Raw genomic sequence first — 72,089 nt, 5'->3', positions numbered from 1 at the left:
ACATAGAGCTCATTGGGATTTATATAAAACGTATATCAAGAGAATATTTTTGACCCTTCGTTGGGAACTAATTTGGATGGAGTGAGATCTATTACTAGAAAATTTAAAAATATGAAAGTTATCACTTGGGATGATAATGTTTTCTACACACTTATAAAAAAACTTCCAGAGAACTCTCTATCCTTTTTGGCTAATTTATTTAACAAATGTTTCGAACTGGCATACTTTCCAGATAAATGGAAAACACAAAAGTTGTTCCAATTTTGAAGCCAGATAAAAATCCAGCTGAGGCTTCTAGTTATCGCCCAATCAGTTCCTTTCTTCAATAAGCAAACTGTTTGAAAAAATTATTTAAAATAGAATGAAGGTTCATAATAATGACAATTTTATTTTTGCTGATGTGCAATTTAGTTTTCGTCATGGTCATTCAACCACTCATCAGTTATTAAGAGTTACGACTTTAATTCGACTCAACAAATCTGAAGGATATTCGACTGGAGTTGCTCTTCTAGATATAGAGAAAGCATTTTACAGTGTTTAGTATGAAGGTTTGATTGTTTATGACGATTTAGATTTTTTTCAGAAATTCGTTTAAAATTGTCTCCTGTCTAAGAAAAACTGATAAAGTAGTAGGCTTTCTTCCAGAAAGAAAAAACCAATCTCACTTTTGTTATCTCATCTTGATATTTAATCACATAAAAAATCAAGTTTTTGATAGGTACTCTTTTACACACAAAAAATAAACTTAAGTATGGTCCATTCAATTGTACCACAGCAATAAATACAGATAAAGAATATTATATAAATTTTTTGGAGAGATAGCATTTCTTTCAATTTACTAGATTTTTTTTTGTTTGATGAATCGGTGTTGAACTAAAACTAGAATTAAAAAAACACCTTAATAAAGCTTAAAAAAAAAGTTTGATAAATTCAACGGCAAACTACAAAGTCGAAGAAAATGACATGGGACTCTTATGCGAATAAGGGCAGTGTACAACAAAGTCACAAGCGTATTTTCAGAGACCAAATTCTAGAGAACGCACTACGCTGAAAATTTATCAAATTGATTTCCTCCTACTGGTGACCACTCGGATTACTACTCAGGATGGTTCATTATTTGGTTCACTTGTATATTGTGCACTTGATTAATTCGATTGTGGCTTCTTTATAAATGCACATTAATTAAACTCTTCGATTGGAGGAATAGGCAGCTGGGGAAATGAAGGTGGATTTAACGAAATGTTTACATACTCTATGTTTTATTTTTCTGAGTGTCAGTGCTCAGTAGATTAAGAATCTCAAAACTTTTCATTCTAGTGGAGATTGTAGGAGGGATGCATTCATGACGGAATGGGCGTAAATTTATTAAATTTATTTTCATAAGTTTGCTTGTTTTTATAGATTTATGTTTTTCGAATGTATGTATTTACGGACCATGTTGAATTCTGGAAAAAAAATATTACTTTTATTTGTGAAGGTGACGTTTTGAATCGTTGTTTCAACTTGCCCCGCACAACGCATTTCTATTTGCACCGATGGGTTGAACATGCGATTATGCGAAGCAATATCAAACAACCAAAATACAAAAATTAAAACGAGTCTTCCATCGATTTTTCATAATCATTATTCTTATTCAACATTGAATGATTACCTACCGTGAACATTTAATGAAAAAACTCTTCCAAACATCGTTTTGAGACCTTTTTTATTGGCACGTCAAATAATTGATTTGGATTTTTCAAAGGGCGAAAAACAATCAATGGCTGGGATTGCCTTTGAATGCTGCAATCTTCCGGGAATGGCAATCAGAAGCACCTTTAACGTAGGGGAGTAACGTAACGCACCGTTAAGGGGAGTAGTTTGTTGAAAAAATATTCTTTCCTATCTAAATTACACCTTCCGTTTCAACTTATCCCGCATTTCAACTTGCCCCGGTGTACCTTATGATGAAATCTACAAAAGAGAAAAAAGTGACTACAACAGAATCGAATTAGCTTCATGGCGAATCAGAGTCATCCACCGTATCTCATAAGAACGAAAATATTATTGTTAAAGTCATACGATTAAGGATTGAAAAAAAAAAACATTCAAGTTTGTTTGAATAAAGCAGTGAATCAGTTTTGAACAACAAATTTGAAGATTGAAACAACAATGTCCTCGTTGTTTGATGCACAAACGTAACAATCGTGTTTCAATCGTACAAGGTTTTTTCCGGGTGTATATTGCCACGAGGAATTTTTCGAATTTAAACCTTTTTAAAATTTAATCATTGAATTTTTAAACTTTTACGAAAAGCTGTTTTGTTTTTTTGAATTTTGAACGATTTACTTTGGATTTCTACGCGACAATCTTTATTTTGCTCATGAGAAATTCTTCGAAAATTCTTCAGAAAATTACAAAAAAAATGGAAAAGGTCATTTGGCTGATAATCATTCGAAATGAAAAACGGTTTAATCAAAAATTAGTCAAAGCGATAATCGGCCGGAAAAACCATTGTCTTTAACAGGTTGTAGACCGAAATGGTCGTTTGCTCGAATGAGACAAGAGGCCGAAAATTCCGTTTGGTCGTAATGGTCGTTTGGCAGAAATGACCGAATGTATCATATGACTAAATAGCCTTTCAGCCAAACGGCCATTTTGGAGAAAAAAAAACCTTTTCGGCAAACGGTATTTTCGGTCAAATGACCAAACCAAACAATATTTTCGGTCGTACATCCATTTCGTTAAATGATATTTTCTTCCAGATGGGTCTAATGATTTATTTGGCTAATTACTTTTCGGAATCATTCGTCTAGTCGAATGTCGCTCGACCGAAAAACACGGATAGCCGAATTCCATTTGGCGAACTTACGTAAACGTTTGTTCGAAACGGTTGTAGGGTCGAAATTGGTTAGACCAAAAATGTAATTTCGCCAGCAAAGTTGTTAGCAACCTTGTAGGCTGAAACTGCCGTTTGGTCGAGATAATAGTTTGGCCGAAAATGTCCTTTCTGCAAAGATGACCATTTCGGTCAAATGGACCTTTCTGTCAAACGATCATTTCGGCCAAAGGATTTTTTAGCCAAAGGATCTGTTCGGCCGAACGACATTTTCGACAGTATGTACCTTTCGACCACATGACATTTTCGGCGAAATAACTTTAGGCTAGATGGGCCTCGGCTAAATGGTTTGTTCAGTCAAATGCCATATTTGGCCAAACAACATTTGACTTTCGTTCAAATGTCTTTCTGTAAAACGACTCTTCTTCATTCAAAAATTCTATTTCAACGGGAACCTCTTTAGATTTCAACGAAAATCCTAAAACACGGTTTAGAGATTCTATTGCTTGGCATATTTAACACCGTGAGAGAAGGATTGTACGAAGCTCCTAAGGGGACGATACCAGAGCGAAGGTTCATCGTTCCTAAAGGGGAACCTAGGTTATAAAATCTTCATACTGCAAGCTTTCAGGGGATGGAGAGGCGATACGTATCCACCAATCAGCTGAAAAATAGTTTACTCAATTTACAGAGCATAGTATGAAAAATACATGCGCTTCATATTCGATTAGACGTTGCACATTCGATATTATCTGATTCAACTGCTGGATTGATGTAGTTCATGTAGAACTGACCAAGTTCCTACAGATTTGCGGCGATATCCGAAAGGAAAATTTCTAGTAGATAGATATTCTTAGCGCTATAGGAATTTCCCGTATGCTCAAAACACAGCAGAAAAATTGTGATGTTTTCGTTTGTAGATCATTGAATTTTCGTTACCAAGCAACAGGAAAATCAAGGGGCCAGCAAGCTAGGAAAAACGAGCAATGTAATGTTACAATACAAGAGGGAAGTCGATTTTGCATGTTTTTTTTTGTATGTAAACTTAGTACATGGAACCATAGAAAGAGTACTAATTTGTTCGGACCCCAACATCTTGATATAATTGTATCTATGGTTTGGCATTAACCGCATTTTCCAGTCCAACGCAAATTCTGCGCACTGGTTGAAAAATCTGTGCCATGTTGGGATTCATTGCGATTTTAACTTTGACGCCTTTGATTTTGGAAAATGACGCACAATGGATAGCCTTATTTTCAGCAACCTGTTCTACTTGCATGCCGATCCTCAGGGCCTGTCTCATTTGGAGAATTAAACTGAAATTAAACTTAAAAATGACATTTCAATAATTATCGAACAACCCTGCTCGTAGAGCAAGATTACTGTTGACGGATATCGAATCATTTTACGTCGATGTCTCATTGCAAAATCTGGGTAGCACCAGCCATTCTTATGACCTGGTGATTTTTCAACTTCCGAACTGTCACTTTTAAGTTTATTTCTTCAAATAAGGCAGAACCTAAGAAAGCCAAGCTATTTCGATGACACATCCGCTAGTAAGTTACGTTGACCATTTCCCCTAACAAAAAAATCAGCATTAATGATTTTGATGCCAACTTCAACCTGTGCCCGGAATGTACCCAAAATCTGCAGGGGTTTGTCGTTCCCATACGATTTTCTTTGCTCCTTTTTCACATTTGGTTATTTGTACTTGAGGTCATTTCAAGTGTTCGCTATTATTAGATATTTGATCCAGAGTCAATTAACATTTCAACCGAAACACTTCCGACCTTACACACGAATACGTTTGTGTTGTTGCCGACGTGGAAAGCATCTTCTGGCATCAGTTTAGGCACTCGTTTCGGCTCAACTGCATCTAACAAGTTTAATTTCTTCGTTGGCGCCAAAGAGCGTACAGGAGTTGGAAGTTTGCGACATACTTTTTCAAAATACATCGACGACAAATTTTGCCGTTAGCAGGACAGGTTGGACTTTGGACACATGGCCAACTAAGCCTTGTAGACATTTCTTGGTTCGTTTTCATCTGCTTATTAGGAAAATGATTCACAGTGTGTTTGGGTTTGTGATCCATTTTTAACCTATCAGCTGCATAGACTATGTACATCTCTGCTCACCGACGTTCATTTCCGTCTCCTGATCTCGAACGATTTCTAGTGATGATCCTAACGCTTCAATGCTAGTGATTTGTCCTTTTCTAGAATTCTTCAACGCAACTCTTGAGATGCGCATCCTACGACGAAGACGTCGATGAACATCATCTCATCAATGCTGGTTCAGATATCGGTTTCGTACTTTTCAAGGCCACATTCCACAAGACGTTGTCTCAAATGTAGCACGTAATGGGCAAAGCGTTCATTCGACGATTATCTTACACGAAACTTATGGCGTTCAAGTACATCTACAGTACGAAACTTGAAGTACTGGTCCAATCGATCAATTGCCACGTCTTAATAGGGTTTCTGCAATAACACTAAAGGAAAATCTTCAGTTACATCAAGGGTGCGGTGTAGCTGTGGGCCACCGAAGTGTAGCATTTTTGCCCTCATTAGTTTTTGATTGGTGAGTTGATACGAATCGAAATAGTATTGGAGTAAACCTTTCCAATCCTGCCATTATTTAGCTAACCTTCCTCCTTCGATTTGTTCACAACGGAACATAGGAATGGGACGACTCTCATCCATCTGTAATGATAAATAAGTCAAATATTCAGTACTATTCCAAACAGCACAAATTAAATAATCTTCTTGAGACTAGAAAATTATTCTCATTGTACATGCTTCGGAGTTTCTTTAATTCAAGACGAATAACGATTACAGCCAATTAGGATAAGGGAAGAAAAATTAATTCGATAATTATTGCTACAAGAGACCGAGGAATCCTCTGCATCTCAATCTGGAATCTGGAAAGGAATAGTATGTTAGTTGGAAGGAAATCTATTGTAGATCGCTTATGCGACTAATTATTTCTTTTGAACGACGCCATGAGCATGAATATGAGCATGAGCATGAATATGAGCATGAGCATGATTGACCAGTGACCACTCATGGCAATACTGGCGCCGGCCGCGTCCGAATGTAGGTCCATTAAAGGATTTCCTCATGACATGAAACTCGCAAGGATGAAAGCCGATGAATCCTTTGAAATTTCACAATTATTAATTTGGAGATTGGATTGAGGTAGGATTGTGTAGGGAACGTCCCCGTGAACGATTGCAAAACTACATGTATGATTAAATATGTGCCCTAGGGTGGCTCATATTAGTATGGGAAAAACTTTTTTCATTTTTTTTGATTGGCCGCCCTCTTATTCGGTTCTATTTGATGCCCTGATGCTCTGGACAAAATTTCAGCCAAATCGGTCAACGTTTGGGCAGTGCTAAACTCGTTGGAAGTTTATATGCAAAAATGTATGCAGAAACATCCCAAAACAGGGAATTGCAGTTGGACGGCCCAACTTACGATAAAGAACTATGATACTCACTCAGATCTTGAAGAATTTAATACAGAATGCTATGCAGAAAACCGCGAGAAGATTAAAGTTTGTCCGGCTAAGTTATTAGCATTTCTCTGGAGTGGGTTTTGAGGAAATTTCGTTTCTTTTACCTTTGAAAAGAAATAAGTTCACCCCTACAACACTCCAGTAAAATGCTAATATCTTTGCCTAAAAAACTCTAATCTTCTCGCGGTTTTCAGCATAACATTCTGTATTTAATTCTATAAGAACTCAATGAGTATCATGGTTCTTGATCGTAAATTGTACCGTCCAACTGCAAATCACTGTTTTTGGATATTTCTGCATACATTTTTCTATATAAACTTCCAACGAGTTTAGCACCGCTCGAACGTTGACCGATTTGGCTGAAATTTTGTCCAGAGCATCAGGGCATAAAATAGAACCGAATAAGAGGGCGGCCCATCAAAAAATTTGAAAAAGTGTTTTTTGAGCCACCTTAATGTGCCCCCAAGGTGAAAACAGAAACCAAAACAAAAACATTATTAGATGTTAGGCTCAAGGAACATGGCGGATGTAAGCAAGGCGAAAAGGGAAAATAATAAGGGATAGCATTACGACATTAAATATTACAATTTTAAGAAAAGTCTCTTCACCGTAGAAACTTGATGCAGCTGACAGCTTGGAAGTCTATCGACAGATACAAACAACACCGTTGAATAAAGATCAGGGAAACGGCAACTCTTGGCAACTTTCTATCTGTAGCGATTGTTTTCTTCCAGTCGAATCAAGCACGATACACCGAAGTCGGCCTTACAGTTGAAGTCGAAATACGTATCTGCAAAGAAAACAACGCGGTGGGATTAATTTAAGTAGTCATTAACTCGTCTTATGACAGGTGAAGTGATTCCACTAAATGAGCTTAATAATTTTCTTAAGTTGAACACTGATGTAAATCTCATGGAAACTGTTCACAAGGGATTGAAGACATTGGACGCATTGCGGAAGAATCGCAAACCAAAGTTTTGTTATTCAAGCGGAATGACTGGAAGATTGAATGATTGTTGCGGAAAGCAGCATTTGATATGCAAAGTTGCTTGACCTTCCGCAAGAGATACCGGTTGATGATCTGTTTTTGTTACTCGAAAAATACGATACCTCAGTTCGAGAAAAATAAACCAAAGGATTTGAGCCTCGATCACCTGTACACGTATGTACGAGGCGTCTTCATAGATGTCAAACATGAAAAAATGCCATCGCTGGAAGTCGCGATTCATGGGGAAAAGGATTTTCTCATGGAAAGGAAAGGAAGATGCATGTTCTCGGCGGTGTAAACGGATTCAAGAAAAGTGGTATGTGGTATCGCTCTCCATAAGAAATACAGGCAATACCGCAACAATAGGACTGACCAACTGCGTCCTATTATTGCGGTATTTTGTTTTTATTGCTATAAAATCAAAACAACATAAGCTTAGCACAATTGACCTAATATTTACGAAACTAGAGTTAATCAGCATCCTATTCGACTACTCCAATATAAAAAAGGTAAACATTTAATTTTTAAAGAATTTTCGAAAATAATTTTGCTCCGATGCAGCGCTTAAGTCCTCCATAATAGGTCGTTTTACCCTATGATAATTTTGTAATTTAATAAGCAAATCGGCTCCGCAGAGTTTTATGTAAAACAAATGAGCCTCAAATAAACGAATTAAAAAAAAATCTATTGGCATGGCCAAAACTATCTTTCGCTAAGAATATTTCAGGTTAATTAGTGGAGCGATTTCTTAGCGACATCATTGCAGGCGTCCCTCAGGGTGGTATCCTAGAACATCAGTTGTTCGCCCTTTTCACCACTGGCAGGGCAGCACTCTCAGTAGGTGATGAGTTTACGTTTGTTTAACGAAATTTTTTTTCAGGGCTGTGCTAAATCATGCTTTCCTTAGTTACGGTTTCGACTCAAATTCCGAACATGGCTCATGTTCTGAACATTCGCTTTTAATCGACTATTTTCCTCTTTAGGAGTTTAAATTCGTTTGTAATCTTGATATTTAGTGCGGAAAACTAATAAAAGTTTTAGTTTTAGGGCGCTAAAACGCCAGTGTTCAGAATACGAGTCATGTTCGGGATTTGAGCCAAAGCGGTATGCATGAGTCGAAATCTTTCTTGTTCAACAATTGTTCAAGAAACTCCTCCATCAATTTTTGGGAGCGTGAGGGAATCACGAGCTACGTTGTTGGGCTCTCCTTCCATACATCCATCCAGCTCGCCATTCTGCAGTTTTCTGAAAGCCAAAAAAAAACCTGCTAACCCGCAGGGTTGGAAGCTATCGCGACAGTCAAAAATGCGCTTTCCGCCGGCTGCGATCCGGTCAACCGATTCCTCCGCCAATCAGCTGCATTTTGATTTCCGTGGCTATCGCGTGGTCGGTCGCATCCAGCACTAAACGGCCGTACAACAACCTGTCTGCCTCCCAGTTCCCTCGGGGTCACAGGATCGGAACGCACACCGGCAATTTATCGAGTATGCACCACACCAACAATTAATTCAAACGCAAATTTTTGCATCAACCAAAACCACAATAATCTGCATATTACCGGGAGGGATGACGAGCTTTTTTTTCTCCACTACCGCACTACCGAATCGCTGTTGTTCCCACTGGACTGGACCAAAAGAATTCCTCTATGTGGCCGGGGCGGCCTGTGCGGTCACACGATGCAGCAGCTTTGATGACCAGCAACGTGCTGCAGTGCCGACGATGATGACGCGTCGCTTAGGGATTCCATCCTGAACGAGTGGACGAGGAGGGCCGTGCAGAATGTCAGGAAACTTGTACCCATGCTCGGCTTCATTTTTCACAAATCAAAATTGCATTACAGGCAGTTTGAATATTCCAATAATTATTATAATTTTAATGGATACCCTAGCGTCGTCGTGCGTTGGGAAGCTTCACCGGTTTTCGGTGTGAAACGCTTTCGACCGAGCGTTGAAGGCTGGTTCGGCCCAGACATGTCATCGCTCATCATTATGGGGCTTATTTGAGGGAATTAATCAAAATTCATTTTTTCCTTGCTGCGCTTGAATTACCTTCGATTGGAGAACATGATGTTATATAAACTCATTGCGAAATAGGTGTTGCCTGATAACATTACTTTGTATAATTATACTCTTAGAATAGGTGCTAATTATATTTCGTTAGAAGTTACTCATCATATTTTGTTTAAAATCATTGATGTCCAAACCAAATTATCTTATGGAGTATTGTATGCTTGAAAAATTTGATAATATGCTCGGTTTCTTAGAGTGTGGCACAACAATAATTTTCAACGAATTAAATTTCCAAATCTTCAAAGCTTTGGGTGTTCTTTCTAACATGGAGTGAATGTGGCGAAATATTAAAGGAATCCGGAAGAAACCTGGTTCTACAGTCCCCCTGGTTTTTATCCAAAAAATACACTTCTAGCCCACCATTTCCTGATTATCATCAGCCGTATGCTGCCCTGAAAAAAACACCGAAATTGAACGAAATAATTCGGAGAATTCCAACAATTTTCAATCACCAATGCAACCTCTCAACTTTCCCACCAAATCTCAGTTAATAAACTTTGACCCGTGTGACCCCCATTGCCGCGGTTGTGCTGTCTCCGGGTCCCATCGTCGTCGGTCGTTGCTTCTGAGGAGAAGATCTGTTTAACTTGATGACTCGAGCCTTCGAACACGAACACGGGCAGTATCAGGAGTGCCCCTCCAAAACCAATCCACGTGAAGCCCTCATCCTAATACGTCGCAGCCTCACTGGCACCATGGCCGATAGGTTGTTGCTGTTGTTGTTGTTGTTGTTTACCTGTGCGCGGTGATTCCGTTTCGTACTTTTCAGCATCCATTTTTTCGCCGGCAACATCTTCTTCATCCAACTGCATGCGACGCAGATCCGTCCAAAAGCGGCTGGTACCTACGCGGAGCAAGCAAACTCGAAAACTACTTTTGGCACGGATAACATCTTTTGCCGTCCTTCATCTCAGACTTTTTCGCGATATTTTCCTACGCCCGCAGAAGTGGAATATATTCGAGCCCCTTCATATGCAGTAGTTTCTTCTAAAAGCTGACCAAAACTCATTTTTTCCAGAACAGAAATCCCTTATTTGAAAATATCATCCAGCAGTGTTGATTCGAGAACTTGAATTATTTTGGCCAGCATAAATGAAGAAGAACCCACTTTGCACCGGCAACAAGCTCTTCAAAAGATGATCTGATACCTGCTCACAGTGAACCGGTTGGTCCCGCAGGCACTGCTCTGCAGCTCGAGTCACTTCTTTACGACCAGTGAGATGTATAATTTAAAAATTATAAACTTGCACCGCACCAATTCATCATGGTTCGACGCGATCGGCTGGATTGATGAGTGCAATTCAGCGAAAACGAAGGAAGGTGGATCAAGACGATGTGATCGCATTAAAAGGCAAACCTTAAGAGAATTTCGAAAGGTGCATCCGATTGAAAGTTTCAATAGAATTTGATTCCGAAATTTATTAGTTGGAGGTGTGAATGTGTCAATTTGGTATTTGTTTCCAGTCGTACCCGTGTCGCACCAGAACAAAATAGACAGTCGCATGAGGCAATCACCATCCACCATAGTAGACTATCACAAACAATGTACCGTTGATTTAGCAACAATGTGTTTCCTTCAGATTACCACCCCTTGGTCGATGGGTGGCAACTACGACATACGAACATAGGTCAACACTGCTTGCAAAAGAGCACACGACATCTCTGTGAACAGACGAGGCAGATATGTTGTACCTCTCCCTGACATCCCTGAAGCGACTAAGGCCGATGCTGCAGCAAGCAGCAATCAAGACTAAACGAAGCTATTGAAAATTAAGGCTTTCCTCCTGCCACCACGCCGGCACTGGTTGGATCGGATGGCGGTAGCCAACCTGGCCTATCGTTGCACGTTCGGCGTTGGCGTATATCTCAGGCGGTTTGGCTCACGTGCTGTCACCGCTGCCAGTGCCGTTGGCGTGATTGCCTCTGTCGGTGGGTGACAACGTGTTGATGTTAGAAGTAGAGCAGTCCTACAAGGTACGAAACGGCACAAATATGGGACTGATCAAAAGGTGTGGTATACCGGTCTGTGCTAATCGACTTTTAATTATTGGGATTTTGCTATCTGTTTAGGAGTACTATTTTTATTTTACTGATCAGGCCCGCCAACAAAATTATTAAATGAGGATGGCGAGAAAAACAGTAGAGCTGTGCCTGATACGTTTGTTTTGTACAAGTATTGTAAATTAAATTCGGGAATGAGACAGAGCTTAAGACATTATGTGGGTTGGAAGCTGTAGTCCGAGCAAGTTCGAGCAACTAGAGGTGGTTCGGGATTTTGACATTTTGACTGTTGGCATATGAATCACATATTTATGAAAACAGAAGCCGGACCTTTGCAAAGGAACTAAACTTAGATATTTCCTGCAATGATCCGAAGAAACGTCCATTGCGACCTAACTCAACTCTTCGGTGTCAATATTCAAGAATTCTCGAGTAAGTCCGAGCTACTTCAAGTAAGTTCGAGCTGAAGCGGGCTTGGTAGTCATATGGCTACTGCTTCTGCCTCATACGCAGGAGGTCGTGGGTTCAATCCCAGGTCCGTCCCATTCTCCTACTTTGTATCTTTCTCTTTATTTCTCATGTTCTAGCAATCGCTAGAACTTGAAATGGACTTCCATACCGTTTCCATTACTATTCCTATACCTTCAACTTGAGTATTCTAACAGTAATCTGCTAGAATTGGAAATGAACTATAGAGCTCGTTTCCTACATCCAATTAGAAATCCCATCAGTTACCTTCTCCTATCTATCACATTGGCAGCTCGTTAACCAAGACGAACCTCTGCTTCTCCAACCTAACCCAGAAATTCCAACAAATTCCGCATGAACTCGTGGCAAGTGCAGAGGTATATTCGGCTTGCAGTGGGCGAGTGATTCCCTACATTTGCTTGCATTCTGACGTGGCAGGCGCCAGTATGACCTAAAAAATGTACTTGTACATGTACAGTACTTGTACATTGAAGATGTGTGCTAGTCCCAAGCAAACATCTGTTGGTTCCCTGTGCAAGAACAGCTGATCTGGTCATAATGGAGTAGCAACTACGAGCAGTCAATCAATCTCAAGCTCAAGCTACTTCAAGTAAGTTCGAGCTGAGTTATTAGACAGCACTAGTACGTGCGGGAAAAGTATATTGAAAACAAGGATATGTCGGATCGTGCCATCGGAAAAAGTTGGGCATCGTGAATTTCATTGTGGCTAATATCATAACGGTTCGAAGAACGTCTGAGTGTTGATCGAGAGCGGAGATACAAGAAAACCCAGATTAATCCACCTAGCGGTGTTGGTGCCTCTCTCGTTTTTTTTCGAGTGAGTAATTTCTACGCACTTTCGGTATGAAAAAAAAAGTATTTTGGCCATAACTTCTGAGCCCATAATCCGATCCGGTCAATTTTCAATAGGAAACAATGGGACATATCCGCGTCGAATGAAACTTGTTGCGAGTAAAAGTGTAAGTGCTTAAAAAGTGAGTGAGAATTTTCCTAGTATAAAAATATTTTTTGGCCATAACTCCGAAGCCCATAAACCGATTGGGCCAATTTTTGATACGAAACAATGGGACAAGAATGCAACTTGTTGCGAGCAAATCGGTTAAGGATAAGTGCCTGAAAATGAGTGAGATTATTTTGCGCATACACATACACACACACATATATTTTTTCAAGATATCAGGATTTCGATTTTGTATTTTTTGATATTCCCTCGACTCGGAGGCTCGGAAGCCTCCTTTCAAGAGGCTCGGAAGCCTCCTTTCAAGAGGCTCGGAAGCCTCCTTTCAAGAGGCTCGGAAGCCTCCTTTCAAGAGGCTCGGAAGCCTCCTTTCAAGAGGCCTCAGAAGCCTCCCTTCAAGAGGCCTCAAGCCTCCTTCAAGAGGCCTGGAAGCCTCCTTCAAGAGGCCTGGAAGCCTCCTTTCAAGAGGCTCAGGCCTCCTTCAAGAGGCTCGAAGCCTCCTTCAAGAGGCCCGGAAGCCTCCTTTCAAGAGGCTCAGCCTCCTCTCAAGAGGCTCAGCCTCCTTTCAAGAGGCCCCTCGGAAGCCTCCTTTCAAGAGGCCCTCAAGCCTCCTTTCAAGAGGCCTCAGAAGCCTCCTTTCAAGAGGCTCAGGCCTCCTTCAAGAGGCTCGAAGCCTCCTTCAAGAGGCTCAGCCTCCTTTCAAGAGGCCTGGAAGCCTCCTTCAAGAGGCTCAAGCCTCCTTTCAAGAGGCCTGGAAGCCTCCTTTCAAGAGGCCTCAGGCCTCCTTTCAAGAGGCTCAGGCCTCCTTTCAAGAGGCTCAGAAGCCTCCTTTCAAGAGGCTCAGAAGCCTCCTTCAAGAGGCCTGGAAGCCTCCTTTCAAGAGGCTCAGAAGCCTCCTTTCAAGAGGCTCAGAAGCCTCCTTTCAAGAGGCCCCAGCCTCCTTTCAAGAGGCCCGGAAGCCTCCTTCAAGAGGCTCAGCCTCCTTCAAGAGGCCTGGAAGCCTCCTTCAAGAGGCCTGGAAGCCTCCTTTCAAGAGGCCTGGAAGCCTCCTTTCAAGAGGCCTGGAAGCCTCCTTTCAAGAGGCCTGGAAGCCTCCTTCAAGAGGCTCAGAAGCCTCCTTCAAGAGGCCTCAGAAGCCTCCTTTCAAGAGGCTCAGCCTCCTTTCAAGAGGCCTGGAAGCCTCCTTTCAAGAGGCTCAGAAGCCTCCTTTCAAGAGGCTCAGAAGCCTCCTTTCAAGAGGCTCAGAAGCCTCCTTTCAAGAGGCTCGAGCCTCCTTTCAAGAGGCCCCAGCCTCCTTTCAAGAGGCCTGGAAGCCTCCTTTCAAGAGGCCCCAGCCTCCTTCAAGAGGCCCGGAAGCCTCCTTCAAGAGGCTCAGAGCCTCCTTCAAGAGGCCTGGAAGCCCTCCTTCAAGAGGCTCGGAAGCCTCCTTTCAAGAGGCTCCGAAGCCTCCGTTCAAGAGGCCTCGGAAGCCTCCTTTCAAGAGGCCTCAAGCCTCCTTTCAAGAGGCTCAGCCTCCTTCAAGAGGCCCGGAAGCCTCCTTTCAAGAGGCTCAGAGCCTCCTTCAAGAGGCTCAGCCTCCTTTCAAGAGGCTGGAAGCCTCCTTCAAGAGGCCTCGGAAGCCTCCTTTCAAGAGGCCTGGAAGCCTCCTTCAAGAGGCCCAGCCTCCTTTCAAGAGGCCTCCAGCCTCCTTTCAAGAGGCTCTGGAAGCCTCCTTCAAGAGGCTCAGAAGCCTCCTTTCAAGAGGCCTCAGAAGCCTCCTTTCAAGAGGCCCGGAAGCCTCCTTTCAAGAGGCACTCAAGCCTCCTTTCAAGAGGCACGGAAGCCTCCTTTCAAGAGGCACGGAAGCCTCCCTCCAAGAGGCCCGAAGCCTCCTTTCAAGAGGCACTGGAAGCCTCCTTTCAAGAGGCTCAGAAGCCTCCTTTCAAGAGGCTCGGAAGCCTCCTTCAAGAGGCCCGGAAGCCTCCTTCAAGAGGCCCGGAAGCCTCCTTTCAAGAGGCTCAGAGCCTCCTTTCAAGAGGCCTGGAAGCCTCCTTTCAAGAGGCTCAGAAGCCTCCTTTCAAGAGGCTCCAAGCCTCCTTTCAAGAGGCTCGGAAGCCTCCTTTCAAGAGGCCCGGAAGCCTCCTTTCAAGAGGCTCAGAAGCCTCCTTTCAAGAGGCTCAAGCCTCCTTTCAAGAGGCCCAGAAGCCTCCTTTCAAGAGGCTCAGCCTCCTTTCAAGAGGCCTCAGCCTCCTTTCAAGAGGCCTGGAAGCCTCCCTTCAAGAGGCCCCAGCCTCCTTCAAGAGGCCTGGAAGCCTCCTTCAAGAGGCCTCAGAGCCTCCTTCAAGAGGCTCAGAAGCCTCCTTCAAGAGGCCTGGAAGCCCTCCTTCAAGAGGCCCGGAAGCCTCCTTTCAAGAGGCCTCAAGCCTCCTTTCAAGAGGCTCCGGAAGCCTCCTTTCAAGAGGCCCAGCCTCCTTCAAGAGGCCTCAGAAGCCTCCTTCAAGAGGCCTCAAGCCTCCTTCAAGAGGCTCAGCCTCCTTTCAAGAGGCCTCAGAGCCTCCTTCAAGAGGCCTGGAAGCCTCCTTCAAGAGGCCTGGAAGCCTCCTTTCAAGAGGGCTCGAAGCCTCCTTTCAAGAGGCTCAGAAGCCTCCTTTCAAGAGGCTCGGAAGCCTCCTTCAAGAGGCTCAGAGCCTCCTTTCAAGAGGCCCGGAAGCCTCCTTCAAGAGGCTCAGAAGCCTCCTTTCAAGAGGCTCAGGAAGCCTCCTTTCAAGAGGCTCAAGCCTCCTTTCAAGAGGCCCGGAAGCCTCCTTCAAGAGGCTCAGAAGCCTCCTTTCAAGAGGCCTCAGAGCCTCCTTTCAAGAGGCCTCAGAAGCCTCCTTTCAAGAGGCCTCAGAGCCTCCTTCAAGAGGCTCAGAGCCTCCTTTCAAGAGGCCTCAGCCTCCTTTCAAGAGGCTCAGAAGCCTCCTTCAAGAGGCTCAGAGCCTCCTTTCAAGAGGCTCAGAAGCCTCCTTTCAAGAGGCTCAGAGCCTCCTTTCAAGAGGCTCAAGCCTCCTTTCAAGAGGCCTGGAAGCCTCCTTCAAGAGGCTCAAGCCTCCTTCAAGAGGCTCAGAAGCCTCCTTCAAGAGGCCCTGGAAGCCTCCTTCAAGAGGCCCAGAAGCCTCCTTTCAAGAGGCTCAGCCTCCTTTCAAGAGGCCCGGAAGCCTCCTTCAAGAGGCCTGGAAGCCTCCTTCAAGAGGCTCAGAAGCCTCCTTTCAAGAGGCCTGGAAGCCTCCTTTCAAGAGGCCCCAGCCTCCTTTCAAGAGGCCCGGAAGCCTCCTTTCAAGAGGCTCAGAAGCCTCCTTCAAGAGGGCTCAGGCCTCCTTTCAAGAGGCCTGGAAGCCTCCTTCAAGAGGCTCAGAAGCCTCCTTCAAGAGGCTCAGCCTCCTTCAAGAGGCCAGCCTCAAGAGGCTCAGCCTCCTTCAAGAGGCCTCGGAAGCCTCCTTCAAGAGGCTCAGAGCCTCCTTCAAGAGGCTCAGAAGCCTCCTTCAAGAGGCCTCAAGCCTCCTTCAAGAGGCTCAGCCTCCTTTCAAGAGGCTCTGGAAGCCTCCTTTCAAGAGGCCCGGAAGCCTCCTTCAAGAGGCCTCCTTTCAAGAGGCTCAGCCTCCTTTCAAGAGGCCTGGAAGCCTCCTTCAAGAGGCTCAGCCTCCTTTCAAGAGGCTCGGAAGCCTCCTTTCAAGAGGCACAGAAGCCCTTCATTCAAGAGGCATGGAAGCCTCCTTTCAAGAGGCACAGAGCCTCCTTTCAAGAGGCATGGAAGCCTCCTTTCAAGAGGCATGGAAGCCTCCTTTCAAGAGGCACAGAAGCCTCCTTTCAAGAGGCACAGAAGACTCCTTTCAAGAGGCACGGAAGCCTCCGTTCAAGAGGCACGGAAGCCTCCTTTCAAGAGGCACGGAAGCCTCCTTTCAAGAGGCACGGAAGCCTCCTTTCAAGAGGCACGGAAGCCTCCTTTCAAGAGGCACGGAAGCCTCCTTTCAAGAGGCACGGAAGCCTCCTTTCAAGAGGCACGGAAGCCTCCTTTCAAGAGGCACGGAAGCCTCCTTTCAAGAGGCACGGAAGCCTCCTTCAAGAGGCACGGAAGCCTCCTTTCAAGAGGCACGGAAGCCTCCTTTCAAGAGGCACGGAAGCCTCCTTTCAAGAGGCACGGAAGCCTCCTTTCAAGAGGCACGGAAGCCTCCTTTCAAGAGGCACGGAAGCCTCCTTTCAAGAGGCACGGAAGCCTCCTTTCAAGAGGCACGGAAGCCTCCTTTCAAGAGGCACGGAAGTCTCCTTTCAAGAGGCTCGGAAGCCTCCTTTCAAGAGGCTCAGAAGCCTCCTTTCAAGAGGCTCAGAAGTCTCCTTTCAAGAGGCTCTGAACTGCCGTAATCTGGAAAAGTGACGTAACAGCCATTTTACAACGTGCATGTTTTCCATTTTTCTGTTAAAGAGCTCGATGAGTAGTACTCGTTAACACCATTTTGGAAAATGGCGTATACGTCACTTTTTCAGATTACGACAGAGAAGCCTCCTTTCAAGAGGCTCGGAAGCCTTCTTTCAAGCTATATTTTGTATCCAAGGTGTTTTTGCTTGGGCCCTTGTCAAAAGTTTGGCTATAGTCAAAATGGAATGTATTTTCAAAATTGCAGGGAAATAACAAAAAAAAATACAAAAATAAGTCAACCATCGATTTCACAGAGAATTGCTCAGAAGTGAGTTTGAATGTTTCCCATGTATTATTACTGTTGTAGTTACCGATATTGAAAGCCATATTCTTACCCATTTTTGAAATTCGAAAAGTTGATTTTCATTGGCACCCTAGTACCCAACCATCATCGACTTCAAAGCCAATAACATTATTATTGAATTATGCATTTCTCGGTTATTATTGTCACGTCACTTATCACACTTTGTAATGTGAATGAAACAAAGAACTATTGAAGATTTTATTCCTTGTTGACTGCTGTTTGTTGCTGCGAGAATTACATATTTAGAATGACAATATGGAAAGTTGGTTAATGTTTGTCTAGTACAACTTTTTTTCGAAAAATTCAAAAAAAGGAGGTCAAATGTATATCGAATGTTTGGAACAACGTATTGACTGCACTGATGAATTTAATCTTCCCTTATTATTTTTAAATTAGGTCGTTACAAATATTTAATTAACTTTTTGTTCTTCTGGTCTCCGAAAGATCAAGGGGGAGATAATTAAAAATAAATATTAAAATGAGACGAGTTTAAACAATCCCATTGAATTCCACCACTTAATTGTATCCTGACAGATACGTATTTCGACCTCAACAGTAAGGCCGTCTTCAGTGTCTCGTACTTGACTCGACTTCGACTCGAGTCGAGTCAAGTACGAGACACTGAAGACGGCCTTACTGTTGAGGTCGAAATACGTATCTGTCAGGATACAATTAAGTGGTGGAATTCAATGGGATTGTTTAAACTCGTCTTATGACAGGTAAAAACATTCCAATAAAAAGCTCAAAATAATTTTCTTATTAAAATGAAAAAAATCAAAAAACTCCTCGGATTTGTTAACGAATGTTTTGAAAATCCTCAACATTATCCGAATTTTATTTTGTTGTCCCTCAAAATATTTTTTTTGACTAAAAAAAAATCCGGGGGGGGGGGAGACAAGATAGATTTTAAATATTTGTATCGGCCTTATTCTAAAATATTTTTTAATAGTCGATAAGGTCACATTGTTATGACTCAAAAATATATGGAGTTCATTAACATACATAAAGTCACTACTCAATTGCACAAACCAATAGATCCCCAAAGAATACTTCATGGGTGACACATTTTCCGTTCCGAATTGACGAAGGAAGAGTCGCGCCTTGACAACCTTTGCTTTGCAATCCACCGCGCGCCGATTGCTGCCCACCAGATCGAGACGGCGAGGAATGCTGCTGGTTGTGCGACTTTTTGCCTCTTCCGTCCTCCGTCGGACTATGTGCAGGTATTGCAAATTGCAAGCAAACAAAGCGCAAAAAAAATCTTCACGTCCAAAGCAGATCCTCGTGGTGGACACCGCAGAAGGAACGGATTGAAAGACTGACAGTAGTATGAGGAAGAGTATAGACGATGAGCGAAGAAAACACACAGAGGGCAAAACTGCGCGCCGTAAAGTTGTTGTGATCCGGCGCGAGGACGACCGGCCGAACCGAACACCATCCCATCAGTCCCAACCCAACGCGCGAAAGATTAAAAAGAACGATACCCGCGCAGACAGAGAAATGATTGTGTGTGATAATGAAGATTGATGTGTTGTGCGTGCTCGGGACCGTGCATGACTTTGTTAATTATCTCTATTAGATTAGGGCGGCGAGCGGAGCGTATTCCCTCGGGTGGTGTGCAAGGCGTGGAGATTTTAAAATAGGATTTGCATCGCCGCTGCACTATAGGATTTCGGGCGGTCATTAATCGAAAATGTCATGTCTTCCGAATTATTTTAAAATATTTTCTCTCCATTGTCAATACTCTAATTAAGAGAAATTCTGAATTTGAAGTCTCTAGGTGCACTAGTTCCAAAGATATAAGGTGGCAAAGTCAGAAATGGGTAAAAAAGTTAGCAAATTTTCTGAAAAAATATTTTATTTTCAACTCTTTATTGAAATATTTTTTAAATGTTTTTTCTTCAATGTTAATACATCATTACAAAGGTTATTGTATAAGCTTTTAAATGGTGTGCAAAAACTAATGGTTACACTGTGAAAAAAATTGAAAAAATGCGGAAGCAATATTTTTTCCAAAACGACGCTATTTTCAACTTTGATAGTGAAGAACTTTTTTTCCTCAGGAATCCCCAGGTTCTTTTATGATACACATCAAGGACAAAGCTTCGACTAAAATGTCCTGAAAGAATTTCTTGCCAGTATTTGCAATTAACAGAGTTAAGTCACTCTGATTTTTTTCATTTGTTTTTTACCGTGTTTTGCCTCTCTCGTACTCCAAGGTTAATGCTCATTCCAAAACGAATGTTTGATAGAAGGCCCGGAGACCCCTAGTGGTATATATCAACTAACTCAGCGCGAAGAATTGAGGTGATGTCTGTATGTGTGTGCATGCGCGTCTGTATGTATGTGCGCAAAAGAACGCAATCGCCATTTAGACACTTATTTGTGTCCGATTTTCTCGCAACAAGTTTCATTCGACGGGAAATCTAGTCCCATCGTTTCCTATTGAAAATGGGTCAGACTGAACTATGCGCTCAAAGGGTATGGTCAAAATACATTTATTGGTAATAACTTCGACTTTATTTATAACCATTTGAGCTCATTTAATTAACTTTTCAAAGGAGTAAATGAATAAAACCCCCAATGCAATGCAGCACAACGGTAACGGAAGGATTTAACAGTTCGCTCATATATTTCCTGTCAAATTTTACCGTTTCCGTCGCCATTCCGCTGAAATGCGTTTGGGGCTTGAGTGGTTTGAGTCATTCTCTAAACCTAATTTTCTGAGCTATTCATTAGCTACTGATGGAGAACTAAATATGAGATTTCATAATATGTAAATATTTATAAATCTCCTGGAATCAATAATTCCCGACATGTTTATTGCAAAAGTAAAGACGAACAATATCTTAGTTAGAACGGAGCGTATGAAATTCCTGCTAGTGTTCATGAATGTCTGGCTAATGGTAGGGAAATATTTATTCACTCATCTACACTTTGAGGTTCACTGGCTGAACAACCAGCGGAAAGTCAATATAAACAGTTGAAGAAATTTAGAACTCATAATGCAAGAAAATGATCAAGAGAGGCAAATGTTGACATTTTCCTTCGTGCCTTACATGAATCAGATCCATTTTAAGCTCGATTTGGATAACGAGGAGACGTTGGAAAAAAATTTTTCACTTAGTTATTCTTATGCCATGCGTAATTTTGTAATATTTGAAGATTTTCAAAAGTTCTTTATCTTCTAATACTTTAGATGAATTTATCTCATCTTCCATCGTTGATGGAATTGAAGAAAATATCATTGAAGACTTAAACCTTGACACAGAGAAAGAATTATGCTGTATATATTTTGTAGAAAGCATGAAAGCAAAGCAAAAGGAATTCAAATAGGGTTGTTATTTAAATTAAAAGCAGTTTGCTTTGCGGAAGAATGGAGCATTCTTACATTCCACAATGAATGCCCGCATCTTTTGAGAATAGATTAATCCCATTTTTTTAATAACTTGTACACGTAAAAATGTCATGGATTGCGATTTCTAATTTGCTAATACCCTTTTCAAAAGTTATTTTCAATTCTGATTATTTGATTAACATTTAATGCTTTATGATCCTTCAGATCCTAGTACTTTGTCAAACAAATTGTTCTAAATACAAATTGTGAGGCATGAGAGTGAGAACAAAAAATATCACGGAATGTCATGAAATTAATGTCATTTAACATGATCGCCGCCATAATGTCCATAAATTGCTGAACTTAGTTTTTGTACAGCCCCTTCCTTCTCCTTAAGAAAACGCACGAAATTTCAACTTCCCAAATAGGTTTGCTTTGTCACGTTAATCGAACCTATGAAAAAATAATTACTTTATTAATAGACGCTCCCCAAAGGGGGGGGGGGTTGGAAATTGTATATTCATGCTATTTCGACCATACACAGCTAAAACTAAGTGGAAAATCACTTTAAAAGTCCAGTTTTATTTTTGACCGCTCGCTTGTATGGGGATCCCCCATAGTGCGCTGCGGTGAACTTTGGTACGCGGAAAGCGGCCAGGTAAATTGCTTGGACTTACTTGGGGAATTTGTACACTGAGGTCGCTTTTTACTCGGGTGAATTTCATAAAATTTTCGGTCTACCGAAATATTCACAGATTTTTAAATACCACCTGATTTTTTTCCGATTTTGTCGTGAGGTCAACTCAATGTTGTATTCAAGCCAACAACGGTCATAAACAGCAAAAAACAAATTGCGTGAAAAGCGACCCCAGTGTATTCTTTGAGGGCGTATGGAGGGGGTTCCGCATTTCTCTGGTAAGATGCACGGCAAACAATCAGGTTGATAGGTTCGACTCCCGGTCTGATTTTGGAAATTTTGGCTTTCGACTTATTTTACTGAAAATGCCTTTTCCATTCGGAATTCCCGCAATTGGATGCTTTTCGTCAACGGTAGCCAGCACCATGTTTTATGATGGGGCGAATAGAAAATTAGCTATTGCCTCATTTTTATCATCACCTGATCGATTTAATCATAAATCAGATTAATAACACTGAATCGTACCATTGTATTGAGTATCATTTTTTCATTTGAATCTCATATTTCAGCCTAAAAACTAATAATTATTCGATTTTTTAATAAATGAAAAATCAGATTGTTGTCAGTTGGTATCCAATATAGCAAAGGCATTATTTATATAAATATCATAAAAATTGATAAATATGAATGGAGAAGAACTTGCATGACATATTCGTTCCATGAGTATGTTATCATTACAATGTTGACGAACTCATTTTGCCTTTCAACAGATGCTCAGCATTTACAACAAATACTTTACTGAAACCCAACCAACAACATCATATTTGCAGAAATATTTGTTTTTAAGGACAATCCTCACGGAATCCAAATTTAAAAGTACTCGCGTTTTCAAAGGCAGCATGCGTGAAATAATAAAAATGACAGTTTTGCATTGTTCCCGTATTGAGTGGTGTGCCCTTGAAAACGCAAGTACTTTTAAATTTGAATTCCGTGAGAATTGTCCCTAATTTATTTTGCTAAGCACACGGAGAAGATTTTACTAAGATTCAAAACCTTAAATATTGTTCCAGCACGAATTACTCACGTCTCAGAATTATTTTTTTCCCGCGCAATTATTTGATCCCAGGTGGCTTTGAACGAAGATAAAAACTAATCATCACCTTGAAAACCACCGTGTGCCATTGGAATGCCACACCAAGTGATGACCGTCAAGCGGACGCGAGATCATCAACGGTGGAACAAATCAATATAGGCTTAATTAAATAAATAAACGAGACGTGATGCCCCGCCGGATCACACGGATAATGATACTAACGAGTCTCCGACCTCATCTCCTGCGACGGAGACGATTCCCAAGGACTACCGTCTGTCTTTCTTGGAGTGTTCTTGCTTTGCATTAAGGGGATGTGATTAATAATTTTCTATGATGCTTTGGTTAAAGTTTGTTCAGTGGATTGTCCTTCGTCTAAAAGACGTGAAGACGATAATACTATTCTACATATTGAATTTTGTCACTTAATTTGTTTCTTGAACTGTTTGTTTGTCACTGAATGCATGAAAATAATCGTTACAAAATCGTTTTTTTTTTTCGTTTTTGGATGGTTTGGATGGTCTTCCGTTCAAACTGAGAGATTATTTTTTCTTAATTGCTTCTTTTTTTTACTACTCGTCTTAATAAGTTATCTTATTTCGCTTAATTTTACATTCGTCCTGGTCCTTCCACGTTTGAGATTCCGCATACCCCTACTACCCACCTATAAATGGCAAGTGAACTAATTTCTTCTTATTTCCAATCCAAAGCCAGTCAGTTTGGACTCAGCTAGAGAAAAAAAAAATCATCCATCCAAGGGGGAACCGACACAGGATTCCTTTATTTGGTGTGACTCTGTGATAATGAGATCCCACAATACGGGGAGATTGCCACCCGCGCGCTTCGTCGTTCCAATTGACGACCATCACGGCCACGGCCACGACCGACGACGAATGAAGGATGACAGCGGAGAGACATGCGGACTCGATTACTCTGAGGTTTCGGTCGCCGCGGCGCGACATAGAGGCAGTCAGGCAGTCCCACCAGTCCCATGTGCTCATTAAAGTGAGAAAACCAGAGCGGGACAGGAAATTAGAAGAAAAGCTTCAAGTGAAATAATTGCTAACGCTTCCGCGGTGGAAGAGGGTCGGGGTCGGTGGGGTTGGCAGTGCGGCGGAACGATTTGAAGGTACATTTTCACTGTTTTGTTGGGAGATCACTTCTGTTGCCGGTGCTGATGGTTGCTATGAAGTGAAGCTGCCCGATTGGAACCTATAATCAACATATTTAATTGAAAAGGGAGCAAAGAATAGGCTCGGCGTGGCCACAGTCTGCTGTACGATTGAGTGGAGGAATCCTCCACCGTACAGTCGATTCGCTAATGACTGTCCTGTCGTGGTGATCCCCTTGATGTCCATCAATCTGATGGGATCTGATTGGGATGACACGTTTTTCGTGGAGGAGAATGGGATTTTTTGTGTAATTGTATACGTTTGAGAAAAAATAATGAAGGTCAGACAGGCTTACTTTTATAGTACAGTAAGTGGGCGAGAAAAAATGCATTGTTTCACTTACCGACAAGTTAGTTCAAACTTGTAAGTGTTTGGTTTTGTTAATTGTGTGTATAGAAGAGATTTTGTATTTTAATATTGGTAAATATGTATGACAGGATGTTTTTGTGTGAGTTTGAAGGTTCTTCCCCAGCAGAGTACACTTGGCATACAAATAGATAGCTGTTAGGAGCAACCACCTAAACTGTTCTGTTACCAACCACCCTCCAAGCTTCTTCAACCCACTGCCAGGAGCCGCAGGATACGGAGTTGGGAGTAGCCATGATGGGTTGCACAATTGGGTGGCATGAAAAAGAGGTGGGGACTGTGAAAAGTCGATGACCGGAGTTGGGGTCATGAACCTTGGGGCTGATTGGTCTGAACAAGTCGTTCACTTACCTGGCAGTTGTGAACAAGACTAGATGTGCGAAGCGTTAATTAGAAGTTTAAATACAAGCAGTTTTAAGTTACCAGATTGTCAGCAGAAGGAGGAAAATCAGGACCCCGTTGTTCCACCGTGGTGTCGATGTGTCGTCCTAGAACCCTTTTGCCGGGTAGATTCTGGCACCGTTAATCGCCGAAGACCGATCCATCAACATATCGGTAGTCTAGGACGCGCAGCTGGATCGTTAATTATCCGCCGACGAACCCTTGGTGCCACCCACGACGCGGAACGTGACCAGACGTGGTCGAAGCCATCCGTAGAGACAGAGAGAGCAGAAACGCGGAGAAGGAGAGGAAGTGGTTGTGGAGTGAAGAAAGGGGCCCCGCCTTGTAAGGTTAGCTAGTGGATAAGGAAGTGGGAGGAAAGTTAAAAGGAGTGTAGCCAATAAAATCGTGAAAATAGTTGAAAAGTGCTGGTAGGTTTTCCTTTATTCAAGTGCGAAGATTCCCTGTCCCGCGATAGATATTCGACAGTGTGCCGACCCTGAGGCAATTGATTCGTGGAGTCTCGGAAGTGCTCCCGGTTGGCTAGACCGGCATTTACAAACTTGAATTCTTTTCAAGAATACTTGAATAATTTGTTTGAGAAACTGCATATGTCTATATTACTCAATTTCGAGAAAACAACGAAAAACTGTTATCAAACAAATTGGTACCGAATCTTTCGATTTTTTCGATCAATAGTTTTTGGCAAAATTCAACACCCTGGGGCACTTCCAGTGCAAAAACTGTAAGCACTACTCCATAATTGCTCTTCAAAGTGCGAGAACATATGTAGTTTCTCAAGCAAATGAAAAAAATTTGTTCGTATTTTTTGCCAGAACACGAATTTTTGGACTAGGATTCAGAATATATAAAAATCGCATTTAGGCCAAACAAACGGTTCACTTGTGTCTCAAATTTATCGCAATTGGCACTATAGTCAAAAATCGAATACGTACTTGCTTCGTTGCTACAATAATTTTACCATTTCAATGAGGGGAAAACAATTGTAGGGACCAAAGAATGCTTGCTATGAGGGGTGACCTTATTTAAGATTCCTCCAGATCCAACTTACTGACCTCACAATACAACGCATAACACCAAGCGCTATTAAGGTGATTATACAATGAAGCCAGAAATCGTCCATTTTGTAAACCACGTGCTTTTCCAATATTTTTTTCAAGAGCACGAGATGAAAGAACCATAACGCGTATTAAAGAATTGTAGATCGTTTGCTTAGTTATGCTGAACAATCATAATTTGAGGTTCGGCCCTGTACAAAAACTAATACGCCAGATTTGGGCTTTTGGAAATGTATGTAAATAAATGTGTGGTGAATTTGAAATTCACCACGGGATTCGTTCTATAATCACCTTAAAAAAACTCATTTTTCGCTCAAGTTTTTATGTAGCAGATCCAATTGATCACAAATCGTTTCGGTTGTAGGATAAATCACACAACTAAGGATGTCCTACAGTAAATGTACGCATGAATTGAAATGGATTAATTTCCGTATTTGAAATAACTACGAACAAAATAACACAAGTCAGTCAAAAAGGTGCTTCTTGCGGCTTCGCAAGGCTGACCACATGTGGTAAATAAAGGCAGGACTAAACGTAGCCGGGAGACTATCTGCTGGTCCTTCAGATTGAGTAGGTCAATCTAGGAAGGAAGCCGTAGTTCCCCTAATCTTCCAGAACTGGGCAGAGTTGGATGCCCTCCACTCATTTGTTTTTCCAACCCTGATTTGCTTGCTTCCTAATCCAGGCCTTGGCATCAGCTAAGGGCTGTCCGAAACCGTCCAGTGTCCAGTTACACAGATCCCACTTCATGGCCTCAAACAGATCCATACTGTGTTCGTTGTCGCCATAAGCAACATCCAATAATTCTGCCATTGACATCTGAATGCTTCCAAATTATTATACATCGTGAAACATAGATATATGGAGCCGTTGATAGTAGAATAGAAGCCCCGACGCCGGCCCTCTAGCGCAAAAGCCGATCGACTTCGTCGAGGAGAGAGTTCAGGTATTCTTCTGATATTGCAACGGCAAAAGGGGCATCTTTGTGGCAGATGACCGCCAGCAAGCTAAGTTCCAAGCCGTAGAGCCGTATGCTGTCAATAATGGACTGCCCCAAGGACTGCCCGGTTATTTGTATTATTTTTTTAACTACCCCACTACGCGCTCATTTTATATGTCGGTTTCAATGATGACCGCTCGGAAATGTGACCCTTATTTACATGCTGTCTCTTCGGTAGTTTTGGATCGCATCATTATTGCTATAATAGTTGGCTTTGCCATTATTTCATTGTCTGTAGAAAACAGTTAGATAAGTATTGATAAGTGTTCGCCATATGTCAGGTATTGCAGAAATGCCGCGAATACAACGTGCCCACACTTCATCTTTTTATCGACTTCAAAGCCGCATATGATACAATCGATCGGGACCAGCTATGGCAGTTAATGACTGGACTGGGACTGGCAGTTAATGCACGAAAACGGATTTCCGGATAAACTGATACGGTTGATCAAGGCGACGATGGATCGGGTGATGTGCGTAGTTCGAGTTTCTGGGGCATTCTCGAGTATCTTCGAAACGCGTAGAGGGTTACGGCAAGGTGATGGTCTTTCGTCTCTGCTATTCAACATCGCTTTGGAAGGAGCAATACGAAGGGCAGGGGTTGACACGAGTGTGGTACGATTTTCACGAAGTCCGTCCAGTTATTTGGTTTCGCTGACGACATTGATATCATGGCACGTAACTTTGAGAGGATGAAGGAAGCCTACATCAGACTGAAAAACGAAGCTAAACGGATTGGACTAGTCATTAACACGTCGAAAAAGAAGTACATGATAGGAAGAGGCTCAAGAGAGGTCAATGTAAGCCACCCACCACGAGTTTCTATCGGTGGTGACGAAATCGAGGTGGTTGAAGAATTCGTGTACTTGGGCTCACTGGTGATCGCTGATAACGATACCAGCATAGAAACTCGGAAACGCATAGTGGCTGGAAATCGTACGTACTTTGGACTCCGCAAGACGCTCCGATCGAATAGAGTTCGCCACCGTACCAAACTGACTACAGTCGACTCTCTACATCTCGATGTTCTGTATTTCGATATCTCTCCCTATGTCGATGGTTTCCTTGGTCCCTTCAATCTACATATATTTGGGCATCCTACATCTCGATAACCTCCCTATCTCGATGTGATCTAATCATATTTTGTTCTGGATGCACTCTCCTTATGTCGATTTGTTCAAATTTTTAGGCTACTAGACCATCTTTGGACAATAACAAACACATCAACAACAGGAAATGACATTTGTTTTGTTGTCGTTTTTCATAGCAACGAGCTTTTTTTGAATCTAGTACCCATTTCAATTTTCCTTCCATTCCTCGATCTTTCCCTATCTCGATGGTCCCTTCAATATCGAGATGTGGAGAGGCGACTGTATCTACAAAACGCCGTTTAGACCGGTAGTCCTCTACGGACACAAGACCTGGACGATGCTCGTGGAGGACCAACGCGCACTGGGAGTTTTCGAAAGGATAGTGTTGCGTACCATCTATAGTAGGGTGGAGATGGCGGACGGTACGTGGAGGAGGCGAATAAACCACGAGTTGCATCAACTGTTGGGAGAACCATCCATCGTTCACACCGCGAAAATCGGACGACTGCGGTGGGCCGGGCACGTAGCCAGAATGTCGGACAGTAATCCGGTGAAAATGATTCTCGACAACGATCCGACGGGAACAAGAAGGCGAGGTGCACAGCGGGTAAGGTGGAACGATCAGGTGGAGGACGATTTGCGGACCATCCGCAGACTGCGTGGTTGGCGAAGTGCAGCCATGGACCTGAATGGAGAAGACTTTTATGTGCAGCACAGGCCACTTCGGCCTTAGTCTGGTAATAAATAAATAAATAAGTATTAAATAAAATAATATTTATTCATGAACTTGAATTTCTTTTGTGGTTGTCCTGATCCTGGATTACTCTACCACAACTACCGGTGGATTGGGTCTTCCCAAGCTGCACAACTTGTTTCACTACTGAACATTTCACTGAGCTGCCACTATCGAGAGAAAAAAACTTTGCTTATGTGTCCTCAATTCAATTCAATTTTGTCTCTTTGAATTTAAAAACGCAAGGGGTGGAGCCTATGAAAACATTCTTCTATTGCAATAAAATTGCAATAATGTTGCAAAATACTACAGCGGAAATACAATAAAACAAAAATATAGAACTGGATTCGATATATGGATCTTGTGATTGATAATCCTCCACTGTACAACAGCACCATTCAACGCGAGAGGGCCGCATGTTGACTAACCATAAAAAATGAACTATTCTGAAGCGTCGTACACGGGTTTCCTGTTGCATGATTGCACCATTGAGTTCTCCTCGGCCAGAATCGCTAACACTAATTTCACCGTGTAAGATGTATAAAACAAAAGTGGGTGGTAATCAAGTTGCATTAAAAAGTTACAAACACTTCAAGAGGAATACAGCGGAATCACGCACTCTTTTATTCATTTGGAGAACTGAATTGTGAGTTCTCAGAACGTTGATCGATGCTAAAAGAAATTAGAATATTCTCTCAACTAGTCTGTATCTCAGATTGTGCCTTGCAACAAAATGACAACTTTCGTGATCATTTTTCCCATGCGTTAAATTTATCCGCAGTACAAATATCACGTGCTATCAAAGCATTTACCGCCACAATCCACCAAGTGGCAACCAAATTTTACCAATTTACCAAAGTAGCTTTGTTTTGGAAATGTGTTTTTTTTAGGCGACTATCTGGCACTCATTTTTCGTTGCGATTAAAAATAAGTATAGGAGTAGATTTTGAAAGACGTATACTGATATTACTTGGTCAATAGTTTGCAATCTAACGTTTTTGTTCCATGTATACAACATGCAGCGCAGCATTCTCAGGTTGTTTGTTTCCAAATGCCAAACACATCGATCACAATTCGAACATTTTTGACAACTTTATGTAGCTTGTTTGTGCTTTGATGTTTTGTCAGTGCCGTTAATTAAACTGAGTTGAAACAAAGTGGTTTTTGGAAGAGGTTGTGCGTGCTACTTGGGTTTATGCGTATGCATCCTTTTTTATCTCCGACGACGACGACCAGTAAAATGCCATCGGCGTATATTAAAACGTATATGTTGGGCGGTAGAAACTTCGTGGAAAACCCCGTCTATGGCGACAAGGAAAAATGTTATCTGCAGGATAGATCCTTGGCACGGCAAATGCTGGGTAAAGCGTACCATTGGTACTTCGCGTACCTGAAGGAATAAAATAGACCCCATCTCGCGGTCCTTAGCCTCTGACCCAGCAACTCCTATCCTTACCTCCCCGCGGTGCTGGCCGGGATACGAGCAACCTTAGGGAAGATCGGGTAACCAACCCCGGTGGGAACTATGGTCGTATGCTGACAGGGAAGGGGGGGTTTGCTCCTCTCCGGAGGTGCAAATCTTATTGAGCGTCTGTTCTCCATGTCAGGATCGGCTCACAACAGCGTCTGTTAGGGGCGGCTGATCATCACCCGACTGCCAGCGAGGGACTCTAAATGAAACTGTGCACTATGGTCCTCCGGAAATTTAGGGGGTTTGGTGTCAGGCAAATTTCTCAACTTCATCGGGAGCACACGCATACTCGCCGATGTGCTCAAGGACCGTGGATTCGGCATCGTAGCACTGCAGGAGGATTGTTGGAAGGGATCAATGGTGCGAACGTTTAGAGGTAATCATACCATCTACCAGAGCTGCGGCAACACACACGAGCTTTCATAGCATTCATAGGGAGATATGCAAGGCCGCGTGATCGGTAGGTGGCTGATCGATGAGTGAATGTGCAGGTCATCAGAGTCCGGTTCTTCAACTGCCGCATAGTCAACGTTTATATCCCACACTCCAGAAGCACTGATGATGATAAGGACGCATTCTACGCGCAGCTGGAACGTGAGTACGACAGCTGCCCAAGCCACGACGTCAAAATCATCATAGGAGATTTGAACGCTCAGGTTGGCCAAGAGGAGGAGTTTAGACCGACTATTGGAAAGTTCAGCGCTAACCGGCTGACGAACGAAAACGGCCTACGACTAATTGATTTCGCCGCCTCCAAGAATATGGCCATTCGTAGCACCTACTTCCAACACAGCCTCCCGTATCGGTACACCTGGAGATCACCACTGCAGACAGAATCACAAATTGACCACGTTCTGATTGATGAACGGCACTTCTCCGACATTATAGACGTCAGGACATATCGTGGCGCTAACATCGACTCTGACCACTATCTGGTGATGGTTAAACTGCGCCCAAAACTATTCGTCATCAACAATGTTCGGTACCGACGACCGCCGCGGTACGACCTAGAGCGACTAAAGCAACCTGATGTCGCCACTGCATACGCGCAGCATCTCGAGGCAGCGTTACCGGAAGAGGGTGAGCTCGATGGGGCCCCTCTTGAGGACTGCTGGAGTACAGTCAAAGCAGCCATTAACGACGCAGCGGAGAACAACGTCGGGTATATGGGTCGAAGTCGACGGAACGATTGGTTCGACGAAGAGTGCAGACAGATTCTGCAGGAGAAGGACGCAGCGCGGGCGGTCGCGCTGCAGCAAGGTACCAGGCAGAACGTGGAACGTTATAGATGGAAGCGGAGACAGCAGACCCGCCTTTTTCAGGAGAAGAAACGCCGCCTGGAAGAAGCGGAGTGCGAGGAGATGGAACAGCTGTGCCGTTCTCAAGATACACGCAAGTTCTATCAGAAGCTCAACGCATCCCGCAAAGGCTTCGTGCCGCGAGCCGAAATGTGCCGGGATAAGGATGGGAGCATCTTGACGGACGAACGTGTGATGATCGAAAGGTGGAAGCAGCACTACGAGGAACATCTGAATGGCGCTGAGAGTACAGGCAGTGAAAGTCAAGGCAGCGGAGGAGATGACTACGTCAGTTCAGCTGATGATGGAAGCCAACCAGCCCCCACCTTGAGGGAAGTTAAGGATGCCATTCAACAGCTAAAGACCAATAAAGCAGCTGGTAAGGATGGTATCGGAGCTGAGCTCATCAAGATGGGCCCGGAAAAGCTGGCCACTTGCCTGCACAAACTCATAGTCAGAATCTGGGAAACCGAACAGCTACCGGAGGAGTGGAAGGAAGGGGTTATATGCCCCATCGACAAGAAAGGCGACAAACTGGAGTGTGAGAACTTTCGAGCGATCACCATCCTTAATGCCGCCTACAAAGTGATATCCCAGATCATCTTCCGTCGTCTGTCACCATTAGTGAACGAGTTCGTGGGAAGTTATCAAGCCGGCTTCGTTGACGGCCGCTCGACAACGGACCAGATCTTTACTGTACAGCAAATTCTTCAAAAATGCCGTGAATACCAGGTCCCAACGCACCATCTGTTCGTTGATTTCAAGGCGGCATACGACAGTATAGACCGCGTAGAGCTATGGAAAATTATGGACGAGAACAGCTTCCCTGGGAAGCTTACCAGACTGATCAAAGCAACGGTGGATGGTGTGCAAAACTGTGTGAAGATTTCGGGCGAACACTCCAGTTCGTTCGAATCGCGCCGGGGACTAAGACAAGGTGATGGACTTTCGTGCCAGTTGTTCAACATTGCGCTAGAAGGTGTCATGCGGAGAGCCGGGTGTAACAGCCGGGGTACGATTTTCAACAAATCCAGTCAATTTATTTGCTTCGCGGATGACATGGACATTGTCGGCCGAACATTTGCAAAGGTGGCAGAACTGTACACCCGCCTGAAACGTGAAGCAACAAAAGTTGGACTGGTGGTGAATGCGTCAAAGACAAAGTACATGCTTGTGGGCGGAACCGAGCGCGACAGGGCCCGCCTGGGAAGCAGTGTTACGATAGACGGGGATACCTTCGAGGTGGTCGAGGAATTCGTCTACCTCGGATCCTTGCTAACGGCTGACAACAACGTTAGTCGTGAAATACGAAGGCGCATCATCTGTGGAAGTCGGGCCTACTACGGGCTCCTACCGCACCAAATGTGTCATGTACAAGACGTTAATAAGACCGGTAGTCCTCTACGGACATGAAACATGGACAATGCTCGAGGAGGACTTGCAAGCACTCGGAGTATTCGAGAGACGGGTGCTTAGGACCATCTTTGGCGGTGTGCAAGAAGACGGTGTGTGGCGGCGAAGAATGAACCATGAGCTCGCCCAACTCTACGGCGAACCCAGTATCCAGAAGGTAGCTAAAGCCGGAAGGGTACGATGGGCAGGACATGTTGCAAGACTGCCGGACAGCAACCCTGCAAAGATGGTGTTCGCTTCCGATCCGGCAGGTACGAGACGGCGTGGAGCGCAGCGAGCGAGATGGGCAGACCAGGTGCAGAACGACTTGGCGAGCGTGGGGCGTATCCGAGGATGGAGAGATGCGGCCTCGAACCGTGCATTGTGGCGTCAAATTGTTGATTCAGTGTTATCTGCTTAGATGTTAACTAAATAAATGAAATGAATGATAGATCCTTGTAATATATCTGTTTCCTGCTAGTAGGATCTCAAAACTTCATTTCCACGAAGAAACGCAACAAAAAAGAGTTGCGGTTGAAGACAAGGATGTTACTCGAATATCCTAAAATGCTAGAGGTAGGGGAGATGCGGTCAATATGCGCCCCCTAAGCTAATCACCTAATTTAATGGTGATTTCCTCCGAAAACATGTATTTTCGAAGTGTTTATCAATAATCTAACATATCAGTCATTATATGGTCCAAAAATTTCCATGTAAAGTCATCAATATTGCAACAAAACGATTTTATTCCAAAATTGAGAATTTCAATCCAAAATGAACGATGCTGGGCAATATGCGCCACCCAAAAATGATAATCAAAATATTCCAATATTTTTCACCAAAATTTTCAAACTCTTCTGCACAAGATTAGTGTCAACTTTATCATTTAAGTTAGTCAATGTCTCACACTGATAGTAATAAGGAGAAAATATTTTTGTATCTGAAGAAAACGCATTGAGGACATAAACGCCGAAATTGCCAATTACATGAGCCAAAATATTATTTTATTTTTTAAATTTTTAATACAGAGTTTTTTCCTGAGTTTTTTCGTTTGACGGCTTCCAATGATTTTTGGCTTCATCTGCTTATGATTTTGAGACAAAATTTGGGATATAAACCAAGAAAAGGTGGTGGCGCATTTTACCCGACCGGCGCATTTTCAACATACTTCCCCTATCCAGGTGTGGTTGAACGCCTTTGAGATATTGTAGGACGTTGCCTATGCTGTCCGAAGCCCAGTCTCCCATTTGCTTCTCACGAAGCTGCTGACCGAGACCAACCTTTCCATGGCTTTAGATGTGCACGCTGTCAACGATATTGGCTTCTATATGCGAGCGTCCCGGGTTGAGAGACGTTGTTTCTCGAGATCAGGATTACAAAACTTTGCCGTCACTTGTCCATAAAAGTCCAGTCCGTCCAGGCTTGCTTGGCCTGGTCAGGAAACAGCAAGTTGGAAAAAGGGGGGGATTTTAAATCGTGAGATACCCTATCCCGTCTGGGCCGGATGACTTCCCTATGCTTCTAGACAGGGCAAAAGACAACTCAGTCGCTGAAAAAGGCTAATCTGGCCTCTGAAATGCCGCTAGAAAACCACTAACCGAAACCAAGGATGCGGAATATTCCATTAGTGCGAAAGCATCCTCCGCGTAGTCGGAGATTTACGATCTTGGACATCGAACTGAAAGAGAACTGATCTACGCTTGCCATTAAAAGCGTTAACTTTACCATAGAGCTCGGTGGCGGATTGGACCGAATGCACTGAGTACAGGAAATTCCTTTTCGCATCTTTAATGACTGATCGATACTCATAATGCTTTTCTTTGCATGTTATTAGCGAACTTTTCTTACCAGAGTAACCAGGAGGAGCCTCCCGAGCACTCGGAGGAGTTTTCTGGTGGCTTTGACTGCCAGACGTGTTTTATCGGACCACCAATGAAGGGCGTATGTCATGAAGTTAGGGGTTTTACGTTTCAAGGCGTCGTAGATAGTGGTAATGAGTCTACCAACCATCATCGTAGTCGCCTAATGATGGGAGCCATGGGCTAAACACTAAATATGGTACTGGTTGCTTCCATAGGGATTGACTAGCTGTGGCGGTAGCGGTGTGACCGTTAAAGAAGGTGATCCTTTGTTGAGAGGCACCAGACCTGCTGCCTCAAACGCTTGTAGTACAGCAACATATCTGGGGTCTAATCTCGAACCACTTTAGCCTGGTGTGTGAGTTTATGTTCTTAGCAAGAAAAATGGGGAAAGAGGTATTACTGATTAGCTCACTAACTTTCTGTTCGTTTTCCAGGAGTGATCTGTAGTCGGAGCTGGACATCGACGACTGGTAAGTATTCGCTGACCTCGATTACGACCTGACACCTCTTGTCACGGAATGACGGAATGCCGGATGTTGGCGTAGGTATATCTTAATGACAAAATTATTTTTTCTGCAATGGAATGGTCCATAGGGTCTGAGCACGGATCACCTCTTGGAGGCCGATAACCTACCCAGTCATACACAGATCGTACATGAAAAGAGAAATTTTATCGCATTATCACAATCGTATATAGGCACTAATAATGATGGCCAAAATAATATTACTATCGTAGTATGGATTATTTACGATTGTTTCCGAAAAAGTCATAAATCAATAAAAACATCAGTTGAGTCGGACTAGATCGCAAATATCGCTTATACAGATGCGCGTTGTTATGCAAATCGCATATTGATGGGCGGTGTACGTATATGGTTACTTACTTCTGCGCGTATATCAAAGCGCACTGAACCTTACCGATATAATTAATTTATTTTCACTTATTTAATTCTTACGATATGCTTGAATGCCGATTATCGCTGATTTGCTATTGCGGGAACAAAAGTACCACTGCTGGGATACTCAACGTAACATAAATTTAATTTGATTCGCGTAGGCCATCCAAGCCGACGAGAGTGCATTCACTCTGTCAAATAATACGTTGGTAAAACACCTATGGTACTGGTACCGAAAGGTACTACAGATTTTCGGATTGTCATCGACTACCGAGAAGTCAACAGGGCTATTATCCATGAGGCTTACCCCTTAGAGAAAATATGGACAGATATTCCTTACAACAATTGTTTCTTTGGTCATCTCAAAACTAATGTCGAATTCGTTTTTAAAAAGTTCCAACCTAGGTTGGAACCAGTTCCAACCTAAGTGCTGTCAAAGTGTTTTTTATTCGCTCAGGTTGGAACTAGGTTCGCACTAGTTCCAACCCCAAAGCTGTCGGGTTCGCACTGTGTTGTTTCACGGTTTCGCACCGGGTTCACCAATACAAATGTACTTCAACTGTCAAAACCACGTGGGTGGGTGGGACTGGGCGGAATAAACAAGCAGAAGGGAGAAACGAAACTGTCTGTTTATTAAAATAAAATGCGCATTGAAAATCTTTTTTTTTTGAGAATTTTGTGATATTTGTAATTGTAGTTTTAAATGAAATTAATCCAGTACTGTTGTCTAGATTCAGTTTTAAAAATAATTGTTAGGGAAGTTATGTATTCATAAGTTCATTCAGGTTTTCCTCACATTTTGTGTCCTAAATTAGGTCGGTGGATGGAATTGTGTAGTTTGGGAATTGAAAAACACCTCTGTAGCACTGCACGAAGATGCTGCGCGAATGGATTAAACAGGCTCAAGCTCTTACCGTTCGGACTCTCATGTGCCCCAGAGCTGTTTCAGCGGATTATGACGGTAAACGAGGAAAAATCTTCGTATACTAAGTTGGAAGTAGAGTTTGTCGGATTCAACCTAGACACAAGGGGAATACTTCCAAAGCAAGGAAAAACTTCGAAAATTATGCGTTTTGAGAAACCAAAAGATACTTCTGAGGTTCGAAGTTTTCTGGGCAGTCATCAAGTCCTTTCATCAAGAATGTCTCCCATATGACCATGCCGCTGCGTTATCTGTTAAATCAGGATACAAAATTCGAATGGACGGAGCTGTAGCAGAATGCGTTTGAAGGCCTTAAACTTGCGGCGGAGTGTGATTTGGTGACCGAACGATACTCTACACAGATGCATCTCCATGGAGGATTGGCGCTGTCCTGACTCAAGAAGATTCGGTAACCGGTGAACGACGCATAATCAATGAAGCTGCAGAGTAACTAACGGTTTATTTTTGCCAAAAGGAGGGTGTTGCATTCTTGCACAAAATTCTTGGTTATTAGTGACAGAGATGGATGTATTGATAGACAGAGACGAAAAGAGAATAAAGGGTGCACGCTTAAAGTCATTCACACAATTTTGTGTTTCGATCACACAAAACGGGCCTAATCTGGAATAACACATTTTATGAGTAACTGCCATGTTACTCATTTTAGTGTAATTGACAATTAACGATTTCCGATGAGTTCATTTCACACAGTGAGAGAGCAGTCGGAAAACGGACCTAACCTCAATTATATTTTTTCATGTAAATTGAAAATTATCGCAACATTTTTATACTATTTCAGAGGAGTCCCCATTTGTTTCGATATGACCAAACTAAAGTGTGATGCTTATAGTCGCACATTTCAGTTGTATCGTATCGAAACATGACGAAAATCCTCAGAAAAAGTAATTTTCGTTGCGATGCATGCCGGGCGCAACCGCCATCATGGCGATCAAAATGGACTTGACAGTTCGAAGCAAAGTTTCTTACACATATTAAAAGAATAAAAGACATTACACAGCGACTGTGCATGTCTTACCCATAATTTTCACACAGATTGCTATTCTCTCGTGTCATCATCGTCATGTGTGAAAATTATTCATGCGTTGTGTAATTTACTTTAAGCGTGTGTTGAAAGTGTGAATCAAAGAGCGGAGTTTTTAGTGAGGGCACAATGGTACAAAGGGACGGCCAAAACTACCAAAACATGGTTTCGCAGGTTGTGTACTTTTCTGATCTCATTAAAAGTAAATAAACTATATTTTCATGCGCACTGTTTCAAAACTAATTTGAAAATGGTTTTCATTGTTGTTAGAGGCGTCAAAGTGACCCTAGAAAATGTGGAAAAAGTTGAATTTCCAAAATGCGTTAATATTACATATTCTTTTGTCAGCTAATCGATTGAGGTATGCTTAAGGCCCATTTGTACATAAACAAACTCACATGCAAACAAAACTACGCACATCAATACACAGTATATGCACACATACATACATACAGACATTATCTCAATTTACCAATTGATATTCAGCAGTCTGCTTTCCATGCCTTCTATCAAGTTTCACTCTTCAGTTTTGGAGTGAACTCTTCGATGTTTCTCCAAAATACTCCAATTTGAATCGAAATGTGTCCCACATTTCTTCGTTAGAATTCAATTGAAACTGAAGATTTTAACAATTCTGCTGTATTTAAGAAAAAATCTTTTTGCATATCTAAAAAAAATTTCTTCAAATGTCCAAAAAATTCTATAATAAAAGAGAACAAAAAAAATTCCTTGGATTTAATTTTTTGGTAGGCATCCCCTAAAATGTTAGGTTAAATGTTACCGCCAACGGGGGTATCATTGGGCTAAAATGTGGTATGCTCCAAGTAAATGTTACAAAGCTCTAGTAGTAGCTACAAGCTTGAATAATAAATTTACCGCTGTGTGGTTAAAAATAATGAATTATGGAAATTCTTCAATGTTATATGTTTTTCAAAATTGGCCCATTCTCACCCCGCACAGGGGGTGACATTGGGCCAAATGAAATAGTTCAGCGGTGACGATGAAACGATTCAATCGTTAATTCAAAATAATTGCAAAAATATTAAGTAATTCAAGTAATTTGGTTGTAATGCGATCGCGTTATGAACGTTGCGGACGGGAATAGGGGGAACTGCCCAAATGGTTCTCTACCCTATATAAATATTAATAAAATTCGATAAAACAACATCTAAAAACTAGTTATGTAATAGATTTGTGGGGAATTACTGACACTATTTTAATACGGGTTCATACGCTCAATACTTTTACATTCAAATTCCAAGCATTATCGTACGAGTACACACTTAAAATAAATCGCCGACTTCGGTAAAATTTTACCGAAATCTCAACCGCTGAACTGTTCGGTTAATTATTTTACTGATTTTCGGTGATTGCTCAACTAATGGAAAAAATTCCAAAAAATCTGTAAATTAATTTACGGTTCAGCGGTTTAGATTTCGGTAAAATTTACCGAATACTGTAAAATGAGCTAAGTGTGTACAATTAGTTCTTGGAATTGGTTTTGTGATTTCCTAGATGTGAATTTTAATACAATTTCGAACCGTTTAAAGTTTTCATCAAAATTTGTAACAGTTTCTGAGATTTAAGGAGTTGAAACATTTTTCGTTTTTGGCCCAATCTTACCCCCTAGGCCTAATGTCACCCCGAACCAGTGGTGGAAATACTCGCTTCACGAGTAAGAAAAGAGTGTAATTGGGCCTACCAAAAATGTCATACTCGCGCGAACCTACTGCCTGCATTTTTCTGGCGCTTGCTTTGTTCGCGAGCACGGGCAGAGCAAAAACAAAAAGCCGGGCTGTATTTTGTTCGGGAGTAAAAACGCAGTCGCGAGTTTTTGTGATTACTTCGAGTACAATGGATAGATTTGACTTGACATAAACACAATAACAATAAACAATTGTGCTCTTGCTCGAACATCAGTGAGAAATAAGTTCCGAGGTTGTTTTATGACTTTTAGCAAATTAACCCGAATGACTCACGAAGCTTCACGAACATTTTTTGGGGTTCGTTTTTTGTTTTCTCTGCGGGTAGTAGGTAGACAAGAAAAAGGCAAAACAAATGTTCGCGAGTCTTTTGCATTGCCTACTTCTTGTTTTGTGAGTAAGATTCGCAGATTTCCACCACTGCCCCGAACAAAGGTATTTTAAAACATTTTATTTTTTCTAATGGGGTTCAGATAAGAAAATCTAGCAAAAAAAAATGTTGAAATTAGTTTTGGCCAAATTTCTTGTGGTGGATGATTTTGACGTCCTTCGAGAAGATAGGGGGGTCATTCTGCAGATTCAAATTTGTTGCTTACTTTCGTTTTATATGAGAATTATTTCTGGAAATTGTATACTGAATCTAAATTACATCCAGCATCGAAAGCTGTCCACTTCATAGCCTATGGTATGATTCCTGGTCCGGATTAGAATGTTTTCGGATTGGAAATTTTTGATTTTCCTGGGCATATAACTTTAAGTATCATCGTGTTAGCCACATTTTTTTAAATTTTTATTTTTTTTGTGATATTTTAGCCACATGATATACGAATGCAAAATAATAACTTGGCTTAGAAACCTTTCAATTAATAAATGTGGAAGTGCTAAATTAACACCAAGATGTGTATCGGCTGTGTTCCAGTGAGGCAATTCCTCAAACCTAATGACCTTATAAAAAACGATCCAATTAAATTTAGTTTAATTGCTTGAAACAAGAACTACCTAATCTAAGTTTTCTAGAAACTTCGGTGAATTAACAAAATGCTCACTTCCAAAGTTATCAACATTCCCTGAACTCGCTCTCAGAATAGTCGATTCTGGCGGTTTCCAATCCCCCAATTCCTCATCTTATCACTGAGGCATTACATTCAGGTTCCGGCTAAAGTGACGAAAATTTAATTAACCCAGCGATTTGATTGGCCATATATTTTCCTGTCAAGACGGGCAGGCGGCACACCTAAACGAAACGGAACCCGTCTGGCAGAAAGTCACCAAAGTCAACAACAAAGCAACAAAAAAGCAACCTCAATGTGCCGATAATCGAATCGAATACGGAGGTGTTACTAACTTCGTGGATGCGATGACGGACGGTGCCAGCGATCTGCCGGGGAGACCCTCTGCTCTCTTCATGACTGTGGTCCGTCCATTTTTTCCGGACTTTTAATGAGGTGTTATTTGGAGGCTATAGCTTTTTCGGCACACATTTCTGCCGCTCGAATTGGGTGTGGTTGTGGTTGCATTAGGTAGGCTGATAAGTTAAGTAGGCATTTGAAAGTGGAAAATGTGCAAATACGATCAGCAAAGTGTTGAATTGGGTTTATTGTGTAGCGTAGGCTGGGACAAATTTAAGCCGCTCATAGGGGGCCATCCTTAACGATTGGTGAGCAGGTTTCTGGTAACGCTGTCGTTGGTTTTTCATTTCCTTGTTTGCGTCGTACTAAACCGGAGGTGAGCGGCAGTTTTACGACATCAGTCGGCCACCTGAAATCGAATGGAAGGAACCTGTTTGGTGATTTGCCGAGTCTGTTGCTAAACTAGCTAATTAGCAACTGAATTAGTGGCATAATACTGCTAATTAAGTAAGGTTAATGATTGCTTCTAGTGGGGTCAATCTAAGGGAACCGGTTCCTGAATAATGTGCGAAATATTACGTCGATCAGGAATTAATTTGGTGCTGGATATTGACTTATCTTTTGTACTTTCCCACCATTCAGAGTTGCAGACTGGCACACCATTACCTTTGTGAGAAATTTCAAAAAGCAGGTCAGTGAACCTCCGGATATTTGCATTCAACAGTTCAACCTTTTCGTATTCCATTCGCAATGCGTCAAACTGCAAATCATTCGATGACTTGATTTTCAACACCGCCGTACGACGCCAGTGCAGAACTGCGGCGCATTTTATGGCTTCCCGCATTTAATAAAAATGTGCATAAAATTAACGCCTCGAATATCAATATCATCACGAAACATCGGCAAAGGAACCAACGAAAAATAAAACCAGATCATCGTAAGTTCCCCCGGTTCCCAACATTTTTTACTTCGACTTTGATCATCGATGTCTGCACACCACATGTAACTCAGCCACCAGTTTGTGCGCTCTTCAGTAAATCGTTCAGCACAGAAAAAAAACAAGCTACGACGTCAAGTTGCTCTAGTTTGAAAAGTCGTCCAGGGAACTGACTGGCATTAATAGTTGACCGCTAACCGTGCTCCCCACCGCATATGATTAGATTGAGCCATCAGTCAGTGCCAGGCCACTTTCCAGTCAGAACAGTTTGTATGGACTGAACAGACCATTGATGAACTGACCAAGCGAAAAAAACGCCCTCACTTCCCACTCCCACAGGAACCCGCTTGGTAATTTGCTGCAATCGCACTGCCAGAGCTGCTAATTTGGATTTCAATTCACGTGCAAACTGTGATTTCGCGCTCGCTTGTACATACAAGTATGAACCGTTCGTGATTTTGGGCAACTTGGCAAAGAATTGAGCGTCTGGAGTTTTGAATTTTCGATCCACCGACTCGGGGCAGATCGGTATCACATGGCTGGCATCTTGCTGGTTGTACGTAACTACATTCGAATTCAACTTGGCCAGGCATGCAAATGTGCTTCGATTCCACACTACACTGGTGGCATTGGATGGTGGGGCTAGGGGGCGAATGGGGCTCACGGGTACCATCGTGTATACAATTTATTCTCGACATCCGGTCGATTGTCAGGTTGGTTTGGGTTCACGTGCTTTCACGCCATGTGACGACGAAAACGACGCCAATACTTGTGCACACAAAACAACTGACGGTTTTGTGGCCCTTTGGCTCACTGGCGGTATTTTCTTTCAAGTTCTCCCCAAGATTGCTGTCTCAAATCGAATAAATAGGGAAATTAAGAATGAGAATTATAACAATTTGCGACTCAATTTTTTTCTTGTTAAGAGCTAGTTCGCGAGAAGTACGACCCCCTTTCCAAGGGACGTTGCAACAATGTTCTCCGATTTGTCAAAAATGTTCAGGATTTGTTAGGGGAACTGTTCCATTTTCCATCGCACTGAACATTCATTTCATCGCAAAACAGAGAAATACAGCACCAATCTTGTCGCTTCTTTTTGCTAACATGCGTTTGCAAAATCACAAAAATAAAAAATAAATTAAATTCCTTGCTATGAGATGAAGTGTCAAACCGTTCCCCTATGTAAAATTTAGCAGATTTTCAGATTTTTTTTAAAAAGGGGATAGAACGGTTCTTTAAAAACTAATGCAAAAAATGCCAAATTTGAAAAAATGCAATAACTTTGGCGCTGATTGTCCGATTTTGTACAAATTTTGTAAGCTTTTTTGCCTAAAAGCACATGGTTCTAAAGTTGTTAGCTTTCGGATAAAATTTGAATTCCAGGAGCAGTTCCCCTATATTGAAGTAGCGCCAACTTAAGAAAAACCAAGAACATTAAAATTTTCTGCAGCATTGCTTTTTTAAGCCAGTTCTCGAAAATTGCTACCCTTTTTGTATTGATGTTTTTCGATCTGATTAAAACTGTCAAAATTTCTTTGACTACGCATAAAAAAATGTTTAGAATAATTTCAGGATTTTTCAATTAAGGGGAATGGAATAAATTATTTGACCGAAAGGGTCATTTGGTCGAAAGGGTCGTTTGGCCGAAAGGGTCGTTTGGCCGAAAGGGTCATTAGGCTGAAAGAGTAATTTGGCCGAAAGGGTCATTTGGCCGAAAGGTCATTAGGACGGAAGGGTTGGCTGAAAGGGTAGTTTGGCCACAAGGGTCGTTTGGTCATTTAGCAGGAAGGGTTATTTGACCGAAAGGGTCATTTGGCCGAAAGGGTCATTAGGACGAAAGGGTCATTTGGTCGAAAGGGTCATCTGTCCGAAAGGGTAATTTGGTCGAAAGGGTTTTTTATAGGGGGGGGAAGGCAAATCTGCAAACAGACACCTGAAATTATCACTCAGGGAGCGGGGTTGACAGATGACCGACCCACTAAACCCACCCAAGTAGAGGAAGGTTACTTGAGTTACCCTCTCTGCTAATACCTTGGTTCCCCCAGGTACTGCCTCTCAGCATTTCTTCTGGGGGATGTGCAGTACTAAACGTACACGTTCATTCACGCTCATACAGGCACTCATCCCGTATCAGGCTTACTTGGGTTCTCTCTCTAACATACCCTCTGACACACCCTGACACTCTTTCTGACGCACTGTACGAGTCTTACTTGGATGCTCACCACAACATACCATGTGAGTCTAACTTGGGTGCTCACACTTTACGCACCATGTGAGACTAACTTGGATGCTCACCCTACCACCTGAATCACGCTCTAGCACACCAATTTGAGACTTATTTGGGTGCTCACTGCCACTCCTCCTGACACACCATGTGGAACTTACTTGGGTTCTCACTTCTGACATGCCATGCAAGGCTGACTTGGGTGCTCGGCCGAAAGGGTCATTTGGCCGAAAGGGTCGTTTGGCCGAAAGGGTCATTTGGCCGAATAGGACGTTTGGCCGAATAGGACATTTGGCCGAATAAGACAGTTGGCCGAATAGGACATTTGATCGAAAAGGTCAATTGAAAAGTGAGAAATTAGGAGTGAGAAGAGAGACGTATCAATTCGTATTCCTCATTTCTCACTTCTCACTGTAAAAAGTAAGAAACGTGAGGTAAATAGTGAGATGTCTCACTACTCATTTTTCATAGTGAGAAGTGAGACGTCTCATTTCTTACTCATCATTTATCACTTCTCGCTGTAAAAAGTGAGACACGCGAAGTTAGTAGTGAGACTTTTCACAGTGAGAAGTGATACGTCTCACTCATATAAACAATAAACCAAAAGACTATAATTTCCTTCCAAGTCCAACCTTTTAATAGGAGGCATTATCTTAAATTCAATCAGCTGGACGAACTGCTATTAGGAGAGGAAAGTTAGTTTGACACTCAATGTTATAAGAGACCGAGGAATGCTCTGCATCCTCGTTAACGCCACGGGAAAAGAATCGTTGGTTAGTTAAAGAGGTAATTCAAGTGAAGCCACCTTGGTAAGCGACTAAATATTTATTGTGAACGAAGTTATCTTGAAAACTTGAAGACGAAAACCGTGTTTCAAATCAATGTGCTTCGTTTAAGCTCCTGTAATATTGCCCTCTGCTCGCTTTCAAATCCACTTCTATAGATCATTCTTCGTGCCTGCCGTATCCTAACGGAACTATCAAATCGAGACTTTCGCCTCTAATTTTATCATGAACATGTAGGTCTAAATTTCGAAGATGATATTAGCATTTTCATATCATTGTAAATTCAGGGGCAGCAGGGACTATGTCCAAGGGCTTGACGATCCCTCCCCAGGCCATCTGCGAGTTGTGGCGCCTGCCTAGGATGTGGTGGGGTTTGACAGTGGGCCCTGTTAAACCTCTATAAAAAGCTGCATGTATCCGCAAGTAGGCTCCGCCAAAGCGACCGTGTGCCGCTCAAAGCGCACAAGCCCAAGTCCTGGTGTTAGGTGGGACGCTAAACAGCCCTGACACGACGGCCCTCCGACGAGACAGGAGGTTTGCGCAGGCCCAATAAGCCGCCTTTAAAATCAACTATTACGAACGACATAGAAGATAATAAGACTCGATACAATCGGCAACGACCTAGGCAACGAATAAAGGATCACGATTGGAAGCTTGGAACATGGAACTGCAAGTCGCTAGGCTTCGCAGGTTGCGATAGGATAATCTACGATAAATTACATCCCCGCAACTTCGATGTCGTAGCGCTGCAGGAAATCTGCTGGACAGGACAGAAAGTGTGGAAAAGCGGGCATCGAGTGGCTACCTTCTACCAAAGCTGTGGCACCACCAACGAGCTGGGAACCGGCTTCATAGTGCTGGGAAAGATGCGCCAACGCGTGATTGGGTGGCAGCCAATCAACGCAAGGATGTGCAAGCTGAGGATAAAAGGCCGTTTCTTCAACTATAGCATCATCAACGTGCACTGCCCACACGAAGGGAGATCCGACGACGAGAAAGAAGCGTTCTATGCGCAGCTGGAGCAGACATACAATGGATGCCCACTGCGGGACGTCAAAATCGTCATCGGTGACATGAACGCTCAGGTAGGAAGGGAGGAAATGTATAGACCGGTCATCGGACCGGATAGTCTGCATACCGTATCGAACGACAACGGCCAACGATGCATAAACTTTGCAGCCTCCCGCGGAATGGTAGTCCGAAGCACTTTCTTCCCCCGTAAGAATATCCACAAGGCCACATGGAAATCACCTAATCAAGTAACGGAAAACCAAATCGACCACGTTCTAATCGACGGTAAATTCTTCTCCGACATCACGAACGTACGCACTTACCGCAGTGCGAATATTGAATCCGACCACTACATCGTCGCAGTATGGCTGGAAGTGGCACTCCCAACGGAAGAGCAGCTAGGCGCAGCATCTCTTGAAGATGGCTGGAGAGATATTCGATCCGCCATTGGAAGCACCGCAACCGCTGCACTAGGCACGGTGGCTCCGGATCAGAGAAACGACTGGTATGACGGCGAATGTGAGCAGTTAGTTGAGGAGAAGAATGCAGCATGGGCGAGATTGCTGCAACACCGCACGAGGGCGAACGAGGCACGATACAAACGGGCGCGGAACAGACAAAACTCGATTTTCCGGAGGAAAAAGCGCCAGCAGGAAGATCGAGACCGTGAAGAGACGGAGGAACTGTACCGCGCTAATAACGCACGAAAGTTCTATGAGAAGTTGAACCGTTCCAGATTCCGTACCAGCAGAACCGCTATTTCGAGATTCAATCACCGATCCCGGTTCGTTGGGTAGACCATTCTCAATGCTGGAACTTTCTATGTCTCTTCTTTCATCGAACAACTCTGCTCCGGGATGCGATAACATCAAATTCAATCTTCTTAAAAACCTCCCAGATATCGCAAAAAGACGATTACTTGACCTGTACAACTGTTTCATGGAGTACAACATCGTACCACCAGAATGGTGGTTCCATTGAAGTACTGTCAGATAATCTGCACAGTAATGGATTACCTGTTATTTTAAATAATTTCTTGTACAATTTGTTGTCAGTTAAACATATGAACTTTAATCTCGGCACTCTGACAACTTCCAGAAATAGCTACATGGGTCTTCCCCAAGGTTCATGTTTAAGCCCCTTGCTTTATAATTTCTACGTTAAAGATATTGATAATTGTTTGGAAGGACAATGCACGCTCAGACAACTTGCAGACGATGCCGTGTTCTCTCTAAGAGGTCCGTGTGCAGCTGTTTTGCAAGGACCATTGCAAAGTACCCTAGATAATCTGACTGTTTGGGCCAGACATTTAGGGATCGAGTTTTCACCGCAAAAACTCAGTTGGTTGTGTTTACTAAGAAGCGGTATCCTGCTCAACTGAAACTCAAGCTGTTGAATGATGACATCAACCAATCTTTATCTTCTAAATACCTTGGGGTCGTGTTTGATTCCAAATGTACCTGGAAACTCCACATTGAGTATTTGATACAAAAATGCCGGAAAAGGATCCATTTTCTACGTTCTATCTCCGGAACATGGTGGGGTGCTCACCGGAAGATCTCATCAAACTATATAGAACTACTATTCTCTCTGTTTTAGAATACGGCTCTTTCTGCTTCCTCTCAGCAGCTGATTGCCACCTAATAAAATTGGAACGAATTCAATATCGTTGTTTGCGTATTGCCCTTGGCTGTATGCATTCAACGCATAATATGAGCCTGGAGGTGCTTGCTGGAGTCACTCCTCTAAAGCACCGCTACTGGGAACTCTCACTTCGAATACTGATCAAATGTGGAACAAGTAACACACTTGTGTTAGAAAACTTCGATAATATGCTTGAGCTGGTTCAACAGTCAAGATTTCTGAGAGTTTATCTCAACTACATATCGTCAGATCTTTGTCTTCCATGTTATAACCCACCAAGAGTTCACTTCACCAACGACAGTTCCTCCATTGAATACGATCTGTCCATGAAACATGCTATTCAAGGAATACCAGATCATCTTCGACAAATATCTATTCCCTCACTTTTTTCTGAAAAATATGAACATGTCAATTGCACCAACAGATATTTCACTGATGGTTCTCGCATTAACGGATCCACTGGCTTCGGTGTTTTCAATGTAACTTCAACCACCTTCCGAAAACTTCAGGAACCGTGTTCGGTTTATGTTGCTGAGCTGGCAGCAATTAACTTCGCTTTGGGGATAATTTCCAATCAGCCCGTAGACCATTATTTCATCTTCTCGGATAGTCTTAGTTCTATCGAGGCACTCCGGTCGATGAAACCTGTTAAGCACGCATCTTACTTTCTTACAAACATAAGAGAGCAGATGCGTGTTTTGGTCGAAAGATCATTCAAGATTACCTTTGCTTGGGTCCCTTCTCACTGCTCAATCTACGGCAATGAGAAGGCAGACTCGCTGGCAAAGGTGGGCGCACAGGAAGGTGAAATTTTTGAAAGACAAATCTCGAACAACGAGTTTTTCCCACTAGTCCGTCAGAGTACTCTTCAAAATTGGCAAATGAATTGGTCACACAATGAACTTGGGCGGTGGCTATTTTCCATAGTTCCTAAAGTTTCTGCGCGAGCGTGGTTCAGAGGTGAGGACTTAAGCCGAGGCTTCATTCGCACGATGTCGAGGCTTATGTCCAATCACTATTCACTAAACGCACATCTCTATAGAATTAACCTGGTCGATAGCAATCTTTGTAGGTGTGGAGCCGGTTACGATGACATCGATCACGTAGTTTGGTATTGCACGGAAAATGGCGCCTCAAGAGAGCAACTATTGGATACCCTTGTGGCCCGAGGTAAACAACCCTTCCGGGAACTAAGAGATGTTTTGGGAGATCGCGATGTGGTGTATTTGCAGGCCATCTATGCCTTTCTTTGCTCGTCTGACATCAAAGTTTAATACTTCAATTTTTTCTTTCTCAGTTTTTTTCTTGTCTCTGTCTCATTGTTCCGTGTACCATGAAGCTCTGGCCATCCGGAAGATGCTCCCTGAAGAACCAAAACCCGAGCACGACGCTACACCAAACCAGACATGGCGTCAAATACCCGGATGAGCAGCTGAAATACCTCAAACCTAAATCCCAACCCCGTCCATCACCAAATTACGCAATCTAACCTTGAGTCGCCACGAGTATCTTGGTCTTTGTCCCTTTCCCTTACTAACTGTTGATAATAAGATGATATCGATTGTAAATATCATTAAGAGTCTCGGCTCCGTTAAGTGTTATACACGCCTGAGCCTGTCAAATAAATACAATAGATAAAAAAAAAAAAAAAAAAAGTTGAACCGTTCACGTAAGGGCCACGTGCCACAGCCCGATATGTGTAAGGACATAAACCGGAACCTTCTTACCAACGAGCGTGAGGTGATCCAAAGGTGGCGGCAGCACTAAGAAGAGCACCTGAATGGCGATATGGCAGACACCGGTGGCGGTATGGTAATGAACCTAGGAGCACGCGCGCAGGACATGCGACTTCCGGCTCCGAATCTCCAGGAAATCCAGGAGGAGATCGGCCGGCTGAAAAACAACAAAGCCCCTGGAGTTGACCAACTACCAGGGGAGCTGTTTAAACACGGTGGTGAGGCACTGGCTAGAACGCTGCACTGGGTGATTACCAAGGTTTGGGAGGATGAGGTTCTGCCGCAGGAGTGGATGGAAGGTGCCGTGTGTCCCATCTACAAAAGAGCGATAAGCTGGATTGCAGCAATCACATTGCTGAATACTGCCTACAAGGTACTCTTCCAAATTTCATGCCGTCTTTTCACATCAATTGCAAGAGAGTTCGTGGTGCAGTACCAGACGGGCTTCAAGGGCTAACGCTCTATCATAGTCCAGGTGTTCGCCTTGTGCCAGATATTGCAGAAATGCCGCGAATACAACGTGCCCACACATCATCTATCTATCGACTTCAAAGCCGCATATGATACAATCGATCGGGACCAGCTATGGCAGCTAATGCACGAAAACGGATTTCCGGATAAACAAGGCGACGATGGATCGGGTGATGTGCGTAGTTCGAGTTTCAGGGGCATTCTCGAGTCCCTTCGAAACGCGCAGAGGGTTACGGCAAGGTGATGGTCTTTCGTGTCTGCTATTCAACATCGCTTTGGAAGGAGTAATACGAAGGGCAGAGATTGACACGAGTGGTACGATTTTCACGAAGTCCGTCCAGTTATTTGGTTTCGCCGACGACATTGATATCATGGCACGTAACTTTGAGAGGATGGAGGAAGCCTACATCAGACTGAAAAGCGAAGCTAAACGGATTGGACTAGCCATCAACACGTAAAAGACGAAGTACATGATAGGAAGAGGCTCAAGAGAGGTCAATGTGAGCCACCCACCACGAGTTTCTATCGGTGGTGACGAAATCGAGGTGGTTGAAGAATTCGTGTACTTGGGCTCACTGGTGACCGCCGATAACGATACCAGCAGAGAAATTCGGAGGCGCATAGTGGCTGGAAATCGTACGTACTTTGGACTCCACAAGACGCTTCGATCGAATAGAGTTCGCCGCCGTACCAAACTGACTATCTACAAAACGCTTATAAGACCGGTAGTTCTCTACGGACACGAGACCTGGACGATGCTCGTGGAGGACCAACGCGCACTGGGAGTTTTCGAAAGGAAAGTGTTGCGTACCATCTATGGTGGGTTGCAGATGGCGGACGGTACGTGGAGGAGGCGAATGAACCACGAATTGCATCAGCTGTTGGGAGAACCATCCATCGTTCACACCGCGAAAATCGGAAGACTGCGGTGGGCCGGGCACGTAGCCAGAATGTCGGACAGTAATCCGGTGAAAATGGTTCTCGACAACGATCCGACGGGAACAAGAAGGCGAGGTGCACAGCGGGCAAGGTGGATCGATCAGGTGGAGGACGACTTGCGGACCCTCCGCAGACTGCGTGGTTGGCGAAGTGCAGCCATGAACCGAGCTGAATGGAGAAGTCTTTTATGTGCAGCACAGGCCACTCCGGCCTTAGTCTGATGATAAATAAATAATAATCATTGTAAATTGTTCAACTTCAAATAGAATTATAGGATAGAATAGTTAAAGGTATTTTTTATTAGATTTTTTTAAACACTGAAAACGATTTAGAAGATAACTCAATAGGTATTTGTCGACTCAGATTGGGATTATGTATTATTATTATTTATTCAGACTAAGGCCGAAGTGGCCTGTGCGGTATATAAGAGTCTTCTCCATTCGGCTCGGTCTATGGCTACACGTCGCCAACCACGCAGTCTACGGAGGGTCCGCAAGTTATCTTCCACCTGATCGATCCACCTTGCCCGCTACGCACCTCGCCTTCTTGTGCCCGTCGGATCGTTGTCGAGGACCATTTTCACCGGGTTACCGTCCGACATTCTGGCTACGTGCCCGGCCCACCGCAGTCGTTCGATTTTCGTGGTGTGAACGATGGATGGTTCTCCCAACAGCTGATGCAACTCGTGGTTCATTCGCCTCCTCCACGTACCGTCCGCCATCTGCACCCCACCATAGATGGTATGCAGCACTTTCCTTTCGAAAACTCCAAGTGCGCGTTGGTCCTCCACGAGCATCGTCCAGGTCTCGTGTCCGTAGAGGACTACCGGTCTAATGAGCGTTTTGTAGATTGTCAGTTTGGTACGGCGGCGAACTCTATTCGATCGGAGCGTCTTGCGGAGTCCAAAGTACGTACGATTTCCAGCCACTATGCGTCTCCGAATTTCTCTGCTGGTGTCATTTTCGGCAGTCACCGTGAGCCCAAGTACACAAATTCTTCTACCACCTCGATTTCGTCACCACCGATGCAAACTCGCGGTAGGTGGCTCACATTGTCGTCTCTTGAACCTCTTCCTATCATGTACTTTGTCTTCGACGTGTTGATGACTAGTCCGATGCGCGTATTCTTGGGCTAGTCTACCGTCTTGTAGCCGCCCAATGTTAAGCCGCGTATTGTACACCGTCAAGAGTTTTGAGCGCAGGCATACTGCAACGAGGTAGTGGTCGGATTCAATATTCGCACTGCGGTAAGTGCGGACGTTCGTGATGTCGGAGAGGAATTTACCGTCGATAAGAACGTGGCCGATTTGGTTTTCCGTTTCTTGGTTAGGTGATATCCATGTGGCCTTGTGGATATTTTTGCGGGGAAAGAAGGTGCTTCGGACTACGCTTCCGCGGGAGGCTGCGAAGTTTATGCATTGTTGGCCGTTGTCATTCGATACGGTGTGAAGACTATCCCGTTCGATGACCGGTATATACATTTCCTCCCTTCCTACCTGTGCGTTCATGTCACCGATGACGATTTTGACGTCCCGCAGTGGGCATCCATCGTATGTCTGCTCCAGCTGTGCATAGAACGTTTCTTTCTCGTCGTCGGGTCTCCCTTCGTGTGGGCAGTGCACGTTGATGATGCTATAGTTGAAGAAACGGCCTTTTATCCTCAGCTTGCACATCCTTGCGTTGATTGGCTGCCATCCAATCACGCGTTGGCGCATCTTTCCCAGCACTATGAAGCCGGTTCCCAGCTCGTTGGTGGTCCCACAGCTTTGGTAGAGGTATCCGCTCGATGCCCGCTTTTCCACACTTTCCTTCCTGTCCAGTAAACCTCCTGCAGCGCCACGACGTCGAAATTGCGGGGATGTAATTCATCGTAGATCATCCTGTCGCAACCTGCGAAACCTAGCGACTTGCAATTCCATGTTCCAAGCTTCCAATCGTGATCCTGTATTCGTCGCCTAGGTCTTTGCCGATTATATCGAGTCGCATTATCTCTTATATTGTTCGTAATGATTGGTTTTCCAGACGGCTTATTGGGCCTGCGCAAACCTCCTGTCTCGTCGGAGGGCCGTCGTGTTAGGGCTGTTTAGCGTCCCACCTAACACCAGGACTTGTGCGCTTTGAGCGGCACACGGTCGCTTTGGCGGAGCCTACTTACGGATACATGCAGCTTTTTATAGAGGTTTAACAGAGGCCACTGTCAAACCCCACCACATCCTAGGCAAGCCCCCAAAATGGCGAGGAAGATATAAAGGAAACCCCAGAAGATATTGAGATCGACCAACTTAATTTGCATACATCTTTGTGTCGAGTAAGCTTGAATGTCTGGATGTTGTAAGGTGTTCGGCTCACACAATCCAACTAGCAGTAAATGCGAGCATCGATCAGGAACACTCGGAGTATATAGCATCAATTCGAGCAAAGTTGAAGGCATTGAAAACTATTCAGTACCGGGTAGTGTTCTCGATGGCGAAGGTTCCACTTCCTAAGATGAGTGTGGTTACATGATGGGGATCACTCTATGATATGTTGGAGAGCATGAAGAACAATGAAGGATTTCATAAAACAGCAAGCAATCGCAAATTACTTAGAAGCCTAAGATCCAGGGCACAAATTGACAAAAGAGCTGCAAACAAAAAAAAATATCATTGGAGATATGTTGCGCTGTATGAAACTACATCGAAGATAGTTGGCAATCTAGAGGTAGAGCATTTACAGAATGAGTTGGAGAAAAGATACCAGCAAATATTGGATAGTGATGCATTTAGGGTAGCTTTATTTTTTTATCCTAGGTGGAGTTTTGTCGAACCACTATTTCTATCAAAAGAAAATAAAGCTAGAGCAATTGTAAATTTGAAAATTGTATTTAAAAAATTATAATGTTAAAAATAATTGAATTTATCACAATTTTACCAGGATTATATCCTCAAAATATCAAGATTACTGCAACATCTTCAGACGACAAACATGACTGTGGAAAATTTGGACGAAATTGAAGCTGGTGATGATGAGCTCTTGGACGTCAAATGCAGAGTAAATTTGAATGCAGAAGCGACTGGTGGAATTGAAATTATTAAGTTTGTTGAATGCGAAAACCCTACTTGAATCGAAAACGAATGTTTTGAATTACTGGGAATCACGTAAATATGACGATCGAGAAACATGCTTTTGCTATTGCAGCATTATCAGTGTCGTGTTCACAGGTGTCGGTAGAAAGATGTTTTCCGCCGTTAAGCTTCTGCTATAGGACCATAGATTACGGTTTGGTCAAGAGAAGATCGATGATTTGATGTTGATTAGATTGAATGTAAGTTTATTACATGAAGCTGTAAGAAGAAAGTATGAATGAAGAATGATTTGCTCAGAGCTACTGCCGATTTTCGGAGAAAAAAATCTTTGTTTTGCAACAATTTTTGCAATTATTAAATGCTTGACTGATTTACTCACACGAGTGTTCTCCATATAGAGAAGAATTGTTTCCAAGATATCGAAATACATTTTAACTTAACATCTTAATAAATCGTGGGGCGAATCTGTTACTGGAGCATTTTAAACCCTGAGCCCACGAAATATTTTATTTAGTTACACGACATATAGAAGACATCATTTGACCCTATTTGGCTTATTGTAGGCAACTCAAACATTATGCAACTGATTTCATTGTAGTAATGGTCATCCAAAACTTTTGAACAAAGTGTTGAACAGTTTCAAACATAATTGGCATGACTTTAAGCATGGTTATTAGCTAAGATGTTGTAGGTTTTCTACTATAGTCACGTTTCATTTGAAGTATCATGCAAGATATATCAATCTCCTGTCTTAAGACAAAACTGAAATCTCAACTTATTTATTCCACGTACAAGAGCAAAAAATTCACAGGATTGAGATATTTTCCCACTAATTTCCGCTTAAAATGCAACCGGTGAAGTATGTATACATGGTTGTCGTGCCTCGAACACGAATTGAAAGCACTCTTTAAAAAAGTGATGACCAAACAGTTCTTTTATATTTCGGCTATTCACCTTTCCGTGAGTCTACACTGCGGTTGAGTGTCTGTGCTGCTAATGTTAAAATATGCTCGAATATTGGGAGTAGCTGCTGTTCTGGCCGCTGACCAAGGGATAACCTGTTTCATCGTTCCATGAAAAAAAAACTGTTCGGTGGTTTGTCGGTCCATCGTATACCAGTTCAACATTTATTTACATATTAGCATTAATTCACATTTTAAGTAAAACGCGCGCTTCTGAGAGTGGGCTCCCCTGCATCGCGCTTGTTGAGGGAAGCTCGGAATCGACCAAAATACCACAACCTATCCGCACATGAATGTTTCAGTTCGCCACGACGACGGACGAAGAGAAGGCTCATTACCGCACTTAACCTATTTCCCTGCTAATCGTTAGCAGCACACAACAGCAGCAGCAACGAGTCCCACCTGACAGTGAACGGCTCGGCGCAGTATGGACGGTACGGGACTTTAGTACCAGGCCCCTTCAAGTTGTCTGCCCTTGACCTTCCCACCAGTCCTGCTCGGTTCGCGCAACTCACTTTTCGACGACAAACAGCATCAAACGATCCACAAACGGTTCGGTACCGTCGTCGTCGACGTCGTTCCCCGTTTCGAATGTGCAGCTCGGCACAGATGGACGCGGTGGGTGGGTATTGCGTGCGCAAGAGAGCGGGCGGACGCGGGCCTTTGTCTTTTCGCAGTGATCCGCGACGAATTCGCGACCAGGCCCAACGAAATCTAAGGCAGTGCAAGCGTAGAACGTGAAGGTACGGCGGGGGGTACAGCGCATTGCCGTCATGAACTTCCACAGACAGACGTGAGGAGGAAGAAACTATCAGGCATGCATCGGTGAACATCAGAAAAGAGGCAACTTGGTCCCGGTGCGGTGAGATCCTCCCCCGTTCTCACATGGATGACGATGTACTATAGAGTGACAAACATCGACAGAAAACGATTACCGGGAAGTGTTTGGTGGGCAGTTTCGTAAAAAATTGGTGTAATTGCCAAGGGATTTCAAATTCAGTTGAGATCCATAATTTTGGTGATGAAAAAGACGAAAACTTGGAAAGTGAAATGCCAATGAAAATTTGCGCTAGATTTTCGATTATCGGCAACATTCGATTTTGATAAAACCAATTTTCTTAATTTTTTTTTTGGAATTGCTTATGAACTTGTAATTCTCATAATCCACGTAAAACAAATGGCTAGACCGCTGAGCCGACGTGAAAACAATTAACAATGATATTTCAAGGTAAAACGCTTAGATTTCAAAAATTTCGTAAAAAATCGTCACAGTGTGTCTATTGTCAAAATAAGTGAAGAAATATAAAGTATCATGAGAAAGTATAAACCTTTCGATTTTGGCAACATAAATGTTCCGAACATGTTGCCCGAATCGAATGAGTTCTATATTTTTACTTGTGCAGTTGTGGTACAAATTGATCCACGAAACCAAATCGAAACGATTAGATCAGAAAGAAGTTATAGATTAAAACCTTAAGCTGAAAGCAACAATTTATTTCAGAAACGTGAGAAGAGTAGTTTTCAAAATTATGCTATTCTGCCTTAAAAACTGTATTATTAGGGTGGCTGTAACGGCGAATGGGCGAAAATTTTAAGAAATGTCTCTTCTCCGTGGAAACTTGATGTAGATGAGAGCTTGGAAATCTACCGACAGGTACAAACAGGCACCGTAGTAAGATAAGTACTTAGATAAATTATTATACCTACGCATAGTATAAATAGTGTAAGCTGCGATCATTTTCTTCAAGTCGAGTCAAGTACGAGACACTGAAGACGGCCTTACTGTTGAGGTCGAAATACGTATCTGTCAAGATACAATTAAGTGGTGGAATTCAATAGGATTGTACAAACTTGTCATATGACAAGTGAAGACATTCCACTAAAAAGCTCAAAATAAATTTTCTTAACATAAGTAACGCTCATATGTGAATATGTACGTTATGTGGAAGATATTGATTTGGAAAATGTATTGGAGGTAAGCATTTTCCCTTCAATGGGACTCGAACCCATGACCCTACAGTACGCTAGACTGGTGCTTTAACCAACTAAGCTACGAAGGACCTCCGTCGGCCTTCGCAACCTAGCGGCTACTGAACGAGCTCGAGATTCCCAAATTGGACGCATAGTCAAATCACTCGCAATCCATTTCTCAAGTAAGTAAGTAAGCTTTTAGGCCATTGAGATGGAAAGTAGGCTTTGAAATTTCAAAACAAAACAAATCAAAAACAAATCGCAACCCACCAAGCACTGAGTTTCTGGTGCCATTTGTTTGCGTGTAGATCATAATTGTACCAAAAGTAACCTCTTTTCAATTGCACATTGCTAAGCGTAAGTAAGCTAAGTAAGTTAAGCGGAATACAAATCAAAGAGATCTCTTTTCAAGGTGCGTATTGAAATCATTACAGTGGTAGTTTAGTTAATCAGTCTGCTTCAATTTAAATATTCAGTTAAAACATAGCTGTACGGGTTTTGATCCTTCGATGTGATGATTTAATTGATTATTTTATTGTGTTTTTCGTAGTTTCTAATGTGTGAAGTAGAGGCTTTCGGGCTCCTGTATCAACGGTAAACGGTTAATTTGCATTCGATTTATATTTTCTAGAGACTTTTTTTATATACTGACTACTTAGGTGCATATAGGTGTACGGATATCGATGCCCCACGGTAGAAGTCTTTCTGTTGATTCTTCAACGATATGAGCACCCCTATTTTCATCTACATACTCGGCCTGGGCTGGGAAGAATCAAATTTTCAAAATGATGAACTCTCACACGCGATTATAAAATATGAATTGATAAAAATTCGCTAGCAAGTACAAATCGTATGAAAACCGTATCTTATTCAAGGACAATCATCACGGAATATAAAACTAATTGCACTCGCCTTTTTAGGGGCACCCCGTTCAAAACGAGGAGCCCTTGAAAACACGAGTGCATTTAGTTTTGAATTCCGTGAGAATTGTCCTTACACTTTGAACCCATTTCACCAAGGCTGACTTTTGACTCTTTTTTTCCCAAGGATAGCATTCATAGTTTTGGGTAGTCCCGATTTTCAAGAGGCTTGGAAGCCTCCTTTCAAGAGGCTCGGAAGCCTCCTTTCAAGAGGCTCAAGCCTCCTTTCAAGAGGCTCAGACGCCTCCTTTCAAGAGGCCTGGAAGCCTCCTTTCAAGAGGCTCAGAAGCCTCCTTTCAAGAGGCTCAGAAGCCTCCTTTCAAGAGGCTCAGGAAGCCTCCTTTCAAGAGGCTCAGAGCCTCCTTTCAAGAGGCTCAGAGCCTCCTTTCAAGAGGCTCAGAAGCCTCCTTTCAAGAGGCCTGGAAGCCTCCTTTCAAGAGGCCTCAGAAGCCTCCTTTCAAGAGGCTCAGGCCTCCTTTCAAGAGGCTCAGAAGCCTCCTTTCAAGAGGCTCAGAAGCCTCCTTTCAAGAGGCTCAGAGCCTCCTTTCAAGAGGCTCAGAGCCTCCTTTCAAGAGGCCTCGGAAGCCTCCTTTCAAGAGGCTCAGAAGCCTCCTTTCAAGAGGCTCAGGCCTCCTTTCAAGAGGCTCAGAAGCCTCCTTTCAAGAGGCTCAGAAGCCTCCTTTCAAGAGGCTCAGCCTCCTTTCAAGAGGCTCAGAAGCCTCCTTTCAAGAGGCTCAGGCCTCCTTTCAAGAGGCTCAGAAGCCTCCTTTCAAGAGCTCAGGCCTCCTTTCAAGAGGCTCAGAAGCCTCCTTTCAAGAGGCTCAGGCCTCCTTTCAAGAGGCTCAGAAGCCTCCTTTCAAGAGGCTCAGAAGCCTCCTTTCAAGAGGCTCAGAAGCCTCCTTTCAAGAGGCTCAGAGCCTCCTTTCAAGAGGCTCAGAAGCCTCCTTTCAAGAGGCTCCAAGCCTCCTTTCAAGAGGCTCAGAGCCTCCTTTCAAGAGGCTCAGGCCTCCTTTCAAGAGGCTCAGAAGCCTCCTTTCAAGAGGCTCAGAAGCCTCCTTTCAAGAGGCTCAGAAGCCTCCTTTCAAGAGGCTCAGGCCTCCTTTCAAGAGGCTCAAGCCTCCTTTCAAGAGGCTCAGGAAGCCTGCTTTCAAGAGGCTCGGAAGCCTGCTTTCAAGAGGCTCAAGCCTCCTTTCAAGAGGCTCGGAAGCCTCCTTTCAAGAGGCTCGGAAGCCTCCTTTCAAGAGGCTCGGAAACCTCCTTTTAAAAGGCTCGGAAACCTCCTTTCAAGAGGCTCGGAAGCCTCCTTTCAAGAGGCTCGGAAGCCTCCTTTCAAGAGGCTCGGAAGCCTCCTTTCAAGAGGGCAGAAAGCTTTTTTTTCATAAAGCTAGGCAGCTTTCTTTCAAGGGGTTCAGAAGCACCCTTTAAAGATGCAAAGGAAGCCTCCTTTTAAATAACTCAAAAGCCGCCATAAAAGAGACTCGAAAGCCTCTCCACAAGAAGCCTCTTATCAAGAGCTGCGGATGCCTACTTTCAAGAGATTCAGAAGCTTTTTTCAAAAGGCTCGGAAGCCTCCCTTCAAAGGGTTTCAAGAGAGTAGGAGGTAGAGAGACAAGGGGGAGCACCTCAATTAATGCAAAATTTTGAAGGGGTACCTCTCAAGAAAACCGCTCTGGTGTAGGTGAAATTTAACGTGAGAGTCTTTTTTCGCTAGACACCGTAAGATCAACCCCACTACAACAGTTTGTCCAAATACTAATTAAAACGTTCATGTCCCATACTTCAGCCCGGTGCTCATGAGGTACTAGAACAAAAAAATTGCATAACCATATCTAATATCACTTTCCTTTTAGAAAAAAACCGAAGCAACTAATACCTCCTCAAAGTTGCCAAGACAATTTGATGTTGAATGTTTGGCAAATCAAAACACTAAAATAGAATTCTGTCTTTAAAAAATAACTTATTCATTCTACATTTCAGAGATAAAGATGTTAAAGGAAGCGATTTATTATAGTCAGTGTTATATCAGATAAAAAGGCGTTCTCTGGATTTCGTATTACCTATTCATAATTCAGCAAATAATTTTGAAAATACAACGACGTGTAGAATTGCAGCTAATTCCATCAAACGAATTAACATTCGATATTCAATTAAGTTTGATTGAATTTTACAAGCAAGCATCATTTAAATTTATTTCGATTCAAAAGAATAGTGAGATCGATTGAATGTTACGTTTATTCGCATGCTCTAAATATGTGCATGAAAATGCATTCAAAATCACAACATATTTTTATTTGTGAAGGATTCCCATTTTCGTTCAAAACTGCCGGTGAAAACTCTACGGAGTTAGTAATTCGTGGGTGTCTGGGTCATTCAAATGAAGCCGTAAAAACCTGGGAGGCCAGAAGAGCCAAGAAGTGGCCTAAATGATGGTAGAAGGTCAATAAATATGTAGGTGATCACAGTGAAAAATCTAATCGTCAAACTTGGGAACCGAGGGACCAAATGCAGTACTAGAAGCGGTCCCTAGAATGAGCTTCACAGTGACGTCTTGATTAGACTTTGACTTGGAACAAACAAACGAAATTTCTTCTGCACGGTTAGAAAAAAGTACCTAATTTTAGGTACTTTTTTTCTCTTGCATCTCCTTCCCTCTTCCCTTTGTTGTCATAAAATGGAGAGCAAAACCACTCAACAAGGGCATTAAAGTGTGGGAACCCAACGTTGAGTAATCTCATGTTTACAAAAGTTGAGTGAAATTTACCTAACTTTTGGTTAGTTTCTATTCAAAATTACGTATATTTTACTTAATATTAAGTGAATTTTACTTAATTTCAATTGAAAGTTACCTAATTTTGGGTTCCCACACTGAACCCCCGATTTGAGTGAAAAGTACTTAATATTAGGTACTTTTTTCTAACCGTGTACTACAAAGCTACTTGTAAGGAAGATTTTGTATGCATTTAACTACCAAAGCGTCATTCTAGGGGTGGTTTAACTTGGCTTCCCACCCCTCTGAATCTTTGCAATATTTCCGCTGCACGCAATTTTGCATAAATTGAGATTTTGTCGATTTTTGCACACTATACTTGTCATCTATTTTTGCGGCAAATCTTGGAAATCTGTAACTATTGGAAATATTTGGAAATATCCAAAGGTGGCGGCAGACGCTTTCCCTGTGTAATAGGTAACAATAATCAGGTGTATGTTCTAGAATACACGAAAAACTTTTTTTGAGCTATTTTGAGATTATTGTTGAAAGTTGTCTGAGAATTCTGGTAAAAGTTTTACTAGTATTTAGAATAAACACATAACTTTTCGATGCATCGAAACTCGGTTGACTGTCGATAGGGTCCGACAACTAGAAGGGCGCCTCGGGGGCAGCAGAGTCGAGCCGCGTAAAACGACGAAAACAAAAAATAAAATACATCAGAATCAAGAACCGGTTCAACTCGTATCAACCGACAGCCGGTCTTCGACGTCGCTGCGTTGCGTTGGTTGGTTGGTATTCTGCGCTGACGTTCGCGAGCAGTGGCCGGCCAAGCCATCAACATAACACGCGGGAAGGTGCGCGAAAATTAATACAGCAATCACGGTCGATCATAAAGAGCGCTCATTTGGGGATGGGATTGGAGCGGTGGAGAGTCGAGTACAAGAAGTAGACAACTTGACACATGTCATCGTGCAGCATGAGAAAGTGCCATCCGTAGATCGCACGCGTTACTTGTACATGTGTACCACGAATAACATGTCCCAGGTAGCCCAAACCGGATGAAGCTGGTTGTTTCGATGGCACTGGAAATGGAGTTGTTGACAATGTTTAACACGGACCATAATTCGCTATTTTTCTCTAGTAGGGGAATTCACTAAACGCATCGACGTTTAAAACGCATTTCGGCACGACTTGAACCGCCGTGTGATCAAAGCAAATCCCTTCTTCATTTTACTATCATTGAACACTTCCTTCCTCATCACACCGTTTGAACTTTTTTTTTTATTTTTTGCTTCAGTCACTAACCACCTTCACTTGCTGCACGGAGCAGCTGCAATCTCTCATCTGTTGCGCCTCATGAAACCATTATTCCAGCAAACTTCCCCAGCATTTCATGCGGAACATTAAAATCGTGTTTAATACCTTGTTTCCAGGCCTTAAATATGCATATTTTGTTTTCACTTCATCCCACACCGAAGTGTTGTAGTCTCTGCTACGGACGAATGACGGTGTGGCAGGTCGCATATAATCGAAGTACTTTTATCTTCAATTTGCACTTTCTTATTATCTTATTACCGTGTGATGGAATGCAAATAGTGGAACAGCTACGAACGTTCCGCTCACTTTTACTTTAAATGCGATTTTAATTCGTCAAGCAAATGAGCAAAGTCAGCTAAACTGGCTTGTAACAACTTTCTGAGGTAACGTTGCCGTGAGATGCAATAAATAAGGATGGAAAAAGATGAAAATACCTTTATGTCTCAAGTAGATCACTTCCCTATTCGGCCTATTTTATTCAAATTCGAAGACGATGCGTGATCCAGGATGCTCATAAAATTTTATTACCACTCATCCATAGTCTCTCGTATATTCAACATAAGTAGCGGATGGAAACTAATTTTGACCCAATAACAGCGGCACACATTCTGATTCAATGAGAAAGAGTATGGCAAAAACATCTACATAAAATCAAATAGGAGCAGCATAATGAAATTTCATCCGGTTCTCCCCTTTCGCTTTTGCCGTCAAACGATTTGCTTAACTTCAAATACAAGAGTCGTCGGCAATACCACGAAGTGTGCGCTATAATAACAATAATACCTACCTTATTAATGCGTCAGAAAAAGAAATTCAGTTGACGCAGCCGGCTGTTCCGATCTTATACCCAAAGTGTTGAAGAAAACTCTATTCAACTCTCTCACCTGCCACCTCTCAAGATGATGATGAGTTTAGCGTCTTCTACTGCCCCATTGATCGATCCCAAATGCAGCAAGTCTGACGCGTTCTTCGGGTCGGCATCATTGAGTGAAATACAAAGGGTAGGTAAAGGAAAAGAACGACATCGAGAACCTCGATGCGTGTTGAATACATAATTCGACGGTCATATCATCGCCACAAAGCCGACAAGCAACACTATTTCCGTGACGATTTATGGATTGTCTCGTGACGACGATATCATAAAAGTAACACCAGTCCTCGATTGTGTATTTGATTAAGACAATTCGGCCATGGATTTTTAAGAAATCGACCATTCGAAATAATTTTAGTTTCGAAAAATTCTATTCTTTGCTCGCGATCAGCTGGCATAGGATAAACCGCACCTGGACCAACGATTAATCCCACCACACTAGCAATGTGTGGATTCGGGTTTCAGCCCTTAATCCCGTCCTCCTCTGTCCAGTTGTGTAATGGTTGTCCAGCACGGGCTGCGCTCTATAGAATTCTCCTTTTCAGTCTGCTCCCGATATTCTATTCAGTCAGCACACAGTTGGCCGCAGCGCAGTAAGCGGAGGACATTCAGATGGACAGCCCCAGCAGCCATCCCCGACCGAAAGGCTTGTTTTCGGTGGTATCCGTATTTCGTGCATAGACGGAAAGGGAAATTTATATTCACCTGCAGATGATTTATGACCCGGTTATTATCCGAATGAGCGTTTTATTGTTCCCCCCGCGCGCTCGCGACTGCATGGTGGTGGGTTCTCTCCGTCCACGGATCAGTTGGTCGAGCCCTTGCTTCTGCCAGTAGAATCCAATGGTGTGTGTATGTAAATTCACGCTACTTTTTACGAATGGTTTCCATGCCGCTATCCACTATCGAAATACGCATTTGAATACTTATTTAGGGATGTTCATTTACACTTATTTGATTTTGAAACTGAAAGCATCAATGTACACTGTACAGTAGGGTGCCAATGAAAATCGGCTTTTAGAATTTCAAAAAACGGGTAGTGCTCAAAAGTTTCATCTCTTCGAAAAAGTCCTTATGCAAAATTTTAGCTCAATCGGACTTCGTCTTTGAGTGATAAAACGGCCTACTTTTCCATACCAATCAAATGACTGCTTTTATGACCTTTATGCAAGCCAAATGGGTTACATAAAAACCATTATAGCACTCATTTGGGTGCTATAATGAAACACCAACATCAAAACAGTCGGCAAGATGAGGGTTGGATGAACGTACAACTCGTGCTGAAAAATCATCTTTTTGCAACTAGTAGCACAACTACTATTTTGTATTTTTTTGCACACTGGACACAACCAACGCAACCTGGACGCAAACGAATTGTGGTGACAAATAGGTACTATGCTGAAGGCTAATGTGACAATAAAACGGAGCATAGTGACTTCTTTGAAAAAGACTGAAGCCAGAATGCAAGTAATAAATTATGTTCCCACTCATTCTCACGGGCAGAGAATGCTCACTCACGCAGATTTTTGCCGAGAAAGCGTTTTGCGGGAAAGAAAACAGGTTTGATGAGGGATAACCATTTTTTCCTCACTATCAGTGTCACGAAATATTTCTCTACTAAATATATCTCTACTTATTCAAAAGGACGTATGTGATTTTGTAAACAAAGATTCAAACGTCGATTTATCCAATCTGATAGCACTCCCATGCAAACCATCACCACAGACAGGTAGAAGAAGCCTTCGGCTACTTGTTGGTGGTGTTGGTTTGCGTGGAAGTGCCATCAGATTGGACAAATCGACGTTTGAATCTGTGTTTACATACGTCACATACGTCCCCTATATGCAGTTGATGTGGTGCTATAGCTAGAGTGATCGCATTTTTGTTGATCTTCTAGGTTCGAATCCCGTTGCAGTCATACAATTTAAATAATTGCTTACCGAAATATTTAGCGAAAAGTGCGCCGAAAAAAGATGAAACGAAAAAATTGATTCATCGAGTAGACACGATTTTCGTTTATCTTCTATCTAGAGAAAAAAAGAGTGAGTGAAGAATATTTTTATCCACACACTCCGAAAAAAGCTTCTCCTTCGGCCCGAAAATCGCTCGATTCCGTCTAACCCAGCGGTTCTCAACCTGGGGTACATGTACCCCTAGGCGTACCTTCGCTTGAATCTGGGCATGCCTGAGACAAAGCTGCGTAATGACGGATGTTGTATTATAATTGAAAAAAAAAAAAAAAATCATGGTTGACCTCGAAATTTCAAACGACTAGTACTCTTTTATTCAGTCTATTTTGTTTATTTAACTAAATACCTGATAGAATGGAATCCTTTTATTCTACTGAGGAAATTTGCCGTCCTGAATAAAGAGCACAATCCTAGGGTTTGGGATTTAGAGAGATTCTAGAATCGCTGTTCAAAAGCCTATGGTCAATATCCATTACGCCCATTTGGAAAAGGCCCATCAATTGATATAAATATTAAAAAATTGTTTTCAAACGTAACAAGCTTGTTTACTAAATCATAATTTCTACTTCATAATTGGCAAAAACTAATTCCGATCAGTAGAGTTTGAGGCAAATTCTATAACGGGTCTGCGGGTCTGCTTGTGACGAATTGGGCGTCGATTTCAACACACTATTAGAGAGGAGTGCAGCGCGAGTTTTCTTCAAAATTGAAACATCGTCACATTTGGTCACATGGATGACGGTTTTCAAGAAGTCCATAGTAGCCCAAGAGTTCCTCAGATGCTGCACACTAATTACGAATTCTACTAGCCACATCGGTTTGTGGAGGCAAAACAATAAGCAATCGATGTACAGGAATAAGACAAAAAGGTTGATAATCCGATGTTGATGAAGCTGGAATACTCAAACGCAGAAATTCCTCTAGTCCGAATATGGGTATCAAAGTTGCGAAATGATTACAGAAACATTTTTGAGAATGGATTTTCGACCTGGAGCTAACATTAGCCGGAAAATTAGTTCAAGATTCATAAATCATAAACTAATATGAAGATTGACGTCACAATGATAAACAAAAAAAAAATGCTCGTGAATCGATGATTTAGGCAAAGGATAGGAAAAATAGAAGAATTTCTACGTTCGATGTTTTCGGTTTTATCAAATTCGGATTATAATCGTCAAATCTTTTCCTATCTCAACTTTTTTGCCCAACCATTGTACATAGGTATTTGACTTCTCTAGGCAAAATTACTAGCCCAAATCGGGTGTGGTCTCGAAGCCAGTCAACTCCAGCATAATCTGCTTTGTAGCAATGTATGATTTTGGTGAGCTATGGGCTGTACTGCCCTTCTACGCATAGTTGTCCCATGGTAGTTTTTGTGGATTTTGACTTTTCACCATAGAGCAGTCTATTTTGATGTATACTTTGAGAAAACTCTAACAGATTTCGAAGTTTGTTCGGAAAATCATTGAAAACAACATCAAGTCTATTTGTCCCATTGCTTAATTTCTACGCATAATTGTCTCGCGGTGATTAAATTCATCATTATGGCGGATTCTGTTATTTTATGGAGCAACACACATTGAAATAGCCTTTTCTGTTTCGATCTTGCAATCTTAGCCTGTTGCACTGGTTTCATGGATGCAATTTATACAATACTCATTCTAAGCGACATCATCACTTCAACCACGTGGAAGGTTCACTTCCATAGATAAAGCATGTGGAGACATATGTCAATCGCAGTAGTCATTCACGAAATCATGCATTGAATGGGTCTGATATGCGTAGAAACCATAAAACAAGTGCTCTATTTCTCGGCATAACTGTCCCGCCAAACTATTTTCATGATCTTTGTCGCAAATTCTATTTGTGAGTGAAAAATAAGAATGTTTTCAATGAAATTAAGTCTTCTGAATGGTTCTGTAATGTAATAATCTTATATTGCATTATGGTTATGCGCCAGCAATGAAAATGAGTGTTCAATTTCAAACGCCATTTTCTCATTTGTCGTTTTTTGAATTTGGTACAAGCATGCGTAGAACGGCAGTGTAGGGCTTCGCATAGGCATCACATCATTATAATTTCTGTTTCTCAAATTAAATTCCAGGGTCTTCAATTCTCAAAAGCTTTATCAAAAAATTCTATGACCTTTCTGAGAACAGGAAATTAAATTTCTCAGAAGCTGACACCTAGTAATATACTTCAGTATCTTGGAATATAGATCAGAATGGCAATGTTTTACTCAGAATCCCATATGTTAAAAATATTCTAAAAAAAATTATTTTTGAACAAATAGAGAGGTCATAATTTCAATATCTTTCCAGAATATAATTTTAATATTTGCGATGTTTCAAAACCAAGTTATTATTTTTGGAATGGTAGCACGATGAAGCTCATATGCCCAGGTAAATGGATGAAAAATAAAGACCTAACTGGGAATCTAACCCAGCCTCCTTCATTATTGAATTGCATCAGAAGACTAGGACAGTGAAACAGACGTCTCACTTAGAATAAAATGCAATCAAAATCATCGCCACGGAAACATTCTGGCCCAATGCTAAATGCACTGTATGAGGACAAGCAGCAACCAAGCGGCGGTAGTGAGCAAACGTCAAACACAAACAAAACCGATGGATGCGCTATCGGTGGCCGACCACCTACAAAAGATTTAATCCACCGTTAAAAAGATGAACGATGGAACATGTGAAGAGTGAGACCAAAACCTAAACAAATTGAAGTAAACTCAATTATGACAATTATTAGTGTTACCAAAGATTAAAACAGCGAAGTCGAAGTACGTAAATTCTTCGGAAGCCCACATTTTTTTTAATTCTATCGGTTTGATAGGAGGCACGTGAGAATCGAATACGAAATTATTACTTTAACATTCCTTCAGATAAATTTTCAAAAAAAATACAGTGGTTACCTCTAGCTATGCAAACTTTTCAAGGGGCACAACCGAAGGATAAGGTTGAGAACCGCTGGTCTAACCGAAACCAAAAGTACGAACCCTGGTTGAGCAAATCAATTTCAGTCTTGCGCTCTTTTGCATGCTTTTCTTTTTCGATCTTTCGCTAGCAGTTTTTCAACACCGGTCATGTATGACATTGTGGTTGTCGTTCAAAGATTACGTCATATGTTTCAGGGGGAGGGGGTCTAGGATTTTGTAACAGTACATGTAGAGGGTATACAGCATAGCGTGACAGAGTTGGGTGGGTCTATAAATATCAAAAAGTAGTGGATGTCATATTTGAATCACCTCTAACCAAAGAAATCATCAAGTCTAGGACTTCGAAGATAACCTAAAATGATTCAAGTTCTTTGGGATTTTCATGTATGGATACTGGATTTCCTGTATTTTATAATATCTTGAAGTTCAACCACCTATTGAGGACATGTTTAGCTCCCAAATTTGCACTCGTGTATACGACAATGCAAATTTGTTTTAGTACCCCACTCAATCTTTTCACCATTTAAGGGAAGGCCCTACCACTCTCTGGCTACGCCTTTGAACGTGTCTTGAGACGGATTGGATTAACCGACAATGGCTGCTCAATTCAACAATTAGTAGAAATACTATTGTTGCCACGAGCGGTGCCAGAGTTCTAGTAATTGTGAGGCAAAAGCATTTTTGGCTTCATTGGTTCATTTATAATTTGGCGTCAGTAGTAAGAACTAAATGTCAGGCAGTTTCAAATATAACGAAATTTTTATTGCATTTTTTCGTCTATAATTGAAAAGGTAACTAGGAATTTTTGAAATTTGTACCGAAAGGCTATCATTTCACTCCGAACACAAACTTTTTATAGAAGCATTTTAGACTGATAATGTTATATACCAATCGACTCAGCTCGACGAACTGAACACATGTCCGTCTGTCCGTGTGTATGTATGTGTGTATGTGTGTGTATATGTGTGTGCACAAAACCTAAAAAAACATTAGCCAACTTTTCATATAGTGATCTTTAACCGATTTTCTCGCAACAAGTTCTATTCTAGCCTTGTTGATGACTATTAAATTTCATAACGATCGACCGCTGCGTTTGAAAGTTATGATGAAAATGGTACAAGTTACAACGGACACCAACGTCAAGAATTACGCCACCATCATCAAGTTACCTCGCAGCCTAAGTCTCCACCAGAACGCATAGCATGAGTCCAAAGTACGATAACCCGAATGATGAGACCAGCAAATAGAGGACGTTAGCAACAACCTACCCATCGGACGACGGAAGTGCGGACATGAACAAAACTTACTTTTAGCTAGATCAGGCAATCAGTGCAACTTATTAAGGTTTGATGTAAGCTTAATTAATAAATAAAATTCATTCTGTGTTCAATCGTGCTAAGTGAATGTAGTTATCTTTTTTAAAAACGAAGCTCCGAAGCCTCGTAACTTAACTTACATATTATAATTTAAGCCGTACAAAAGGTTGGTGTCTTGACTAAAGACGAGAAAGGCAGCATCACTACTCGGTGAATTAAAATTGGTTTTTCGTAAATAACTAAAATAGCTCCTAGAATTTCTGCAGGATATGTTTTAGGAAATTATTCAGAAATTCTTTTGAGAGCTTTATTTTTTTTTCGGAGTTTTTTACAGCCCGTGGCTAGCTCACCTTTTCGAGAACATGGGCTAGCCAGGATTTCGAGCAGGGGGAGGGGGCAACTTTTTCAGGACTTCTGAATCATAGTTTTGGCAAAAGCTACAAAACTTTTAAAAAAACTTATGAATATTAGTGCTAGGCACTATTTCCTTCTGAGTTGGAGAAACTTTGAAACAAAATTCAAAACCGACAGTAGCTGAAGACAGAAGACAGAAGAGACTATCCGACAATAATTCTATGGTCGGCTAGCTATTGGGTTTTCTACACAAAACACACAAAACAAACAACACAAAAAAACTCACAACCACTTCACGGACAGTCGTCGTGGGTGGTTCTGGACCGTACGGTACCATCGTCTTTTCTTTTTAGACTACTTGATGGACCCTGGCATAGCCATCTTGGCTGGTCGAGAGGGACCATTCTCCTTGGCTATTAAAACCAACGGCCACATATTCGTCCGATAATGAACAACTGGATCCTTTACGGTTTAGGAGAACCTGACGGCTGCACGGACTGAACCAAGAGCTGGACGGATAAGCAGTTAAAAAAAGAAGAGATCCGAGGGGACAGATCGTTAATAATACCTGGTTCTGCTGCACTCCGTGTAGCATAAACTGATCGGTTCAATGTTCTATCTAGCTTCTGCTAGGAGAGAGTGTGAAGGGCGGTTCTTTGCATACTTCGGCTGATATTCAGAAATGGCTATATCGGGCACCGTTCTTATCGTTTTTCATTTTATTTAAATTTGTTTTCGTATGACATAATGCCGTATTGGATGTTTGGTAGCAGTAGGTCTCATGATTCCTAAGGACTTTTCTACAATCCGCATAGATTCCATAGATTAGAAAATTATGCTGACTTGGTATTTCAAAGAATCCTCACCAGTGGTGCAATTTATCAACAATGCCTGCTGAGTGTGATTCTTTTGTTTTGTATTTTTCTCTGCTCCTCTTTGCCTATGACGGTGCCTTTCAGTCAGAACGACAAAGGAGGAGTAGCTTAGCAAACTCGGTTTGCCAACAGCGGGCTGAAGCTGATGATCATTCGGCACAAATTTCCTGTCATTGCCTTTCAAGTGATAGTATTCACCCATGCATTTATATAGGGCCGTCCCGAGTAGAAGAAAATATCTCAATAATATCAAATATTGATAAGATGGCAAAATGAGATATGGACATGATTGATATAAGAGATAAAAGATCAGACGACAATATCAATATTTTGCACTAAAATATCACGAGGAGATCAAGTTATGCTATTTGTAATAAGTAATCATGTAATCATGTAATCATGTGTCATTGATTTGTTCTTATCCATAACATATCTTGATATTTAAATGATATTTCGGTGCAAATTTTTGATATTGATGCCTGTTCTTTTATCTCTTATATCAATCAAGTCCATATCATGTTTTGTTATTCTGTTCATGGCTTCTGCCCGGGGTCGCATTCACACAGCAGCGAATGAACTGAATAGACTGTCAGTGCGGGCTGCGTGTGCAATGAGAAGAGAGGTCTTTTGTTTACTTTATCTTTGATTGTTGCTGCTAACCTTTTTCAGTTTTCACTGCTAGAAAGTGAGTGTGAAGAGGGAATGGTATCAATATCCAACAAATCTCAGTCACTGAGATTGAGAATTCGCACCACTGATCCTCACTTCAACACTTTTTTATCCAAAGTGAGTTGTTTGTTATTTTACTGAAAATTTTCATTTTGCCGAAATCACAGTACATATTAGATTTAGCTGAGCGTGGTTTTACAAAAACATTGAAATATGGAGGTTGGTAGAGAATAATGGATTTTAGTAAAACATTATCAATATCTAAAACTAATCTTTCATGTTCAAAGTTTGTTCCAGATTTTGGCATCCTAGAGTAAATTTATAATGCCATAAAAAACGATACAACTTCGAGCATCACAAAAATATATTTCGAGGAATGGTTTATGATTTTAAGAACTATATATTCAAAAAATGGTGAAAAATATAAAAACCGTCAGAATCTGGAAATAATAAAAAAAATCCACAATACTGAATTATTGAGTTTCACAATTGAATAAAGGGATTTCAAACAGACTACAAACATTTCAAGGAGAATTCTTGAGCCCGAAATGTTTCGAGTTTTTTTAAGCTTTCATATACCTGTTATAAATCCTGGTTTTCCTAATAAGTTTTTGGAATCTTTGTGAACATTTTGAAGGGACTTCATTTCAGTACTCGTTTAATCTTTTCACCAATTAGGGGGACGCCCCCTCCCCCGGACTCCTCCAGAAGTTAATTCCAGACAGAAATTAAAAAAGAAATGCACCAGGAAATCCTTTTGACATTCGTCAAGACACTTCCTCCAAGAAATCCTGCGGAAATCATTCTAGTAAAACCATCCGGATTTTTTTTTTTGAGATTTCTGTAGGAATTATTTCAGAAATTTTGTAGGAACAATTTTTCCAAAAATGTATTGAAAAATGAAATAAGAAATACTAAAGGAATTTTCTAAAGAGTTTCTAACGGAAAATTCAAAAGAATTTTCAGATTGAATATCGGAAAAACAAACTCTTAAGGTGATTTCGGAAGGATTCTTTAACGAATTTCTTAAGCGATTCTCGAAAAAAATCTTGAAGGTGTTTTCGAAGGTCTCAAGAAGTATCTAATTAAATTTTCGAATCCGATGGGATTGCAAAAAATCGAAACAATTCCTGGATGAAATTCTGAAGGAATTCTAAGAATTCCTGGAAGGATCTCTTAAGAAATTACACGAAGAATTTCTTTAAGAAATTCCTGAAATAGTTGCTGATGCAATTTCGTATAAAAAAATCACCAACCAATTTTCACAGGAGTTCCTAAAGCAATTTCCAAAAAATAAGAGGAAGAAGAATAGAATTTCGGCGGAATTTCGGGATGATTTTCTTAAAGATTTCTCAGATAAATTATGGAAGACATTTTCGAATAAATTCCTAAAGGAATTTATAAAAGTATTTCTAGATTTATTTAGTAAGGATTTTCGAAGAAATTCTTTGAGGAATTTAGTAATGAATCACTGGATGAATTTCCGATGAATTAACGATGGAATTCCTGAAGGAATTTTCGAAGGTATGCCTGAAATAACTTTTGGATTACTAATCGAAATAATTCATGGGGGTATTTTCTACATATAAAACATCTGGATGATTTTCCGAACGAATTTTTGGATAAATCCATGGCACCTGGATTAATAGTTTTTTATTGGAGAAATTCCCGAAGTAACTCCTGAAGTAAATTCCCAAGGAATTCTCGAGAACATCCGAAGATGTATGATGATGAATCACATTTAATCCTTATTTTAGGCATGAAGCCTTAATTCCAGATTCAAAACAGGGTTTTGTTTTACTACAGTCCGGATTTTCGCAAGAATTTCCGAAGGAATTTCTTCAGATGTCCCTTACGGAATTTTTGCAGGAGTTTGTGAAATGTTAGAGTTGAGCCAGCCGTGGGCTGAAAATCTCTTTAATAAAGATAAATAATTTTTTTTTGTAGTAATTTTCGAATGAATTCCTGTAGAAATCTAAAAGTTTATATGCAAATTG

The sequence above is a fragment of the Armigeres subalbatus genome, chromosome 2 (assembly GCF_024139115.2).
Source record: "Armigeres subalbatus isolate Guangzhou_Male chromosome 2, GZ_Asu_2, whole genome shotgun sequence".
In the NCBI taxonomy this organism is placed as follows: Eukaryota; Metazoa; Arthropoda; class Insecta; order Diptera; family Culicidae; genus Armigeres; species Armigeres subalbatus.
Note: the sequence above shows the minus strand (reverse complement) of the source record.